General features: G+C 42.5%; 2 protein-coding genes across 2 annotated transcripts; both read right to left on the bottom strand.

Annotated features, from left to right (window-relative positions):
• Positions 1–17,471: 17,471 nt before the first annotated feature.
• On the bottom strand, positions 17,472–18,095 carry LOC148037839 (uncharacterized). Its single transcript, XM_087677168.1, has one exon. The coding sequence runs from the start codon at positions 18,093–18,095 to the stop codon at positions 17,472–17,474; it is 624 nt and encodes a 207-aa protein (XP_087533294.1).
• A 3,612-nt stretch (positions 18,096–21,707) lies between these two features.
• Positions 21,708–69,251, bottom strand: LOC148037838 (uncharacterized). Its single transcript, XM_087676791.1, has 11 exons — positions 68,818–69,251; positions 68,143–68,186; positions 25,098–25,227; positions 24,877–25,012; positions 24,666–24,783; positions 24,203–24,527; positions 23,751–24,129; positions 23,373–23,664; positions 23,127–23,285; positions 22,576–23,034; positions 21,708–22,478 (listed from the first exon to the last, which is right to left on the bottom strand). Exons 1-11 carry the CDS (start codon positions 69,041–69,043, stop codon positions 22,152–22,154), a joined length of 2,595 nt encoding a protein of 864 aa, XP_087532917.1. The 5' UTR covers positions 69,044–69,251; the 3' UTR covers positions 21,708–22,151.
• Between the last annotated feature and the right edge of the window lie 2,838 nt (positions 69,252–72,089).

The raw sequence follows: 72,089 nt of genomic DNA, 5'->3' as shown, positions 1-72,089 counted from the left end.
TAGGGCTTATCTCAAAGAACTTTCTAGCCATATGTGGCCAGACACCATTCAATGTTGAAATCAAGATCTACTAGGTATATGTGCTAATCATAGTTCCTTCTCCTCATATGGGGCACTCACAAAAATAGAGTTAGCAATTACCTATGTAGTTACATGAGGGGTTGCATCAATATCCAAGATTGAATTGTTATTTTGGCCCTAGAGTGAGCTCACGCCTTGTTTCCCATGCATTGAATAGACCAATACTTACCTTTGAGTTGTCAAGGGATATGGAAATACCATCACTCTATCCTTTAGGTGTTTTGACATGCTTGAGGGTCCATCATCTTAACTATTATACTCATTTGGAGGCATTAGAACCTTGAGCACAAAACCTCCAGTTTACATGCTTGTCTTGAGAAAGTACCACTTGTATTGGCTTCAAAAGTATCTTGAAGAGCTCAAAATATCCACCCTCATGGTATTTCAACATTAAATACCTCAACAGGAAGGTTTTAAAAGCATTAAGCATCTTTATTTCTACATTTGGACCTATCGATTGAAGATACATATGCGAGACATTGTAGCTCCATATTTATAGCCTCAAAGAGCCTGAATATGTACTCTATTTGGTATAAAAGGCCACTTAAACTTGCAAAGAATGACTCGAGGTATCCTAAAAAGGAAATATCTCAATTTTACATTTGGCATACCCTTGGCACCCTTTTAGAGACCTAGTGCTTATCCATCATCTTGCTTGTACTCCTTGTCTTATAGACATTGAATTTCCATTTTGTGTTTGACTTAAAAGCTTTCCTTGAGTGCCATCAAGTTATCCTAAGCATAAAAACCTTGATTTTGCATCATAGTATTTTGGGCATGCCTTTTGAAGTCCAAGCACATATCTCATTGTTGACACCCTTTACCTTGGTGCTATTCCTAGAAGAGCTCAAATTTCATCTTGTGATTAACGTTAAGCTTCTAGAGTTCTCTAGATGGAACTGTAAGAAACAGGGATTAATATTGCAAGAAAACATTCAATGTATAAAACCAAGGAAATGAATAATAACAGGAACTATCACAAGAACTAGATACTATCACGAGAACTATGCAACACAAAGTATCACAACTACCACATTTATGTCTTTAATATATAGAACAAAATAAATGAATAATACTACGGGAAAATCATAAGAACTATGCAGTATAAAGTATCACAACTTCATATATTCTCCCGTAAATTTATCGTCAATGCCACAATTTAGAGCCACTATAGCAACTCTTTGCTCCACATTGTTACTCGAGCCTTTAGAATAGTCTTCTTTAAGCCATTACATTAACTTAGCTAGATAGAAAAGATCCTTATCCACCATTTTCTTGGAGCAAAAATAATCATCAACTAATCCTCCCATAAGAAGCTTGCAAGGACATATAAAATCTTACAAAGGATCATAGAAGAAAAATGGGACTAAATAAAGCTCTAAGACTAATAGTTAAGTAGTGTGCCTTTATAAAACTATACATAACCAATCAAAAGCATACAAAAAAAGACAAAATACCACATGAGCACTTAAAATTGATTATGAAGTTAAAATTAGCTCAAAATACAAAATATAAACACATCCAACCATTCCATACCTACTCAATCATATGCATTCATATCCAAAAAGATTCAAAAATATGCCAAAGTCCAAAGTTATATTTTCATCATCAAAATAATAAACACTCACATAAAATACAATCATTTCAAGCACTCCACATATTTCCACACCACTTAGCTAGGAACTATCCTTGCACAACCTCTTGTTTTAATCAACTTACTAACCAATAAGATTTTAACCATAATCATTGAGAGATGGAAAAATGTATAAATAACATAAGAACTTTCAAGCTTCTTTTTTAGTCTTTGACATGGTTTCATAGAATATAGCTCTCAGCATTGTAGCTCTATAATTGAGTTAATAGTCTATAGCGGAGAGTAGAGACACTAGATTATCAATAGTTAGAAAAGTTGGGTCTAACCATCAACCATTTAAGGAAAACTTATTAACCATTGAAACTTTAACCATGATCATTGACAGATGGAAGAATGTATAAAGGACATAAGATCTTTCAAGCTTCTTTCTTAGCCTTTGACATGATTTCATAAAAAATAGCTCTTAACATTCCAACTCTATCCTCCCAAAAGTAGTTGAGTTAATAAACCATAGTGGAGAGCAAAGAGACTACATTGTCAATAGTTCAACTATGGGAGAGGAATTGTCATCAAAGGGTTTACGAAAGGAACATGGGAGGTGAGAACAAGGAGGAAGATATTTTGATGGATTAGATGTTTTACATACTATTGTGTCCACCAAAAATCTATTAACTGATCATCAACTTAAAATCAAAATAGTTTGGATAGGAAGTTCTTATGGTTCACCAACGACAAACATCAAATTGGATACCATACCAAAAAATTCCAAACCACGATCCTATGAGAAAAATTTGGGAATATGCACATATAACTAAAAGCTTTATGAAAAATACAATGCATGAAAATCCCAAACTTGCATAGCTAGGCATGCCAAAAAGAAAGAATTTGAAGCACACTATACTCACAAAATAACCAAGATTAGACCATTGACAGCCTAACATGACAACATGATAATACAAGTTTAGCCACATCCTCCTCACTCTAATAGATCCCTCTTACTACTACTTATATCTTTCACAAGAATGTCAATAAAAAGATTGAAATTGGATGAATCATTCGTTGAATGCATGATAAGGAGGAACGCTTTTGTCCTAACTAGCTATACTAGCTATCAAAAAGGGACATCCAAAAAAGTTTTGAAAATTGTGCAAATCAAGTAGTATTTTTCAAAGGTTGTACATCTAGAATCTTCTCTTTAAGATATACAATGATACATGGCAAGACATGTAGATTGCATTATTTTCAATACTGGTGTGCTAAAGTAGATTTGTTAGCTTCTTAGAGACAATAAAAGCTAATCCACTTTATGTCAAATGAATAGTATATATATATTGTAGCTTGGGAAGCCCTCATTAGTAGTTATAAGCTCCTACATCCCATATATATGGCAAGGTCATCCCCTTTCAATATCCCCTCAATAGAGCAAACCTAGCACAATTGTGTAAAGTTAGTTGATCTCTCCAAAAGTCCTTGTACAATTGCCAACTTTGATTGTCTAGTATTTCGAACCTCTAGAAGGTAGTGAGTCACCTAATAACTATCTTCGATAATGTGGAACTTCTTAAGTGATGATTTATTAGAAGCATGTTACATATTGAGATGTTTACCCAAGTGGTGGAGAATAAAGAAGAGGGCATATGATCTCATCAATAAACAAATGTAGTTGAAAGTAGTATTTATGTCTTATTTAATTAGGACACAAATTGCAAAACAACACAATTATGTGAGGTTAATACAAAGAGGCCAAGGTGAAACACCAAATTGGATTAGCCATGTGGTTGGATTATCAAAAAATGTACTTCATCTAAGGGATACTTTCTACTATTGATGGGTTAAGTTGTGAGGGATAGTCAAGCTTACAATGTTAGTGGAGAATGTACCATCTTAGCAAAGAAAATAAGAATCCATGCTTATACAAAATTGCCAAAATGTGTGCAAATTATACAATTGAGACTAAACCATCATCAAACATATGTACATGCTTGATACGGTACACATGCATCATGCGATAACTTGAAAACTAGTTTGCAAACACACAAAATTGCCAAAATGTGTGCAAATTATACAATTGAGACTAAACCATCATCAAACATATGTACATGCTTGATACAGTACACATGCATCATGCGATAACTTGAAAACTAGTTTGCAAACACACAAATACTAAACAAACATTGAAGAGGCAGTCCTCTTACCTATAAGCCAACCACAAATTAGTGAGAACTAAAAGGTATTAACAAGTTTCATGTTTCAAGGAAGCACCTCAATTATTATCCCCTCCCCACAATGTGAATGGTACTTTGTTAGAAGAAGCCATGATGTGATTCAAGTAGCAACAATGGTATGAGTTTCTCAAAAGTGCTTTCTGTATTTCAAAAATTTTGAATAGATGCAAATGAGTCTCTCAAGAGTATTTTCTGTATTCTGAAATTTTCTAGCAAATGCCAAATATGAGATGTAGCACTAGGGAGGCCAATATGTATATTCTAAAGATTTTGAACAACTTGTAAGTATGAGATAAGAACGAGTGCTAAGTGTGAGCTATAGCAACTAGGATGCCAAGATGGAGAGTGATTCGGATCTAAAGGTTTTAAGGTTGCTTGATATTGTGATTATTGTTGTTCTTGTTGTTGTTGTTGTTGTTGTTGTTGTTGTTGTTGTTATTATTAGATGATGATGTTAACAATTGTCCCCATTTTTCTATTCTACAAACTCTCATTGATTCTTAACCATAAGGATATTTCTCCAATTCGCGTTCATTAAAAAGAAACATTCAAAGAAAATTGTGATGTAGTTGATTATATACAATATGGTTACTAAGATTGTTGAAGATTTTGAGAACTTCATGATTTGCCCTAAGAAACTAAAAGGCTTAAATTTATTTTGTTAAGAAGGATGGTGAAAAGCCATTGTTATCTCTAAAATGCAATAGACCATCCACATCATGTAGTTTACTTGGCAATAGATTGGGAGAAAAAGTGATTGTGACCCTAAAAACCAGGAAACTTAAGTAGATATTGCATATACCACTTTCATATAAACCAACTAATAGGCATGTAAAAAGAACAAATATTGGACTCAAGGAAATGACTAGTGATGAGATATTATTTGGTGAGACAGGAAGAGATTTTCATGAAATGTCAAATTTAATGCATTTCAAAAAAGTTGAACATTTTGTGTGAGAGGAATTGTTACTTTTAGACCTCACGAAAAAGCAATGACCATAGTCTTTTATGTTTGGTTCTCAAGGTATTTGAAATACTATAAGAAGAAAGAGAGAGAATTTTAGAAATTGAATGTTTTTACACGATTGAGAATCATGTGACCTCATCTTGGGATAAAAGAGAACTTTCCTATTCCTAAACAAACACAATGGCCAAATATTCAATTAGACTAAGAAGAACCTCTCAAAACAACCACAATGGCGTAGCCTTTGACAAAGCAAAAAATCAAGAGTACATACAATGTAAAAGACATAAATGTGAAATAGTTCAAAGAGATCTTAATACCTTCAAATCTTAGCCATTAGAAGAATAGCTTTCTATACCTATATGGCAACATGAAACTCTTATAAACAGCAGCTACTTCATATTTAGTGGAATGAAATCTATGAAACATAATGATCAAAGTCAACAAGTAATTTACAAAACCCTTCATAGACTAACACAAAGCAAGTTTCATTACAGATTACTATGCAAATGTCCAACTCAAATAAAATAGTTTTTGGATGAAGTAAACTGCATCTATCTTTGAAAGCTCCTTACAAGAATGTCAAACTAATCGGAGATATTACCTTCATGAACATTTCAACCATTGGAGTATTTCTTTGCATACCTATTATCAAGACCAAACTCTTTTAAGTGATTGTCATACATAGCACCTCACTATCTCTACAATTTCACTTAAGATAGTGCCTACACATTCCACCTAAATTTTATTATACAAACTTGTATTCACATATGCAAATAGACGAGCATCACTTGTGGCCACATGCCAAATGAGGGCCCAAAGGGCAACATTATAAAAGAGGGATTAACTAGACATTGTCTCCCACAACACATGGGGAAGCCTATGATATAAAGCATCTATAAAGAGTGCAATGCATCAATAAAACATTAAGATGATCCAACAACAATTCAAAGTTAAGGCTCATATTTTCTTATTTTTTAATTATAGTTTCTCTAAAAGACATCAACTAACTGCCAAGTCCAATTTCTATGCCTTAGGAAGAAAAAAAAATTAAGTAGCAACATTAATGTGCAGTTTACTTTTTCGTTGTTTCACAAAAATAGATTGTAATTATAAAATTTCATTCATACCATAATTGTATTTTTTTATAGCAAACAAAAAATAGTATTAAATGGAAGATCATTAGTGTACAAACAAAATAGTGTTGGCTCTCTCTCTCTCTCTCTCTCTCTCTCTCTCTCTCTCTCTCTCTCTCTCTCTCTCTCTCTCTCTCTCTCTCTCTCTCTCTCTCTCTCTCTCTCTCTCTCTCTCTCTCTCTCTCTCTCTCTCTCTCTCTCTCTCTCTCTCTCTCTCTCTCTCTCTCTCTCTCTCTCTCTCTCTCTCTCTCTCTCTCTCTCTCTCTCATGAGTAGTTATGTTATATTATAAACCACATGAGGAATGTAAAGTCACAATAAAGAAACTACAGAAATGTTTGTATGCCAAGGAATCAAATCCTCCCTAGGAAGAAGGGCAGCATGCTAAACAAGATCTAGCTATCAATGTAGAAGACCCTTGAACCTAACAATGTCCCTGAACACCAAAGGCCAAGTCAAAAAAAATGCATCCCAAGGGACCCAGTTGTGCCAACAGCCTCAAGACAAGATAAAACAAGATCAAACACTTCCTTAACCTATCTTCAGATTAATGTTTGTCTCCCGCCCATACAAGAGAATTAAGTATTCCTTTCTGCCTCCGCAGAAAAATCCTTCTGTCTCCCGGCAACAAACCCCAAGGTTTATTCTACCAAGATTCTGCCTTGTAACTAGTATCAAGGCCTCGAGATCCCATCTCGAGTCACGTAGAACACTTGTGTAGGGTTCGAAGGCATTGAAATTTACGGCCAAAGCCCCCATTGGCACCCAAGCGTCCTCCTACATCAAGTAATTTCCACGGAGAGATCTCTCGCGGCGGGTTCGATCCACATTCCTGGCGCGGATTCACAACCCCCTTGGTTAGGGTTTGGCGATTCGCAAGGGATAGCTAACGCCATCCTTCCTTAATTATCCCTTTAGGAAATCAACCACGGCTGAAGCAACCAGCTTAAAAACAATTACTAGGAAAAATATCCCTTTTGTTTCCATGGTAATCAGTGATCTTAGATCCGATCATGCAATCATCAATCACACCCCACTTGGGTTAACATCCAAAACCACATTAACAAATAGTTGAATGCATAACCTCTTGCTTCAAGGCATCGCAATCCCATTGCATGCACAATCAGAATTTAACTTGGATATATCAAAACACTTGCTTAAGGGATTTACAACCTTTTCAAGCAACCAAGCATAACTTGGGTCAACAATCCATTTCAAGTTAGGTCACCAGCTTCAATTAAGCTAGGAGCGTATCCATTTGCAATAGTCCACAACAAGATCGATAAAACAATTCGCATGCAATTATATTTATTCCTAACGCACCGAATCTCATGAAGGTCTCGGTTTCTATCCATCAGTGCAATTGCATCCTATGAACGGAAACTATCATTTCATGTTTCTTTTAGTCGTGATCGCGAAAGCAAGAATTCTAAATAACTATTCATGCACTGACTGATTTAAAAGCTATTAGTTTATGTGAAATAATGCGAAAACCTTATCATTCTATGTGTGTAAAAGCTATCATTTCATGCATATAAACTTATGCGAACTCCATACTCTACCATTTCATGCATACAACCTAGCGCTTAGAGTAAACAAAAATCCTACGACTCGTCCTTGTTCCATGCACGTAGCTAACCCCTTCATTTCTTCCACGAGAAATAATACATAATTAATTATAAAGCTTAAAGAACCTGGGTTCGATTCGTGATCGTAGGGGCATTTGTTGCATCAGTCGCTCCGCTTGCCTCTCCCGCATTACTAGTACCAATGGTAGCTTTGGCACCTACGCTTCCCACGACTTTCTTTTTGCGAGCCATTTGCCACATGGAGATTGGACAATCCGGACCTTAACGGCCTTCATGACGATAGGCTTGGGTAGGAAAGGTCGTTAGATGGGGGTCCTTCGTCGAGGGAGTGGCTTGAAAAAGATGGCTTCACGAACGTTACTCCTCGACGCTACTCACCAACTCTCAATCCCTCTCTCTCTCTCTCTCTCTCTCTCTCTCTCTCTCTCTCTCTCTCTCTCTCTCTCTCTCTCTCTCTCTCTCTCTCTCTCTCTCTCTCTCTCCTTCTTATTTTTCTCTTCTTCTCTCCCTCTCCTCTTCCTCTTCTACTACTTCTCTCCCTCTCCTCTTCCTCTTCTACTTCTTTTTCTTCTTCTTCTTCCCCTTCTCTCTTCTCACCTTCTCCTTCTCTCTTCTCTTTCTTCTTCTCTCCCTCTCCTCTTCCTCTTCTACCTCTTTTTCTCCTCTTTTCCTTCTTCTCTTCTTCTTTTCCTCCTCCCTTCACTCTCTCCTTCTCTTCTTCTCTCCTTCTCCCTTCACTCTCTCCTTCTCTTTTTCTCTCCCTCTCCTCTTCCTCTTCTCTTCTCTCCTCTTCTTCTCTCCCTCTCCTCTCCCTCTTCTATCTCTTCTTCCTCTTCTTCTCCTTCTCCCTTCTCTCCTTCTCCTTCTCCTTCTCTCTTCCCTTCCTCTTCTCTCTTTCCTTCACTTCTTCTCTCCTTCTCTTCTTCTCTCCCTCTCCTCTTCTCTCCCTCTTCTATTTCTTCTTCCTCTTCTTCTCCTTCTCCCTTCTCTCCTTCTCCTTCTCTCTTCTCTCTCTCATTCTCCTCTTCCTCTTCTCTCTTTCCTTCACTTCTTCTCTCCTTCTCCTCTTTTCTGCTCACGGGGCCCGCAGTGGACTGACGATCAAGGAGGGGGGTGGCTTCAGTCGTAAGCCCCAAAGGGGTGCTGTTGCAGCCGATCGGAGGGGGGGGGAGTTTGGCCTAGGGCCGCTATTGCTGCTGTCGCAAGAAGGAGGTGACGAACTCGAGGGAAGGGGGAGAGTTTCTGGCGGACGTCCAGGGGGGGCAACGTCTCTGTAGATGAGGGAGGGGGGAGGAGCCTCCCCTTTTATAGGAGGGGGAGGTGGTGGGTGGCATCGCCACCCCTCCTACCTGGGGGCTGCATGCCCCCCATTACCACCACATCACTCCCTCTCTCTCTCTCTCCCCAACGTGCTGTCGACGGGGAGAGAGAGGGGGTGTTAAAAAATTTTGAACTAACAATCATTTTTTTTCCTTTTTTTGAAATTAAGGGGGAAGGGAGTACCTATGGGGGGGGAGGAACAAAGGCACGGGCATGTTACACCGCGAATGTTCCATTGCGAGGCGGACTCAAGAAACCCTAGGCGACAAACCTCGAAACATTCCATGGGAGTGCCAGGCGGCAACGCTTAGATTCGTTTCTCGATGGACCGCTAAAATGTGCTTAGATAGCCAATAGGCAGGCACGTTACAGAGAGGTTGATCGGTGCATCTCTCTCGTTTCCCATTCTCTTTGAACCAAGTGTGCGGTATGGATCTACTTTAGATTGGGTATCTCTACGTAAAGTAGGATGTCCAAAGCCCGATGCTAGAATGCTATTAGGAGATCTTGACCCCTAGAAACCAAGATTTCAGATCAATCCTAGCGGGTTCTCGGCCACGAACATTCTATTGCGAGGTAGACTCGAAAAACCCTAGGTAACAAACCTTGGAACATTCCATGGGAGTGCCGGGCGGCGAGGCCTAGATTTGTTTCTCAATGATCTGCTAAAACGTGCTTAGACAACTGATAGGTGGGCACGTTACATTGTGAAAAGGTACAAGTGGTAAAAGAGGACACCATGTCTACAGGGCGGACAAATGACACGTAGGCAAGGGTCTGTCTCTCGTATGTAGGCCTGTGTTGGCGATTGGTTGAACAAGAAGTTTTAGAGGAGCATTCATGCGGCAAAAGGAAATACTTTTTATCAAAGGGATAAATGACGACATAATGATAGGCATATCTATGTGCTTGTGGTGCACTTGTGCTTCTGAGTTTCAAAGAAAACAATGGACGTAAATGGTGCTCATCTCCATCTCTGGTGCATTGTCACAATAGCAAAAGGGTATCCAGTCTTGTCGCCATCTTCCTTGTGTAGTTTTTATGCAACTTACGGGAAGCTATTTGGAGGCCGATTTTTGCTCAAAAAATCATGGAAAGTTTTTTATAGCTTCAACTTGATATGTACTTCTAGCTTGGCACAAAAAACTGCATAAAATTTATTGTAACGTGCTTGCCTATCGGCTATCCAGGCATGCTTTTAGCGATCTATCGAGAAACGAATCTAAGCATCACTTCCTGGTACTCCCATGGAATGTTCCGGGGTTTGTCGCCTAGGGTTTCCCGAGTCCGTCTCGCAATGGAAGATTCGTGGCCAAACCCACTAAGATCGACCTAAAATCTAGGCTCCTAGTGGCCAAGGTCTCCTAAAAGCATTCTAGTGTCGAATCCTGGGCATCATACTTTACTCTGAGATACCCAATCCAAAGCTAACCCATACCGCACTTGGTTCAAAGAGAATGAGAAAGAAGAGGGATGCATTGCTCGACCTCTCTGCCTATAGGGTATAGTCCCATCTCGGTCCCCTAAAACGGCATGAATCAGGGTTTCATCCTAACAATTTCTAAGGGTCGATCGTTGGTAAAACGTTGTGAGAAGCCTCCCAGTTCTCTGGGACCACCCTGTTATAGGATGGACCTGTCGTGGGTTCCGCCCACCCGCTTCCCTCAATAGGCATTCTTTAGTTATCTAATTAGGTCCTATCACATTTACGTGTGACATTTAAAACCAAATTCTTTAATTAAGCCTTTTAGGGAACATGGTTCGTTTGCATAATTTACGGCATATAAACGAATACAAAGCAAGCAATCTATTGACAAACAAGTTCAAACAAATTCCTTAAGTTATCTTCACATTAATATTTGTCTCCCGCCCATACATGAGAAATTATGTACCACTTCTGTCCAACAGAAGTAACTGGTCCAAATCACATGGCACCACAAATTCTACCCTTTATTTAGAATAGGGTCTCCCAACATGCCCAGACATTGGGGGCCACGGAGGTCTTCAACTCCATTCTAGACCTAGCAAGGGGTGTCCAAAGGTCCAGAGCTCCACGTGACCTACAAGCTATCTAGGAGTGAAACATCATTCCCGTGGGGGTTGGCCTTTTCACCACTCGACCTTTAGCCCATGAATCAAGCGGTGCCCTCTTTGGGTTAATCCATGGTGCGATCATGGAGGTGATCCACCCGTGATAGTCACTTGGAATAAGCTTAAGGAAGCTGTGCGAGGGAGATATTTACCACCTGCCTACCGCACACAAAAGATGAATGAATTCTATGGCTTGAAGCAGCTAGGATTATCCCTTGAAGCATATTATTCGAAGTTCGTTTCACTCCTAAAGTATGCACCCCCAATGGATATGACACAACAGGTGTCAAAATTTTGTGTTGGGTTGAATCCACCCATAAACACTCAATTGGAATCGATGCGCCCGACAAACTTGCAAGACGCATTATTCTGAGTGAATCCAATCGTCCAAGAACTTAAATCAGGCAACTATGATGAAGATCACTCACGAGATCGACAAGAGGTGCCACAAGTGCGGAGAGTTAGGACACATCCGTAAGAGATGCCCCAATCGCCGATGTTCCCACTGCAATGAACTAGGACACATCCAAACATATTGTCCTAAGTTGGACCCTGAGAAGCAGGAACGTGCGGTCAAACGAAGCCGTCTAAACTCTACTTTTGGCTCATATTATGAATCATATGATGATGAAGGCCTGGAGGCTATCGTAACCTTTGAGGATGACTAGATATCCTAGGAAGATCTTCTTGAGGTAATAAGTCTTGTACTTGGAATAAATCCTATTGAATCCTATGAGTTGTAACAAGTTGTTATTTTAAGTTAAGAATTTGAGTAATCAAAGTAGCGAAGTGAAAGCATGATGGGCCCTAACCCACAGGCTCTAAGATCCAATAGTGCTTGTCATCCCCAATTTCTTCTCGAGATGAGGACATCTCGATTACTCTAAGGGGGAGAGGATATAACATGCCCGTGCCTTTCTTTCCTCCCCCCCCCCCCCCCCATAGAAACTCTCTCCCCCCTTAATTTCAGAAAAAAGAGAAAAAAATTATTGTTAGTTTAAATTTTTTTAACTCCCCCTCTCTCTCCCCATTGATAGCACATCGGGGAGAGAGAGAGAGAGAGGGAGTGATGTGGTGGTAATGGGGGGCATGCAGCCCCCAGGTGGGAGGGGTGGCCATGCCACCCATCTCCTCCCCCTCCTATAAAAGGGGAGGCTCCTCCCCCCCTCCCTCATCTACAGAGACGCTGCCTCCCCCCTGGACGTCCGCTAGAAGCTATCCCCCCCCCCTCCCTCAAGTTCGTCACCTCCTCCCTACAACAGTAGCAGTAACGGCCATGGGCCATCCGACTAAAACTCCCCCCCCCCCCCCTGATCGGCTGCAACAGCACCCCATGGGGCTTACGATTGAAGCCACCCCCCTCCTTGATCGTCAATCCGCTGCGGGCCCCGTGAGCAGAAAAGAGAAGAAGGAGAGAAGAAGTGAAGGAAAGAGAGAAGAGGAAGAGGAGAAGGAGAGAGAGAAGAGAGAAGGAGGAGGAGAAGAAGAGGAAGAAGAGATAGAAGAGGGAGAGAAGAGGAGAGGGAGAGAAGAAGAGAAGGAGATAAGAAGTGAAGGAAAGAGAGAAGAGAAAGGGAAGAGAGAAGGAGAGAAGGAGAGAGTGAAGGGAGGAGGAGAAGAAGAAGAGAAGAAGGAAAAGAGGAAGAGGAGAGGGAGAGAAGGAGAGAAGGAGAGAAGGAGAGAGAGAAGAGAGGAGAAGAAAAAGAAGAAGAAGTAGAAGAGGAAGAGGAGAGGGAGAGAAGAAGAGAAGTAGAAGAAGAAGAGGAGAGGGAGAGAAGAAGAGAAGGAGAGAGAGAAGAGAGAGGGAGAAGAGAAGAAGTGAGAGAGAACGAGAGAGAGAAGAGAGAGGGGGGAAGAGAGAGAGAGAAGAGGAGAAGAAGAGAAGAAGTGAAAGAGAAGGAGAAGAAGAAGAGAAAAAGAAGAAGAAGAGAAAGAGAAGAAGAAAGAGAGGAAGAAAGAGAGGGATTGAGAGTTGGTGAGTAGCCTCCAGGAGTCGCGTTCATGAAGCCATCTTTTTCAAGCCACCTCCTCGGCGAAAAACCCCCCCCATCTAACAACCTTTCCTACCCAAGCCTATCATCCTGAAGGCCGTTAAGGTCCCAATTGTCCAATGTCCACATGGCAAATGGCTCCCAAAAAGAAAGTCGCAGGAAGCGTAGGTGCCAAAGCTACCATTGGTACTAGTAATGTGGGAGATGTAAGCGGAGCGACCAATACAACAAATGCCCCTACAATCACGAATCAAACCCAGGTTCTTTAAGCTTTATAATTAATTATGTATTATTTCTCATGGAAGAAATGAAGGGGTTAGCTACATGCATGGAACAAGGACGAGTCATAGGATTTTTGTTTACTCTAAGCGCTAGGTTGCATGCGTGAAATGGTAGAGTATGGAGTTCGCATAAGTTTATATGCATGAAACGATAGCTTTTACACACATAGAATGATAAGGTTTTCGCATTATTTCATATAAAATAATAGCTTTTAAACCACTTCAGTGCATGAATAGTTATTTAGAATTCATGCTTCGCAATCATGACTAAAAGAAACACATGAAATGATAGTTTCCATTCATAGGATGCAATTGCACTGATGGATAGAAACCAAGACCTTCATGAGATCCAGTGCATTAGGAATAAGTATAATTGCCTACAAATTGTTTTATCGATCTTGCTGTGGACTATCACAAATGGATACGCTCCTATCTTAATTGAAGCTAGTGACCTAACCCTAAATGGATTGCTGACCCAAGTTATGCTTGGTTGCTTGAAAAGGTTGTAAATCCCTTAAGCAAGTGTTTTGATACATCCAAGTTAAATTCTTAGTGTGCATGCAATGGGATTGCGATTCCTTGAAGCAAGAGGTTGTACATTCAACTGTTTGTTAATGTGGTTTTGGATGTTAACCCAAGTGGGGTGTGATTGATGATTGCATGGCCGGGTCTGAGATGACTGATTGCCATGGAAACAAAAGGGTCTGAGATAACTGATTGCCATGGAAACAAAAGGGATGTTTTCCCTAGTAATTGTTTTTAAGCTAGTTGCTTCAGCTATGGTTGATTTCCTAAAGGGATAATTAAGGAAGGATGGCGCTAGCTACCCCCCGCGAACCGCCAAACCCTAACCAAGGGGATTGTGAATCCGCGCCGAGAATGTGGACCGAACCTGCCGCGAGAGGTCTCTTTGTGGAAATTACTTAACGTAGGAGAACGCTTGGGTGCCAGTGGGGGCTCTGGCCGTAAATCCCAATGCCTCCGAACCCTACACAAGTGTTCCACGTGACTTGAGATGGGATCTCGAGGCCTTGATACTAGTTACAAGGCAGAATCTTGGTAGGATAAACCTTCGGGTTTGTTGCTGGGAGACGGAATGATTTTTCTGTGGAGGCAGAAAGGAACACTTAATTCTCCTATATGGCTGGGAGACAAACATTAATCTGAAGATAAGTTAAGGAAGTGTTTGATCTTGTTTTATCTTTTCTTTGTGTCAGTGGCCTAAATTACGTAAAGGAACCTGTGATTAACGGGTTAATTAAGGAAGCTACTTTTATGTGGCAAACATAATGTGGTAGGTAATTAGATAACTAAAACAACCCTTGTGGGAAGCGTGGTGGATGTGACCGTCGGGTCCATCCTATGGTAGAGTGGTCTCAGTTAGCCGAGATCTTTGCTCAAATGAAATGTCAACGAAAAATGCTACAATCTCCTACAGTCAGCCTAACAGTTTGCCACAATCTCAACTTTGAGATCGCCTGGAACTCGCTCAACAGATTCCGCATCAGTTAGCTTCTCAGCATGCAGGTTGCCCAATGATTGTCCGCCTTGATTTGTGTAGCCGCCACAGTCCAGACATCGATCCGTTAGCAAACATCCACCCAATCCACGCTAGATAGAACAGGTAGCATAGCCACGTGCAGCTCTCTCTCTCTCTCTCTCTCTCTCTCTCTCTCTCTGTGGCATCGTGGTCGTGTCCAATTTGATCTCAATAACGATGAGGTTTACAGTTCCAAGACATGCACTTCCATATGCTTCCATAACAAATAAAACAAAGGCGATGCACTATTGCACTATTAACCATATGGTGCCTCTAAGCACATATACACTTTTACTGTTGAGTTGTTTAGATATGAAACCTGGAATGCTCTTGTGACTCGTGTGCCGAATGGGCAACAGTGTCTTAATGTAAGCACAAAATAGAACCAATTCTTAGCTGATCTATGTACCTTTTCTTCCCTTCCTATTGTATTCAATGTTGGCAATGAGCCACAACTCCAAAGTAATGCATTTGACGCGATCAAAACAACAAATAGAAACAGCTTTTTATGCTACAGAAATCCAAACAACAAATGGAGGAAGAAGAGATCATTCTCTACAAAGGAGGAAGCTCTGATACATTTTCCTACTGCCACGAGTGCTTACAGAAACAACCAATCATAGAAAGGTTTATATATTGACGATTGACTGCTCCCACTACTGAGAGGCATATTGATTCTCTCATATTTTATTGTAATGGAGTGTGCATTTATTCTCTCTTGTTCGGAGATATTCTATAGGTTGTTACTCCAAAGATAGTCAAATTTTGATGTCTTTAGGAATATTGCTTACACTATTACAAAATCACATAGTGACCAATTTTGTTTTTGTTTTTGTTTTTTGAGTCGGGTGCCTTATCAGACTCAAAGGCGAAACCCTGTGCCACTAGCTTATGATTTCCCTACTTCCTTCAGGACCAATGTCCTTGGAAGAATCCTCCTAATGGGAGGGGCATGGGTAGGCACCTAGCACCCCGGTTCAAGAGTCCAGGTAGTGATGGACTCTCACCAGCTAAAACCTTCGATCCCGGCTAGTTCCCTCAAAGGGATGCCATACCCCAAGGTCGGGCGTCGGCTCGAAGGTGGTGTTCCGTCGTACTCAAGCAAACGCTACCTCCCGACAGCATTCGCTTGCTTGAGCGAGGCGGTGCCATCATTGGTACGAGTACGAGCTTGTGCACAAGATTGCAAAGGGAGGATATCGTCATCTCCCTACCCGCAAAGGGCAGGAATCACGCATATAATGCTCCTAGGTACCTCGGCATCGCCTCACCGAGGAATGCTGCCACGAGGTGATGCCCCGGGACCACATTCCTCGAGTGCGGACGAGTGCTTACCCAGTTGGGTAAACACACCCCGCCAATCTCCCCACCAAGGAGTAGTGTAGCTTCATCCTCTAAGGTACACCCTCAGGACAAAAGGTCACGAGTTTCACTTATAATACCCGAGATGTGCCGGTCGCGTTCATCGATCAATGCAAGACAAGAAAGCAAGACGTGTGCATATGAGGTTCATGCTTCACGAGAGCTACACAGGGGACAAGTTTGTCGCCAAGAGTGACGATAGCTATCCGCCATCTTCACACCGCCAACTCGTGCTAGGCACAGAAACCTTTCCTTTGAAGCCTTAACGTTCTCTAATAGGTTAGTGCGAAAGAGGTAGTTCCTTGAGCATTCGAACTTGTTCTCATTATAAGAGGCGAGTCTCACACACTCGTGTTTCCGTTCCCATTTCTTCCAGACATGATATCTTACAGCAAGTAGAGGTACTTCAAGGACGTACTTTTCCAGCCAACACATGGTCCCAGAAGGCGAGGTCCACTTGTGGACTTTTCTAGTACACAATGGACGTTTCGAGAGCTCTCGAATCCACGTTCTGACCCCTGGGTACTTTTTAAAGGTACATGCACGTTGCCCGCTGCAAAATGCTGGAATGGGGGGGATATTGAATTCCTTATGTAGGGTGGCTGCGCCGACTACTGACTTAGCTCCCTTACCTAGGATCCACTTCATCCCCATGACTGCCATTGTCTCCAACGACTGAAGGAGTGTCTGACAATGTCCTCCCATAATTTCAGCTCCGTACGTAAGGACCGGAAGCACACACGTCTTGAAGACATTGAGTCGTGTCCACATGGGGGTCGAACAGGAAGAGAGGAATGCCTGATAAGCATGAAGGGTCTTACGACCCTTCTCGATCCTCTCCCAAATTACTGTTTCAATAGAGAACTCACTATCCAGTACAATGCCCAGATAAGTGTATCTCTCACATACTTCGATCCGTTAGGTCCCCAAGTAGAGTGGTCGATCCCTCAGAGCTTGCAAGTTGCCAAAGAAAACCATGGCATTACATTTTGATAGGCCAAAGCTCATTCCCCACTTGGTTGCCCACTCATTCAACCGGTCTAATGCTTTGTGCAGCTCCTCGACGAACTCTACAAGAAGAATCAAATCATCTCCAAAAAGTAGCCCCTGAATTCTCTCTCGAAGACTAGGAACGTTGACTCCAAATCCATCACCCTCATTTATGATATTGTTGATAAATATGTTAAAGAGGGTGGGGGATCGGGGGCATCCTTGGCGTACTCCTCGCTTCACTTATATGGCTTTGGATAGAAGGTCTCCTACCTTCACCCTTATCTTAGAAGCTTGGTATAGCCCCTCTATGAACCGTATGCAACGTCCTTCCACTTCGCAAGCTCGCAGCTTGCAAAACAAGGCTTGGTTCGGCACTGTGTCGTATGCCTTTTGAAATCAATGAAGGCGACGTAGGTGGGTTTGCCCTCCACTTGACGCCACTTCACAATCTCTTCGAGGCATGCAACTTGTCTGATACACTCCTCGTGCTCCTGAAATACGGCTTGTACTTTGAGGAAGAACTTGCAGCTCTCTAGGGCCTTATATTTCCTAGATACCACAATCGATGTTAGCACCTTGAGTAGCAGTGATATTAGAGGTATGCCATGATAATTGTTGGGGTCGGTAAGATCACCCTTCTTCGGGATGGACACCACAATGGATGACTCCAATGCCTCCAAAATCCTACCAGCCTCAAAGATCGTGTTCAATACCTTCAACATCGCTAGCCCATAGGGGGACTTTGGGATTTCCCTCTGTCCACGGCATCCATTATCTTTGTATGCAATCTTGAAAGCCTCTGGGGGGATGCCACCTATGCCTGCAGCTTTGTGTCTTTTAAGTTTCCTAAGCACATGTCGGACTTCGTACCACGCAATAGGAACATCTAGGGCCTTAATATGTGGGCTTAGGCACAAGCTTGTGTCCATTTGTTCCAGTGGTCAACATTGTTACTTGTTCCTAGGGGGTTGTCATACACCTTAAAGTAGTGGCTCTCCCATATCTTCATGAGTTCAGGGGTTTCCGTCTGCAAAGTTCGGGAAGCGTCCTTGAGGGGTTGAGCCTTTTGCCCGCCTCGATTCTTGAGTCATGCGATGCCTTTTTGAAGCTTCCACCATTTATAAGCCAACCTGGTTCGTTGCAGACCTTTCCCCTTGGCAATTATGCGAAAGAAGCTCTAGTTCTCGCTATCACAACAAGCTTCTTCGGCTCGTTTCTGAATCTCAGCGTACTCTTTGAAGGTCTCAGGGTGAGACCTGAATCGCTTCCAAGCCTTTCTTTTCAAGTTGATAGCACGATATGCCTTGGGGTTAAGCCTAAAATGGTTCCTAGGTGGTTGTGGGGGCCTAACCGTCATGACTCTATTTTCTTGCGCGATAGCCTTCACCGTTTCCGTGAAGGCTCTTGCTCGATAGCCTCTACCTCCTCATTGAGGTCGGACAGTGCTGCCCACCTATTGCTAGACATGAAAGCACTCGTCGATGCTCGCATCAATACAAGTCACACGTGGGGTAGGAGGGTTTGGGCTTGTTCCCATATCGTCCATTGCTTGCATCTTACAAGTGACATGCCAGTGGTCGGAGATGTCGGTCGCTCTAAAGACATGCGCTGTTGTGAGTCTGGAGATCGCGGTGTCATTCCCGACAAAGAAGTCGAGATCCGACTTTCCATGGCCCATCTTGAAATGGTATGTAAGCTCGGAACCAGCGGTGCGCAGCACACAGAATTCGGGGAAATGTGCCTCCAAATACCAACTTAATATTCTTTGCTTGCAATTCCAATCACCCCCGACTATGATTGGAATTCCTTTCCGATGTAGGGTCCTCGTTTTCTAGCACACGTTTTTCAGCACTTCTCTTCTCATTGCGCACAACTACTTTTGAGGAATATACACATTCCCATGGATCCACGGCCCTTGCTTCCCTACGCCGCAAGGAAAAAACTACACTAATATGCAATTGGGAGTCGACTGCCATAGCTCAAATGCTCTATACTCCCGAGAGATTATGGTGACCAATCCTCTCTCGCCGAGAATGTTCAAGCCCATGTGTTGGAATGAGTTGTAGTTGTATAACCGTTGGGGCCATCTGCCTTGAAAAATATGTCTCTCTTGTAGCCTATCACACGCCAATGTTAATATTAAGACTCCCAAAGATAGGTCTCTTATCAAGGCCTTGGTTTGGCTGTGACGGGGCTGCAATCTTGTGCTCACTGAAGGGAATCAATAGGCGAGCATGCCACCGACAAAACGTACGTTCCTCCTTAATACGAGTCAAAATATTTGCTCAAGGGCTTCACAAGACTCAACCGTGATGTCAAACCGCACAAACCAATTTCGTAAGCACCTAATCCGATTGCAATTCTTAACCTTCTGATATAAATCCGACCGAAGTATCCGTCTCAAGGTGCCCCACATAGACCGTTATGTGAGGCTTCCAACACCCCATATCACAATTCTCGGGTACGTACGCAAACTCATTGACCTTAACGCTATAGCCATGTCTCTATCCCTCCTCGTGAGGACAGTGTGGGTGTCACTACGAGGCATCGAGGGTCCCACTATGGCAGAGGCAATCGTGTCCCCATTACCGACACTGGTTGAACTGTGCGCAATCAAGGCGTTATCGATCGTCCTATTACAAGGTCCCTCCCTGATTCTCACTCCCACTGTGTCTAGTCACTTGGGAGTTTTGCCACACGACGATCGAGGCATACGTCTCTATTCTCTTTCTTCTCCCGCAATAGTACCCTTGATTGCGGGCTAATGCACACCTCTCACTTGTCTCATTTGGTAATGGTATAAACACGAAACCAAATGGGACCACATCTCCTCCATCACGTGAGGTCACTACGATGACGACACTGGTTGGGTACACGACTTCCATTCCGATCCTAGTACACCTGGGGATTAGGGTTTACACCCCCTCCGTTGCCCCAATTTAAAGTCCCAACTGGCACGACTCTCTTGTAAGGGTTAGGAACACCTCTCTTTCGGGGGGGGTGTACGGCATTGTGACCAATGTGTGTCATGCCTCACCCTCTATTTACATATGCACACTATCCACACACACATCAACCACCATAAATGCATCAATAATGGACTAAAACTACATGCAAAATGGAAATAGAGCACCATCGATTATCACCAAAGCCAACCACGAACGACTCGTTTCAAACCCTTAACAAGATGCCCCCATATGCACCATGGACCTGAAAATTACACATACCACTTTGGACATGCTAGGCTATCATTAGACTCTTCGAACCTGTAGTTAGACTTCTTCGAGCCTATAGTTTTAAGTATTCTGCAACAAAGATCCCACTTCCAAAAAGGAATTTGATAACCTCACCATGCCAGCTCTTAACCTTCGATTCAAATCTTTTTGGCCAACAGCTTCCCTTCTGTTAGCACTTCCAAAGATTAGTTTGGCATCTTTCGCTAAAACAGTTGGCCACTAGATCCAGCAAGTGCTATAAAAGCTATGAAGAGCTCACAACAATATAGAAGTGAGGGAACGAACATAATGCTATGTGAAATTCTTCAGCTTCTAATTTTTGCTTTTGAATTGGTTATTTTGTTGGGTAATAAAAAATCAAAAAATGGTCATTCTATAAGCACACGTTTAAGTCTCAAGGATTCATTGTAATGATCTATTTTTGTTTGTTAGCAAAAGCCCATGCTTCAGTAATGGTTTGCCTTGCTTGTTCAATCTTTAAAACTTTAGCCCAAGTTTAGCTGGAGCGGACTGAACATTTATCTGCATGGAACTATAACTGAAAACCTCTCTCTCTCTCTCTCTCTCTCTCTCTCTCTCTCTCTCTCTCTCTCTCTCTCTCTCTATATATATATATATATATATATATATATATATATATATATATATATATATATATATATATATATATATAAAATTTATTGAAGCAAATTCAAAAACCAACACTTTGTACAGTTTGTTCACATGGTACAGGGTATAGCTTAAGCACAAAGAACTTTAACACAATGTATGCTTCTAGATATAACATAACATCTTGCAATCTCTCTCTCTCTCTCTCTCTCTCTCTCTATTTGTTGAAGCAACTTCAGCAGCGAACACTTTGTACAGTTCTTTCACATAGTACAGGGTGCAGCTTAAGCACAAAGAACTTTAACACGATGTATGCTTCTAGATATAACATAACATCTTGCAATCAATATTCAGTGGACCATATTGTTTGCAGAAATTGTGACAGGAGCCAATTCGTTTTAGAAAGGGGGGGCAGGGCGGGGGGCGGGGCGGGGGGCGGGGGGGGGGGGGGGGGGGGGGCCGGGGGCTGGGGCCAGATGATATTGATGTATACATCTGTGTATGAGAATGCTAGTGCACATGTCACATTTCTGCAGCTGATCAATACATAGGAGTTTGTGAATCCTCGAGAATTAGATGTACAAATTGATTCCTTAAACTTTTAAGTAAAACTGCTCTCGAAGGCTTCCAAATCAAAAAACGTAACTGCTCTGGATGTAGCCTTCCAGATCAAAGACTTCTATGCAACAGATATGATTAGTGAAATATCTGTCATTTAAAATTGAGTAGCACGTTTCTATAGAAGTCCCCAGACAGGATACATTTTAAAATTTAATAGCACGTTTCTATAGAAATCCCCAGACAGGATACATGTTACACAGACGTGTAGCCTTTACAAGAAACTCATCCAACAGAGCTATCAATACACCAATGATGTAGATCAACAAAAACCTGAACACCCACTCCATCTCGTCATCTCCTTAGTATACAACAGCTATGAGCATCAGTAGCAGGAAATACCAGTCGCCACTAGTGTCTGTGATCCCCAGCCAATCTTTCAACTGGCATTCACCTCCGCACTGACATCTCCAAAAATCAGTGTGCACATTCAATGACCCATATGGCTGCATTGATGGACTTAGCTTACATGCAGTGTCTTTTCATTCACTGTCACAAGACAAACCCAATCATTGCTTGTTATCATTGGCTTCTGATTAAGTTTGTGTAATTGCTCGGCCAGGTCAGCTGTCCATGCTGAGACGGTTGATAAATAACAGCTTGTGATGCTGTCCCAGCAGATCCTAATGCTTGTGGCTGTTGAAGCAACTGATGGGTATTTGGACCAGAAGCAGACTGAGATAAATGATAGTAGCTAGCATAGCCTGTTGCAGGGTGTGCATGAGAAGGCTGTGTGTGCGCGTATCCTGCATGTTGACCCTGATTTTGCAGATTGTAATAAGAATTGGTTTGCATTCCAGGCACATCCCGGGACAAGGGAGTGTGTATCCATACTGCAGACCCCTCTCCCTGCAAACATAATCATATTAAACTCGAGCACAACCCAAACTAATTATATTCTCAGCTCAGAACACCAAATAATTACAAGTCATCTACCACAGCTTACTTGCTGGTTTGGAGTGTAATAGGTATTTTCCTTGTACTGTTGGCCAACCATATCATCATAGCCTGAAGCACTCCCTGTAGTTACAGCTGGGGTGATTGTTGCAAAGCCTGGACCACTGGCACCAAAACTACCATAGCCGGAAGGCACCACTGCATGAGGGGCATTACCAACAGCTGTGCCTGGTTTAAACTGAGGAGGGTACTTCACTGATCCAACAGGAGGATAGCCACGAGCACCAGAAGCATAAGTGCTACCAGGGGCCTGAGGATAGCCAATGTTTCCAGTATAGTTATGCTGGTATGGAGTATGCATGTATGCATAACGAGGCGGGACAAACTGGTATCCAAATATGTTGGTGGGGTATGGTGAAATTGTGAGTCCCGCAGGTTGTGCATACGCATAAGGTGGCTGTGCCATTGCTAATGATGTTGTGTGTGTGACGGTTGGAGTTTGTGACAACTGCAAAAAGAGCACCAACAAGACATGAAAACCACTAAGTCACAGAAGGTCAATGTACTGGTAATTTGAACACGAGTTCTTGTCATTTGCACCTCTTGAGATGAAGAAAGGGACTGCCCACTCATCAAGGTGGCATTATTACTACTGAACTTAGAAGTAAGGTTTGTAGGGACAAACTGATAACGGGTATCTGCATCAGAACCTGGCCGAAAAACTGGGCTAAAATAGCTTGTGCCTGGATCTGAAAAAGACTGCTATAACATAAACATTATTAGACTACACCAAACAAATTATGACTTACAATGAAATGCAGGCATTCACAAAATCGTCCACATTACCATGAAGCTACTAGGCAATCGAGAAGCCTCTTGTGACTGGGTTTCTGTGGCTTCATAGGAGTACTGAGGTTGTGGCACTAGCCCAAACCCATGGTAACTAGGCAATGCAGGCAAAAATAGCTGCCGGCTTGGTTGTGCCACTGGCTCAGGTTTAGAGATCTCAGGTTGTGTGACACTTACAAACTGCCTGTTCAGCACTGTGTCATTGCTTGTGACTAAAGTCTCAACGGCTGTAGCTTTTGTTCCTTGAGATTCATCTGGCTGTATTGATGCAGGCTCTGGCTCTGTTACACTGCAGATGGGGAGTTCAAGACTTTAAATCATCCAGAAATTTAAAGGAGGATTGCTATTGGCAACATCTATACATGTAATACATACCTAGAGACAATAGGTTGCTCAGGCACATTCTCCCCACTTGAGACTACCATTGCAACATCTTCACAGGTATCAAGCTTGTTCTCTTCAGGACTTACGACAGTAGTCACACTTATTTCAAGATCAAAACTACCAAAGCTCAGACCAGCACATTCAGCCTCAGGCACTTGAAGGTAATCTGGGATTATAACTGGCCGTTTATCCTGCAAGCTTAACCCTTCAATCTTCAAGCTTGAAGCAGGCATTTGTTCCTTGATCACTGTGGAAGAAACCTTTTGCAAAGAGCCAGCAGTTTCATCTGCTGATGTCATCTCATGAGATGCCTGATTCCCCACTACATGTGTTGAAGGGGATTTTGGCTTCCACTCAAGTCCAGACGAGGCTGCATGAATAAGAACAGAGTTACACGTCTAGCCAACAAAGAGGTAAGTATAACAGTTGTTGTGAAACCCTACCTCTACTTCCAATTGGTTGCTGTTGTGATTGATAAGCCCTGCTTTGATAACTATTGAGAGCTGCCCTTGTTCCTGCTATGCCTGTCGAGTACTTTTTCTGTTCCTCAGAGATGTTCCCAGTATATGCCACCTGTACTCCAACAGTATCACTTACCTTCAGAGATTTTCCTTCCATAATCATGACTGTGCTATCAAGCTTACTGACAGCTGAATGATCCGGCCTTGAAATAGTTGAGCCACCCCCACCTTGGAACTTATTTCCATGTTTTTCATGATTCTCGAGGGCCAAAACTTCGTGCTTTTTTGGATCAGATGATATGAGTGACTGGTGGACAAATGCAGAGCAAACAACCAATAAAACATCCGAGTAAGAAGCATTTATCAATACGCTTCATACCATTTAAAGATGAAGCATCTGACAACAATGGCAAGCATCTCCAATGCACCAGTTGGTAACATCCACCTGAACTGTAGTAGGCTTTGTCACTTTAGTCCAGTTTCCACGGGCTTGAACTCCCCGCGTGTATGGAAGCCTTCCATTCACAATTCCAGATGATAAACTTGACGAAGGCGCAGTATGACTGAAGGCCACAGCATCAACATTTCCATAAATCAAAAAATAAAGCAACAAACAAACCCTTCATAAGTGATTTGCATGAAAGAAGAGGCCCTACCTTCCCCTTACAAGATTGGACCTTGAATGAGCCTGTGATTGAGATTGCATGGATGATGGGGTGCTTGCAACTGCAGAAGATTGAGAAACTCCATTTTCCCTGGCGCTTGCGAACTGGTGTCCACCTCCACCATTATCTTTCATGTTCACGTATAAGTTGTTAAGGGAGGTAGGTTGAGATGACTGACACAAGGTGAATACAACTCAACTAAAGGTTCTTACCACTATAGTTACGACGAGGAACATAATTAAGCCTGGTTCCACCACGATCCAGCACCCTTCCACCACCTTGCAACACTGGACCAGAAAATGACCTCAATCTTGGTTCTCCAAAGTCTTTGTTGATTCCATTCTACAATCACCAAAACAAAAGACAAAGGCTGAGTCAGGCCTTTGTTTACTGTTTGTGATTTTTTATTCATGCTACTGAAATAAGCCAGCTTGCATTTCATTTGACTCAACATCAGAGATGTGGTACATTTTAATTAACTTATTCAGAGGGTAGGGAGAGTATCAAGAACTCAAAAACTCAGTTCATGGGCTGGGAAATTGTCGCTATTTTTCCAGGCCCCTGATGGCCTACTATCTTGCCCACATGAGGATTTTCCTCTCTTCTTTTTGGCTCCTACAATTGAGTTGCTGCAGCCTCCCACTCTTGGATCTGATCCTACCCTCGTCCTTATAACGGAGCAAAGTCAAGAGCATTTTAAAATGTGTGGTGCAACAAGCATCTATACAAACACAAGGGGCTTGGTTGAATATGGTAAATGCAATCCTAGATAGAAGCTAAATATGATTTTGAAAAGCTACCTACAAAACTGGTCCAGAGAGTTACAATACAACTAGTGAGTCCAGTAATAGATTGAAATCTAAAGATAGCATTAAGGTTCTGAAAAGCTGTCTAAAAAACTAGTCTAGAGATTTACAATACCACTTGTGATACAAGTCTATCAATGGCTAGTCATCTAGCATAGTGGTCCATGAGATCATTTCACACCCAATCATGAGGACTGATTTCTTACTGCAATGCTCTTTGGATACTTAAGTTGTGTACATGTGAGGTGCATATGTAAGATTAAGCTAAATGTGTATTACGATGACAAACAATCCTAGCTTAGGTAGTGGAGGACATTGGCAAAAGTTATTGTGAACAGGTACCAATGGGTGCCTTGAGTCAAAATTTGGTCAAGGACATTGAATTTCCCCTTGGAAATGACTTTTCGTGTCATGGAAGTTAGAGATTTAATTGATTAAATGTTCTCGACTAAGGTTTGTGGAAAGTTTCAACACTTTCACATTCAAAGAGGTTAGGAATTCAAAACTGACGTTCGTCACCATTTAAAGTTATTTTAATGAGGGCAAGGCCAAAGGGCTATGCAACTCAAATTTACATGTGTAGAACCCCTGTGAAATGGAAATTTGTCAAATGTCTGTGAAATGGAAATTTGTCAAATGTCAAGTTTGGGACAGTTTTGGACTGCATGCGTGTATCTTCCATGTGGAGCTATTTTTCTCCCATTCTGGATCAGTGGGGCAGATCGAAGGGTGGAGAATTGAGTAGTAGGCTGAGAGAGAGGGGCTATTTTTCTCCCATTCTGGACTGGTGGGGCAGATTGAAGGGTGGAGAATTGAGTAGTAGGCTGAGAGAGAGCAGGGCTGGAATAGCAGGCCAATGTTGTGCTATTTTGTGGCAAGAAAGCTAGAGAATTTTCTCTAATTTGCTGCTTTTCACTTCTCCCTCAGCAGATCTGATATTTTTCAGCTTTGATTTGCTGGTATAGCTCTGATTTTCTAAAAACTTAGGATTTCTCAACAGTACTCGAGAAGTGTGCCATCAAATCTCAGCATTCAATATAGGGCTTTGTCATATATTTAAAAATTTACAGAAGATTTGAGAAGGATTACTCATCTACAGCCAACATGACTCATATGCAAGTGTAAAAGACCCAATTTGTGCCTGCATGTGCTCAAATCAAGGCAAATTTAGGGATTTTTATACTGGTCACTATTTAGGACTGGACATGCAGAATTTTCTCTCTCCTCAGCTATTTCTCCCTTTCTTTGATAAACCCTCAGCCATTCCCAACAGATTGAGGTTGCACAGCAATGCATTTACCGTTAAAACCCTAACTTACAGTAAACATTAGGGTTTCTCAACCACCTCAAAGTGCATGCTCATTAAACAAAAGCCCAAAGATCAAAGCAGCTGCTGGAACTGAAGCATTTACAGCAGATCTGGGGAGGATTGGACATTCATGTTGAAGTTGACCCAGATGCAAGTGTTGAAAATCCAATTTACGCCCAACTTGCATCAAAATCAAGGGACAAATTGGATTTTGATGATGCTGGTCATAGGTGACAGCTCGAAGTATTGGAATTTGTAGAGAGATCAATCTGCATCTCAATGTAGTACAAGTTCAAAGCAATACAAGAATCAGGTTATCTACCACCCTATCCAAGAAAGATTGTTGGTTTCACATCCACCCAAAAATTCCATAGTAGGATTGCAGACTTGCAAGTTCCTATGTGTCATTCTATTGCATAACTAAAGGTGGTAAGACTATTGATGAAAGTGAAGGGCCTCATCAAAAACTCAAAAATGGCAAAAGAACAAGTGCTTCAAGGAAAAGGACTAGTGCTTCACAAAGAATACTAACATCAACTGTGCCTTTTCAAATTGGGTCCTGAGCTTGTCTCTAGAGCTCCATCAAATCAAATGCCATCATTTAAGGCTACACCATAGTAACATGGGACCGCCATTTTCTGTTTTCCATCCCAGTCCCACCCATATGTTACCCCCCTCTCATGGTGACAAGGGATGGCAATTCCCCAAAATCCATCCCATGTCACCATGCTAAACACACATGATTGAGGTAGGCTATTAAACATCAATAATAGGTGTTGAGTTTGGAGTAATCTCATAGTACATACATATGCTTATCATGTTTTTTCGTTACAACACATGCATAATTATATTGATTATAGCATTGATGACCATGGCATTACTATAGTACATTATTCCCATTCTAATAATGAGATTAGACAATGTGCAAAGTGGGTGAATAAGTAAAGCAATAAACAATTTTGCTACCCATTTGTATCCACTTATAAGAAACTATATTGCCAATCATTTTGAGTCATGCTTTGAAAATTGATTTATGGGAGAATATGATAAAGTAAGGCCAGATGCAACTGCAATGGTTGCATGATTGAAATGCATTTTCCTAAGAGTGGATGTCAATGTTAATCGTGCAGTTTAGGTGAATGTTATTCATAGAGAGGTTCACTAAGGGCCTCCTACACATACAAACCCCTCTTTTTGTGTGCATCTGGTGAAGTGATATGGAGGTTAAACATGCTCTTTAAGTAGGCATCTTCATAGAGATAACAAAGGACTTTGAAAACCCAAGAGCTAGAGGGGAGGTGGTTGACTGACAAGCATGAATACTTGTCCAAGAATACTGGTGAGAGAGGTAAAACCCTATCAAGAAATTCAAATCATCCAAATGTATATGTACAATGAGTTTCCAAACAAACAATGAGAAAATTATTAATGCCTAGAGAACTTGCAAAAGACTTGGAGCACATACATAGGAACCAGTTAAATGCTAAAACTAAGCTTCAAAGCGGCACTAACCCCAACAAGGAGATAATCGTTTAACCATGCATGTACTTTGATGAGGAAGTCTACATTCTGATCATATACAAGTAGGAGCAATAGTGAATAATTAAATAATTGGTAGAAATTTGCATAGATTGGACAGTATAGACCACGTGTGAAATCAATCTCCTTGCAGCACATGGCAACACAATTGGGAGTTCAAACCATAATCACATGGAATCGGAAAGTATAGATAGAAAGAGACTTTTTAGAACAAGAGCAAGGTCACTGAGCATATTTGGAAACACCACATCACTATGATATATTGACAAGCTATGCAATATAAGACCTTACAAGGACCCAAAAAAAACAACAGGCATCCATCAAGAGCATGCAGTTGGAGCGAATTCATCCAGTACTTGAAAACTGGGACAAGCTGAAGACAACAAATACACAAATCAGACAAATGCAATAATGGCACACTCACACCATGCATGGTTACTAATCCACACACTTGAGCAGCTGCTACCCTAGACTTGTGAACATTTTTTAAGGTGTAGTTCTCTTCTTTCTTCTCTCTTAACTTGTCATGACACAACAAGAAAAAAAGCTTGTATCCCTAATATCGAAGTTGCATATCCAATTAGTTATTGCATCTATTTTCCTTTGTAACTAAAAGATATCTAGAATAGTAGAATAGAGCTAGCCACTAATGAGTGGTCACAAGTTATGGTGAACCAACAAAATGGGTTAGAACACAGATAGTCGACATTTCCACTTGCGTGACGTCATTGGGTTCCTGTGACCAAAACTCAAGCATATAGGGGGTCTTGACTCACACATTGAAAGGATTAATGCCTTGGAATGCAGGCTAGATCTGCCAAAACATACAGCTACAAACAACAAGATGGCATGATCATAAAAAGTTTATGCAATGTGCCAGCCTTGAATTGTGGACTAAAAATGCTAATCCTACAAAATAGGGAGATGGTCTATTTAATCCAACTATCCATTCAACCTGCCAGCATGGCTCATTGTTTGTCTATTGTCAGCCTATTTAAAGTGCTCCTCCTACATTTGTCTCATCTACGATATGTTTGCATCCTAGTGGAGAGAGGGAGACATGAAAGCTTGGTTTGTGCAAAAATCCAACAAATGAAGTTCAAGTTGAAGGATATGATTCAATTTTTTCTACTTGGTGTTACATAGGTGCAAGATCAGCTTTGGCACATGCAGTTTGCCCTTCCAAAGTCCTATCTTGTAGGAATGCACTCTATAAGCTCCCTTTGGAGTTTGATAGAGTAGTCAATGCTCTATGGGTCCTAACATAATCAACACCGGTGAACTATAAACACATCTTGCATGTTGCCTGAGCATGAGCTATCTTTGAGGTTACAGGGGAGGCTTCCATCTCGATGTGGTGGCCATGAGAAGGCTTTTGCAACTTGAGAGAGGGGTGACAGAAAGAGGAAGATGAAGGCCCAATGTTATCACTATGGTAAAAAAAGAGACCTACACAAGGATTGCAAGGAGCTAGCCACATTGTCGAAGAAGAAGAAAAAGAAGAAGTAAGATAAGGACGACTCTGATTGATTGTCATCCAACTCCAATTCAGTCCCTCCAAGTAAGGCAAAGACCAAGGCATAGAAGGGCTCCTCTTCTACAATGAAGGGGAAGGCCATAATGGCCCCCTCGGTTGCCTTCTAGTCCTGGTGATGCAATCATCCCTCACGACTTTCCAATGCCAGAGAAGAAATGGGAGAGGGTGGTAGAGGTGGGGCAATTGAGCCTCATCTATATGGGCCATACATGTGCATAGGACCAAGAGAGGGACTGTTAGCCTGTACTATGCCAATTTGTCATCTCTTGGTTCTGAGCTCCATCATAGTCTGATGAAGAGATGGGAGCTCTGACTATTTCAGCTATTTTCTGTGTCTATACTTCTTTTTCCGTGAGTCTTTGAGTGAGTTCACACTAGTAGAGGAGAGTTTTCAGCCCTTTGCGTTTCTTTACCAATGGATGGAGAGTCTATTCACACAAGACCAAAGGCAATCTGCATCAGTATGCTGCAATCAGTATTTGATCACGCCACCTGCATTATTCTATTATTTTAATGCAGACTCCCATTTGGACATCCCAACATCAAAAAGCAGCACACACTTTGTGTTTGCAGGTCTCTTAAGCATTATGGAGTGCCATCGATTCAGTACTTTTGATGGCTCTGATGAGAACTCTATCTATTCTTCCAAAACACACATGTTCTGAACCATTAGATCATTTCAACGAGTGACATGAAGATAGAAACCATGTTACTCTGACAGGTCCAAAAGATCAGACCAACCTTCTCCCCCTCCCGCTTCCCTACATGCTTCACATAGGCCGATACATCCAGTCCCCACATAGTTTTGATGGCACCTTTTGTACTAAGTGTCAGTTCTTCCTTCTATGCCTAAAGAAGATCAACTTGATGGCACCAAATACTCCCTTTGGTCATGCAAAGTGGAGTGTATTCTAGATACATTTCACTTGTGGACATTTATTGCCACCCCTATTGTGTCAAGTGATCCTCACGAGTCTTGCAAGATTTTGTCCCTATGCATGTGCACGAACTCTAGACCATGGCAAAGATGTGGACAAAGCTCTCTTCCCTTTACCAACAAAAGACCTTTTCCCACCACATCAGGATAGAAAAGAAACTCTAGATACTTTCTACCGATGATTCTTCTGTTAAGTTAGGGTTCAGCAACACGGGCGCACGCCCACACTCCCAGCGAACAAGTGAACAACAAGAGAGAGCAGAGTGCTCGAAGGTCACATCTACTATGTGAGAATGAATGAAAGTACAATCCCTAAGGTACTAAGTACCACACCCACTAACGGGTATTCACACAAGGGGAAAAAGTCATTCTCTAGCTAGAAGGTAAAAGTTGCATGTGAGATAAGGGAGCGTTCACACCAAAACTTAGGAGGAACACAATTAGTGAATGATGTGAACAGTATACAAGGAATAGCCAGATCAATCCCAAAACGATATCAAGCCGAGCGCCTTGCAAAAGGTTTCGAACTTCTCTCAAGAGAGCTTTCATAAAGTTATCCTACGTAGGGATATCAACCAAGTCAATCTCCCTTACATGCAGCCTCTCTCTAACATAATGATAATTCACCTCAATGTGCTTAGTGCGAGCATGAAAAACTAGATTCCTCACAACTACCATGGCACTTTGACTAGTAGTGTAGATAGGAGTGGGTGACTACTATCCCACACAAAGACGACCCGAAGGCATCTAAGCCACACACATTCCAATGTAGTTGTAAACACTGCCATGTATTCAGCTTCACAACTAGATGTGGCCACTATAGATTGCTTCTTGCTCAACCATGAAATGCATGAATCACCAAGCATGAAACAATTGCCACTAATGAACACCCCTCATGTCAAAACAACCAGCCCAATCACTCCACATAAATGCATGCAAGCAAAGAATAGTGGCTTTAGGATAAAAAAGGCCCAATGTTTAAGTCCCTTTAAGATAACTAAAGACACATCTAACTGCTTGCCAATGTGTACTACTACGGCTATGGATAAAGCATGATGACTGAGAGACCCCAAACTCAATATCCAGCCGTATATTATACAAATACAATAAACAACCAACAGCCTCCTAATAAAGAGAAGTATCAAAAGCTTCGCCCACATCCTCAAGTGTAAACTTGTGGCTTGTCTCAGCAGGACTAGAGATAGACTTGTAGTCTTGCATCCAAAAACGATCAAGAAGCTTCCTAATATACTTAAGTGTCACGGGGACGTGAAATTTTGAGATGTTTTAATCTTCCTAATAACATTTGATTAAGTTATTAATCAAATGTGCAAGGTTGTTTAGCACATGTGATGCACATGGCACTTATTTCATGGGAACGGGCCAAGGACCCCGGGAATGCAGTGGGTGTTAAAGGAAAAAGTTGTGTTAAGTTATGCCAACTGGGTTTTGGTGGTCAGTTGGTGCCAGGTTGGACCCTAGGATGATTGTTTAGCCATAAGTGTCAATGGTGACACTAGGGACTAGCATTAATTAATTAATTAATACTAGTCTAGAGGTCAACAGAGGTTGGGAACCACTCCAAGTTGCAAATGGCCTAGCCAATTTCATTACAGATGGGCATGTTTAATTTTGAGCAAGGTCAAAAGGGCTGAAATTAATTTTCAGAATTAATTAATTCTGAAAATTTTACTTTAATGGCTGAAAATGCATTAGAAAGGCTGCCACTTGGCAAAACTTTCCCATGCAACTAGGGAGAAGGCTGTTGGAGGGTGTTGGAAGCTGAATGGCAACCAATCTGAGCTTGGTGGAGGAAGAGAAGATGATCAGATTTGGCTCTGAGAGGCGATGACAACTGATCGCGCGCCGCAACAAGACAGGGGGCAGCAAGTTCTCTTCTGCCTCAAGAGAGGCGGCGGTAGGAGAGGAGGGCTTACCAACCAAGCTGATATGTCACCCCCCCTTTTGAAGCTGTTGGTGCTATCAGATTTGTCATCAGAGCTACAAATCAAAAGATACATTTCAGCTGGTTCTCTCTCTCTCTACAGCATTCTCTCATCTCCTCTAGTCTATGCTCAAGCATTCTCAGTAATTCTCAACCATTGGTGCCAGAGTACAGCCAAATTTGGTAGACAGCAGAGAGTTTACTGCTGTAATTAGGGTTTAGCAGCCACCTTGGGACCCGTGCCATTAGTCAAAGGCATTGTAGACTGAAATCAGCACCGGAAATTCGTGGAATTGTGAGGATTTCAAACGCCAGCCCATCTATTGTGAATTTGGGGCAACATTTGACCAGTTGGGGTTCCATTAGAGCAAGTCCTAGGTGAAAATCAAGGGGCAATTTGCCCAAATGCTTTGCTGATTATTGGAACAGCAAGGGGCTTTTGAATCAGCCAAGAAGATTGTGAAATCTCGGCTTGTAATTTATCCATCAACAATTGAAATTAAAGAAATACCAAAAGGGGTGCCAATTTTGGGGCCAATAGGATGTCCACTATCCAAGTTTATGAAGGTAAAGTGAGCATTTCAGTTTATGTTCATTTGCTAATTGCTGTAATTAAGTGCTTAATCAGGTTTAACCACCCTATCCAAGAAGGAAGGTTGGTTTCATAAGACTACTGCAAAATAATACCCCCTTAACTGCAATAAACTATATGCCAAGATAGTAGTGCAAGTGGCCAAGATCTATCACATCAAAAGCATGCTGCAATTCAGCTTTTACGGCTGAAATATATATCTCATGAGGTCCAGTCAACAGCATGTCATCTATATAAAGAATGTGAATCAAGAGACTACTTTATGTTCTCAATGTGTGAATTACTAAAGCCAAGAGCGATCAAGGATGCATATATCTTCTCATACCATCCCCTAGGTGCTTGCTTTAAACCATAGAGGGCCTTATGCAAAACGGCACACTTTGCTTTCTGACCCTTTCTTAACAAAGCTAGGAGGTTGAGTGACATAAACCTCCTCATAGAGATCTAACCAATGCCTTGAATTGCATACAAAGCATTGTTTACACATACAATTGATCCCCCCTTTTGCACATTTGGATATGATACAAACAAGTCACAAAAGGACATTATGTGCTCAGAAGCACCATTGTCAAAGTACCATGTGCTGCAATTTTCAGCAACTAAAAAGCCATGCTCATGTGAGAAAGGATCATACGAACAATGCACAACAAAGGCATAAGACTAGCCAATATCCAAGCTTGCCAAATGTGCAATTGCATCCTTGGCATTTGCTGAATTTTCAACAACACTCATGCCCGATTGTTTCTTCTTTCACTTCCCATCCTCCTACACTCTTCAATAACATGCCTCTTGTTTCTACAATAGTTACACCTCTTTTTCTTAGCACCATCATCCTTGGTGCCTGAGGAGCCCATAGAAGAAGTTGCTTTGCCTTTTCTCTTTGAGTTTGAGAGCTGCCATGACTTCCTTTGTTTCAATGGCTGGTTGTAAATGCTTGATTATCCATACTTATATTAGAGCAATACAACCTTGATTAATCTTCTTGCAACAATAGTGATACCAACGTATCAAATGTGTAAGCATTAGCATCTCCTTTTGCAAGTAACCGAAGTGTAGTGGCAAAACTCTGATAAGTATCAAGTAGACCAGCCAATACCGTAGATACAAGAGATGCGTTGAGAATGATTTCATCAATATTAGCAAGCTGCTTTGTGATGTCCTTGACACGTGTAATGCATGCATCCACAAAATCACCCTCTGTCATGTGCTCCATCTCAAGCTACTTACGCAAATAGGCTATGCAAGCCTCATTGCGCACTTGATACAACGATGCAAGCTTATCCCAAGCATCCTTGGCCGTTGTGCACGACTGAATATACAGGATAACCTATCTCTTGCACGAAAGTGCAATCAAAGCATGAGCTTGGGTGTCATGCCCATCCCATTTCATTTGATCTGCTATGAGAGGTGCAAGAGAAGCTGGAGTTGAAGATCCATTGGTGATTGTGGATGAGCTAGAAGAACCTCTGACATTCTATGCAGGAAGGCCTACATGCCTAGCTTCTAAACCACATACATAACACCAAAGCTGCTTAGCAACATGCACATGCTCCATCATGTATGCCCGCACAGGATAATTAGTGCCATCTAAGTTATCTGAATCCCCAAACATATTGAGCAAATCATTTTTCCTGGCCATTGCTTGCTGAAATTTCTCCTTTTTTGTAACCAGTTAGTTGTTGTCCAAAGTACAAATGCAATTGCAATACAAAATAAAGCAAAGAAAATACTAAAAACTCACATTTTTTTAAGAATTTGATGGTGTTAGTGAAGAATTTTCAGTTGAAAGGGCTCCAATGTGCACAAATGTCAATGTAGAAGGTATAATTGGCCTCAATGTTAACAAATTTGGGAAAATTTGCAAAAGCCCTAAATTTAATCTATGAAATTTTGTGAAAATTGAGCTCAAATATGAAAAGCCCAAATTTTGGCACAAAATCAAGCAATTTCCAAGCACAAAGTGCAGAATCCCCAAAATTTTGCAAAGATTTGGGATTTTTAGGCAAAAGCCCTAAAATTCTGAAAGAAATTTGGGAGAAATTTGTGTTTGTTCTAAAAATAGCCCAAATTTTGTGCTTGATAGGCACACTGTGCACAAACAAAAGCAATTTGAGTGGTTTAATGTTAATTAAGGATTGGGAGCTAATTATTTTAATGTAAAATAATGTTGGATGGCAAGCAATAAATTAGTGAAGGTTGTCAGGACATTTAACGCTAATGCCGATTTAGCACAAGCTGTCAGCGACCAGATGCATATTGCATGATAGATGTGTCGGGGCAAGAGGAGGTAGATAGACGTGGCATAAGCTGCTAGCAATGTGGTGCAAGGATCAAACATCAAGCAGTCTGATCGATGCAAGTAAATGTGGCAAGCAGATGAACGAGGCAAGTTAACGCAGTTTCCGGCTTAACATGTGCAATCAATAGGATGTGAAGGCTGGGAGAGTTACGGGACAAGGCTGCAGGAGGGAAAATAGCTATCTAGCAAACTGCAATTGGTTATGAGGCAACAGTCACATGTGCAAAGGTATGCGTGTGAGTGGCTTGGTGTTGAATTCGGTCAGCGCAGTGGACTATCAAGCTTGAATGGGCTGCACATGGGAAAACTGGCTATCAACAAGTTAAATCATGCTGCCAGCTAACACATGCAAGTTCAGGATTAGAAGAGCAACCGAGCTGGAGACTCAATGGCAGCTATGGTGACACGTGAGTAAAGTAGCTGCTAAGAGTTATGGCTCAGATTCCACTCTTAGGTTAGGGTTCAGCAACATGCGCACACTCATATACACTAACAATGAACAAGTGAACAACAAGAGAGAAGAGAGTGCTAGAACGCCACATCCCCTATATGAGAATGAATGAAAGTACAATCCCTAAGGTACTAAGTACCACACCCACTGATGTGTGTTCACACAAGGAAACAAACCCTTCTCCAACTAGAAGGTAGAAAGTGTCCATGAGATAAGAGAGCGTTCACACTAGAACTTAGGAGAAACGCGGTAAGTGTGACATCTTCTTCCATGAAGGATCACATCAACAAGACGAAGGACTTATGGAATGAGCTTGCATCCCTTCCCAATACAATTTCATTTGAGAATATACCGACAATTCTTATCATTCAACTTCCATCTCCCAAGTATGATGTTTTCTATACTAGCTTGCTTACCTCCAAGACTTAAGGCACTATACTATGGGAGGAGCCTCCTCCACTTATTTTGGAGTATAAAGAGCAACTTGAGGAGATTGAAATGGGTGGATCTGGCTCTACTAAGACTTTTAATATAAGTTTGGGATAGGGGAACAAAAAGAGAAACAAGAAGGCTAACAATAAGAAGCAAGATGGCAAGAAGAAGGAAAAGAAAACAAAGCTTAAGTGTCCACACTATTAGAAAGGCACTCATCCAAAGGAGAAATATTGGAATACATATCTCCATTTGAAGCCAAGCGTGAAGGATTGTGCTAAGGATACGAAGTCTACTCCGGCTACTAAAAAATCCATCTTCATCCATTTATTTGAAATCGAGGACATGACATTGCTTATTCAACTAAGGAGAAGCCATGGCTCGTGGACACCGAAGCTTCTTCACATATGTATGACTTACCAACAAGATTGGTTTTATGACCTTTGTGCCAAAGGGGGTTCTCTCACCATTGGTAACGATTCCTCTATACTACACGTTCATGGAAAAGGGTCTATTCTCCTCCTACCAAATCATAAGAATTCTACTACCAAAGAACTTTATGTTTCATATTTGGATTTTAACCTCTTATATTTTCATGGTTCAATGCAATCGGAGCTTCTTAACATATATATAATACCATGAGGATATGTATTTTTGAAACCTCACTTAACATGTGGATTAATTTTTAATCACATAGTTAAGTAAATGTTGCACATGTGAGGTGTAATTGAAATTAGTTATGCAGCACAAGTACTTGGTGGAATCTAGTGTCAGTTGTTGACCTAGGTCATTCATTGGCCATAAGTGTCAGTTGGTGACACTAGAGGGGTGGCGTTTAATGGTACCTAATACCAATCTAATGGTCAAAGATGACGCAAAGACACTCAGGAATGAAAGTTGCCTAGCCAATTTAATTATTGGCGAGTCAAAGTATTTTTTGGACACCAACATAATTATTAGATTAATTTTCAATATTTAAAGACTGAAATTAATATCTAATTATGGATAATGTTAAAAAATGAGATTAGAAGGTTGCCATTTGGCAAAACTTGCCCATGCATGTTGGGTGTAAAGTCCCTTCGAGTATAAAGTCCCTTAATCTCTGTGTATTAACTTATACGGGTGTGAACACACCCTTATTTGTACCCTAACATATGAATACATTTTATTCTTTTGTGTATCGTGACGTTTGGGGTACACTTTGTCAGAGTGCAGCGGTGCGGAAGCGTAGGACTGAGAGAGAGAGAACGCAGAGAGAGAAGAGAGAGAAAGAGACAGTGGAAGATGAAGATCTGTTGTATAAGGTGTGCTGAATACAAAGATATACAGATATATACACGGGCGCAGTGTGCTGGACTGCATGTCTCCACCTCGACGATGCAACCTGCTGTTCACCTCGAAGTCCGCTGCAGTCTGCACTGTCTCCCGTCTAAAATCTGCGAACAGAGACGGAATCTGCACGTGCCACCGGTTTGTAATCTGCGAGCAGAGAAGTGTTGAAGACTGCTGGAGAAGTCGGCTATTTATAGCTAGAAAACCGGGCGAAAATAGGGCACCAAAAAACAGCCTGTCGGCTGCATTAAATGCAGCCGACTGCCTGCACAGGTCGGACTACCATGCAATCCAACTGCACACGGACAACAGCTGTCCGACAGTGCCTGCTGCTCCTATCCGACTGCACTGGCTGTGATCTCTAACACCCCCTCTCAGAGCCTGGGCAGGGCAGAAGCCTAAGGGATCTGGAATGTCGTCGAAGTAGAGCCTGGGGAAGTGCCTTCGTAAACAAATCTGCAAGATTGTCCTCTGTCTTGCAGTACTCCACAGTGATGGTATCATCCAGAAGCTTTTCTCTGATGAAGTGGTACTGGATCTCTATGTGCTTCGTCCGGGCATGAAAAACAGGGTTGCGTGCCAAGGCAATGCAACTCTCATTGTCACATTGCAGCAAAGTAGGACGAGTCTCGAGGCACCCAAGCTCCTTCAATAATCTCCGAAGCCACACAGCCTCACATGTGGTGGAAGACGCGGCCCGATACTCCGCCTCAGTAGACAAAAGGGCTACCGTGGGCTGCTTCTTGCTACTCCATGAGATAACACGGGCACCCAAGGTAAAACAGTAACCTGTAGTAGACCGCCTCTGGCCCACATCACCGGCCCAATCCGAGTCGCTCCAACCTGCAAGTACAAGATCTGAACCATCTGTCCCTGCGGGATAATGAATCCCTAAATCAAACGTCCCCCTCAAATACCGAAGTATCCTCTGAGCAGCCTGCCAATGCACCGTCTTAGGTTCACTCATGAACCCGGCCAAGAGCCCAACAGCAAAACAAAGATCAACCCGAGTGTTGAGAAGCCAAATCAAGGACCCAATCAGCTGACGATAGCGGGAAGCATCCGCCATAGGAGAAGCTAAATGGGAAGTGGCCTTCCAGTTCGGATCCATAGGAGTAGAAAGGGTCCGACAATCCTCCATCTCAAAAGACACCAAGAGCTCCTGTACATATCTCTGTTGAGAGATAAAGATCCCCCTCTGAGACTGATAAATCTCATGGCCCAAAAAGAAATGGAGGAGACCCAAGTCCGTCATCTCAAACGTCCGATGTAAAGCTGACTTCGTCTCTTGGACCTACTTTGCATCATCACCTGTGACAATCAAATCATCAACATATAACACAAAAAACACACAACCATCCTCGGAAGTGTGAACATAAAGCTGCGAATCGGCCTTGGAACGCCGATATCCCAACTGAGACTAAAGGAACAAATCAATCTTCTCGTTCCATGCATGCGGAGCCTGCTTGAGGCCATACAAGGCCTTCTTCAACCTGTAGACTTTCCCATCTAAAGATCCAAAGCCAGGAGGCTGCTCAACATAGATCTCCTCCTTCAAATCACCATTGAGGAAGGCCGACTTCATATCCAACTGGTAAACAGGCCATCTCCTATGGCCAGCCAAGGCAAGAACAGCTCTAATGGTCGCCATACGAGCTGTGGGGGCAAAAGTATCATGACAATCAATCCCTGGGCGCTGTGCAAAACCTTTAGCAACAAGGCGAGCCTTGTGCTTATCCAAAGAACCATCGCTAAGGTATTTGGTCTTGAAGACCCACTTGACGCAAATCACCTTCTTATTCGGAGGGCGGGGCACGAGTGACCAAGTGTCATTCTGCTCAATAGCCTCCAACTCGGCTTCCATAGCTTTCTTCCATGGTACGGACTGTAAAGCCTCCTTCACAGAGGTGGGCTCTCGATCCTGCACAACACGGGTTATCAAACAATAGTTAGAGCAAACAAGCTCCGTAGAATGTGCCTGGTGCCGCCGTGACCACCGCGGACCATCCTGCGGTCCCCACTCGTCAGGAACACCCTCGATCTTTGAATCACGAAGTGTGTCATGGGCCCAGCGAGGAGGAGGCCGAACCTCCCCTCATCTCTCTCCATCAGCGGAAGACTCTGGAATATCCACTGGTGATAACTCCAGAGGGGTGTCCGGTGGAACAGTCAACTCTGTGTCAGAAACAGAATCATAGCAGGAGCCCAACTCTCCCCTGGATCTCCAAGAACGGGATGCTCCTCACCCGTTGATATAGCCGGAACCTCCACAAACCGCACATCTCGACTAGTGTACACATCCCGCTTGACGGGATCATACAATCGATAGCCTTGGGACTGGGAGCTATAGCCAACAAATACCTGTCTTTAGAAAGCTGCTTCAAATTTATCACGGAGAGCCTTGGGAATGTGAACATAGGCATCACACCCAAAGACCCTAAAGTAAGAAACATCTAGCTTTGTCCCAAAGTAAGCCTCAAAAGGGGTCATCCCTTCAACGGCCGAAGTAGGGGATCGATTAAGGATGTGGACTGCAGTAGCCACAGCCTCGGCCCACAGAACCTAAGGGGTCTGTCTGTGCTCCATCATGGTGCGCGCCATCTCGATCACACTACGGTTTTTCTGTTCAAGAATGCCATTGTCTTGAGGAGTGTTGGTATTGGCAAACTCCTGGTGAATACCTTTATCTGCACAAAACCGAGCAAACTCATTAGAAACAAATTCACCGCCCTTGTCGGATCGCAAGGTCTTCAACTTCCGGCCCGATCGGTTCTTCTCAAAGAGAAGCCAATCCTTGAAGTGTGAGAAAGCTTCTAACTTTAATGCCAAAAAATAGACCCATGTCATCCTGCTGTAGTCTTCTACGATCAGCATGAAGTACGAGCTCCCATGCAAGGACTCATTCCTCATAGGGCCACATAGATCCGTAGATACAAGCTCCATCGGTGAAGTAGACCGCCGCGAAGCTGTGTGGGAAATGGCATCCCTATGCTGCTTCCCCCGAATGCAAGAGACACGTGGCTGCTCGCTCACCACTATATCCGGCAACCCTCGAACAAGCTGTCCACGTGATCCCCTCCGAAGATAATCATAGTTGAGGTGACCAAACCGAGCATGCCATAACTCTGACTGTGACTAAGAGGTAAAAAGAAGAGTAGAGAGGGCGGTGGAAGACTTCAATTTATAAATGCCGTTCTCCTCATATCCGGATGATAGAACCTTCCTCGACCCACGATCAAGGACTCGCACCGTAGTACTGTCAAACTCAACCAAAAGGCCAAGGGAGCAAATCTTATGAACTGACAGGAGATGGTACCCTAAGCCTGGTACATGCAAAACCTCTGAGGTATGGGTACCATCTCCTCCATCTGGAATAAGCTGCATCTTACCCCGGCCTGCAATAGATACTGAAGAGCTATCTCCAATGAGAATCTGCCCACGCGAGGGTCGCAACTGGGCAACACCATCTGACGAAGGAGTCATGTGCCGGGAGGCACCACTATGAACGATCCACTCTCGAGCCTGGGGAGCCATCATCGCAGCATCAGAAGCATTCAGTGAAGAGTCCTCAATGATAGCTAGATGAAGAAATGCAGCTGATGAGGGTGCAGCCACCGCTCCAGAATCCTTTGTGTCCTTCTTGTTGGTGTCCTTCTTGTCTTTGTCAGGGCAATCATTCTTCCAATGGCCAGTCTTTCCACAAATATGACATGTGGATTCTTTGTCCTTGTCCTTGTCCTTGTCCTTCTTGGACTTGTTATCCCCCTTCTTCTTCTTTTGGTCCTTTCCCTTCTTCTGAGAGGCTTGACCTGTCAGCGCCTCCGACTTGGAAGCATTCTGTCCCTTTAACTGTTCCTCTTGGTCCAAGACCATAGGAACCAACTCTTCCCACCGAAGAGTAGACTCTCGCCTCGAAGCAATAAGGACAGAGTAAAATATACCGAATTGTGGCGGCAACTGGGACAATAGTGTGATCGCCATGTCTTCGGAGAAAATCGGCTTCCCCGCATTCTGAACCTGCATCTGAAGCTGCCTTAGCTTGTTGATGTGCTCCCGCAACGAAGAAGACTTATTTACGGACAAGGTCCACATCTGTACCTCCAAAGAAATCCACTTCATAAGGGTCATCCGATTGTACATCTGATCGAGCTCCAGCCATATCTCTCGAGCCACCGTCAAGTGCTCGATGTGAGCGATCACGGCGGCTGTAGTACATGATAGAAAAAGAAAGGAACGAATCATGGCATTCAATTTGTCCCAATGAGACTGAGCCTTGGCCAACTCCGCACTCATCTCTTACCGAGGGCCGGTCGATCTCCTCCTATACAAGCTCCGCCAAATCATAGGACTCAAGGATGGCCAACATCATGACGCGCCAAATGCGGTAGTTGTCGCCGTCGAGCTTCTGATCTGCAGGAAGAGCCGGTAAGACAGGCACCTTCCGGTCCATAATTGACTGGAACTCCAAGTCAATCTCTGTAGACATCTTCACCTGTAATGCCTTCACAAACGCAAAAGCAGCCTCCTCTGACTGTGAAAACTCAGCCGGCTAAGGCTCTTCCGCGTCCTGAAACTTCTCCACCCGACGGAGGCGATGAAAAAGCAAAACCTGAACTTGTAGACTGAAAACTCAAACTTCCTCAGCGTCAAACAGCAGTAAACAGCAGCAAATCCACCACTTGGACTCCTTTCCTGCGAGCCCACACTCGCTTCAGCCTTGTTCCAAGGCTCAGCCCTCCTGTCTGCCCTCAAACGCTGAAAATGCAAATTTGTGTCGCAATAGAAACTCCTCTTCAGGTTGGTTCTACGCTCAGTCAGCCCTCTAACACTGCTCTGATACCATGTCAGAGTGCAGCGGTGCGGAAGCGTAGGACTAAGAGAGAGAACGCAGAGAGAGAAGAGAGAGAAAGAGACAATGGAAGATGAAGATCTGCTGTATAAGGTGTGCTGAATACAAAGATATACAGATATATACACGGGCGCAGTGCGCTGGACTGCGTGTCTCCACCTCGACGATGCAACCTGCTTTTCACCTCGAAGTCCGCTACAGTCTGCACTGTCTCCTGTCTGAAATCTGCGAACAGAGACGGAATTTGCGCGTGCCACCGGTCTGTAATCTGCGAGCAAAGAAGTGTTGAAGACTGCTGGAGAAGTCGGCTATTTATAGCCAGAAAACTGGGCGAAAATAGGGCGCCAGAAAACAGCATGTCGGCTGCATTAAATGCAGCTGACTGCCTGCACAGGTCGGACTGCCACGTGGCAGTCCGACTGTGCAGTCCGACTGCACACGGACAACAGCTGTCCGACTGTACCTGCTGCTCCTGTCCGACTGCACTGGCTGTGATCTCTAACACACTCATTTTGGGATTCTCTCACTCTCACTCTCAACATTGCTCCTGCTCCATTTTTGTCTTGCATTCCATTGCGCACTCACCCCCAACATGTCAGAGTGCAGTGATGTGGAAGCGTAGGACAAAGACTAAGAGAGAGTGAACACAAAGAGAGGAGAGAGAGAAAAGGAGACTGTAACGCAAAAAATCTGCAATGTAGTATGCTGTATAAGAATGCAGAAATATAGACGGGTGCAGAGAAAATATATGCGTGTGTCTCCGCCTTGAGGACCTCCATCTCCATCAGCCCAGGTGTTGTCCATCTCTGCAGTCTCTGTCAGAGCTCAAGATCAGAATGTGTGTCCAAGTTCTGGACTGGACTGTTATAAATAGCAGAGAAAATAATCACGAAAACTGGGCAGAATCAGGTCAGCTGCATTTAATGCAGCCGACTGCTGCTATGCCACATGGCACCTGTCCGACCTGTCCAACTGCTGCTGACGTGGCATCGACGCACTGTCCGTACTGCCTGCTGCAATACTGCTGTCCAAGGAATGACATCTCTAACACCCCCTCTCAAATCCTGGACAAGGCAAAAGGCTGAGAATCTGGAATGTTGCTGAAGAGGAGCCTGGGAAAGCGCCTTCATGAACAAATCTGCAAGATTATCCTCCGTCTTGCAATACTCCACATCAATGGTGCCATCCAAAAGCTTCTCCGGAATGAAGTGATACTGGATCTCAATGTGCTTCCTTCGGGCATGGAATACAAGATTCCGTACCAAGGCAATGCAACTCTCATTATCACACCTCAAAAGAGTAGGACGAATCTGGGTGCAGCCAAGCTCCTTCAACAATCTCCGAAGCCACACAACCTCACATGTGGTGGAAGACACGGCTCGATACTCCGCCTCAGTAAAAGAAAGGGCTACCGTGGGCTGCTTCTTGCTACTCCAAGAGATAATACATGTACCCAAGGTAAAACAGTAACCTGTAGTAGACCGTCGGTGGTCCACATCGCCAACCCAATCCGAGTCGCTCCAACCTACAAGAACAAGATCTGAAGCATCTGTACCTGCTGGATAAGAAATCCCAAAGTTAAAGGTCCCTCTCAAATACCGAAGAATCCTCAAGGCAGCCTGCCAATGCATCTACTTTGGTTCACTCATGAACCCCGCCAAAAGACTCTCAGCAAAACAAAGATTAACACGAGCGTTGAGTAGCCAAATCAAGGATCCAACCAACTCACAATAGCGGGAAGCATCCGTCAAGGGAGAATCTGAGTGTGAAGTGGCCTTCCACTTCGGTCCATAAGAGTAGAAATGGTCCGACAAGTCTCCATCTCAAAAGTCACCAAGAGCTCCTAAATGTTATCTCTGTTGAGAGATGAAGATCCCCCTCTAAGATTGATAAATCTCGTGACCCAAGAAGATATGAAGAAGCCCTAAATCCATCATCTCAAACATCTAATGTAAAGTTATCTTGGTCTCGTGGACCTTCTGTGCATGATCCCCATTCAGAATCAAATCATCAACATGTTGAGAATAAAGGCCTCGTGCCTTTAAATGTGCTCGGGTGTGAACACACCCTTAACACTTCTACTTACACATATATATATCTATCTAAAAACCTAAAGGTACACACTCGTCATTGTACCTAAACACGTGCACTCTCTCTGCTCTGCTCTGCTCTATCTCACTCTCTCTGTCTCTCACCGTGCGTAACGACTATCTGTCTCAATCCCTGTGCCTAACCCGTCACTACAAACTGGTATCAGAGCTGCGGTTAAGGAGTTTGTACTTCTCGGAGTTTAAGCAGGAGCTGACAAGCAGGCATACAGGTCGTGAGGTTGTTTTCCGACCTGGCAAGCAGGCGGGAGACAGTTGATTGCAGCAATTGACGAACGATAGGCAACCTCAGACAACACATTGCAGACGACAGCAGGACCAGACGACTGGTCCAGTGTGGACCAGCGAACAACAGTGTGCTGCAACAGACGTGACAGGCAGCAATCGCGACCAGGCGCCAAAAGGTGCACGCAACAAGGCGACACGGCTTCACGACTATGCTAACGACCAGCGGATGCAAACGAGCACGACTAGCACGGATGGAACCAGCAATGGGGCTCACGATGCTCGACTGACGAGTCAACGGACTTGTCATCTATTTCTTTTTCCCAAAAAAAAATTGAAAAGTCCTCTCCCTTCTAACCAAGGTTCACGCACACAAGCACAAAATCTCAAATCTGTGTAAAATTGAACCAAAATTTTGGGGCTTTTTCCAAATTTGGAGATCTCAACACTGAATTGGACAATCTGACTCAGAAATTGCAAAGTCGGTGCACATTTGCCTGGGAATTTTAGGGCTTTTCACATTTTAGTGAAATTCTTTCAATTTCATTGAAATTAGTGCACGCAGGACTTGGAAAATTTGGGGATTTGTCCAGATTTGGTGTGAGCAAGATGCAACAGTGATATTTGTCTCAAAAATTGCAAGAATTTGTAACATTTTGTCCCGACATTTGGGGCTTTTAATGTACATGCACAAATTGGGCTGAAATTTACCCAATTTCTTGACATTGATGCACATTGGACCCCATGCAATTTGGGGCTTTTGCAGTTTGGGTAAAATTTGTGCAACATTTGGTCAGTTTATGTACATGCAAGTTGAATTCCACGCAATTTGGACATCAACACTTGGTAAAATTTGGGGGTTATGCTGAAATTGCTCTATTTTGGCAAAATTGGCATGTTCTATGCATGACAGAGAAAATGCAGATGTGTGGTTGATGCTTTGAGCACAAAAATTTTGGGATTTCTGACCATTTGTGTCAAGTTTTATGCCCATGGATACATGTACAACAGAAATTGCAGCTAAAATTTGGGATTTCTCATGTAATTTGGTGCATATTCCCTTGGAACAGCTGTAATCAGTTGTGGAATGTTATAGCACATGGTTTGGAGCTTCTGACAATTTTATTACAGATCTGAAATCTGTGCTTCTGCATGGTCATTTATTACTGGTTGGTACTTGTTTGTACCTTGGTCACTTGGGTGATAGTTTTGGGCCTGCATTTACTTCTTCTTTTCATTTGGGCTGAAAATCATGGCTGGCAGCAATGACAGCAGTAATCTGATGCACATAAAGCTTGAAGATGCAAATAACTTTGCAGTTTGGCAAAAGCAGTGCTACAATATCCTGTTGCAAAAGAAGCAGGCAAAGCCGATCAAAACCAAAGGGACCAAGCCCGCGGACATGGAACAAGACGATTGGGATGAGTTAAATAAGCTTGCACACTCAACCATAAAGCTATCAATTTCTGATGCCTTGTTGTTCAACATTGAAGGTTTGGATTTTGCATATGCTATATGGACTAGACTGGAAGAACTGTATGCACAAAAGAGTACTGCAAGCAAAGTGTATTGGCTGAAAAAGCTTATGGATTTGCATATGAAAGAGGGTACAGCAATGTCCACTCACTTGAGTGAGTTTAACTCCATTTTCAGCCAGCTAGTTGCCTTGAAGTTCATGATTGATGAGGAATTTAAGGCTACTTTATTGCTTTGCACTCTACCAGAGAGTTGGGATACATTCAGGACTACTATGAGCAATTCTAATGTGATCCTTTTACAAATGGAAGAAAGAGAAAGGAAAAGGCAAGAAGACAAATAATAGCAAGAAAGAGAAGAACAGCAGTCAGCCTAAAAAGAGCAGTGTCAAAATTGAAGAGGTGAATATAGTCACTCATGACAGTGATAGTGGGAGTGACGTACTCTTTGTCTCTTCACACTTTGGTGCACATGCTTTACTTGCAGATACAGATGATGACATGCATACCTAGATTCTCGATTCAGGTGCTTCCTTTCATGTCACCTCTCATCGTGAGTGGTTCTCTGCCTATACAGGGGGTCGACATGGTGTTGTTCATCTTGGGGACAACTATGCATGTGACATTTCAGGTATTGACAGTGTGCAGTGATAATTTCAGCATGGCTGTGTCTTTACACTTTAGCATGTACGGCATGTACCTGCTCAAGAAGAGCTTGATCAGCACAGGGCAGCTAGATGATGATGGTTTTCATACCACCTTTGATGATGAAAAATAGAAGATCTATAAGGGATCAAGAGTGATTGCCAAAGGTTGCAAGAGTGATACTTTGTATCCACTTCATCTATCTAGTGTGCGTGACCATATTGTTGCCGTGACCGAGCAGCCAAGTGTTTCTTTGTGGCATGGCCGGTCGGGACACATGAGTCAAATAGGAATGAAAGTGCTTTCTCGTTTGGGTTACTTGCCTTGTCTTCATTATGCTGGTTTTGAGCACTGTGATCATTGTATTTATGACAAACATGCACAGACGTCTCATAAAAAGTCTCTTTCTTTGAAATCTTCTCCTCTAGAGTTAGTACATTCAGATGTATGTTAGATGCTAGGATTATCTTTAGGAGGAAATAAATATTTTGTCACCTTTGTTGACGATGCTACATGAAAGGTGTGGGTTTATCCTATTCGTAGCAAGGATGAAGTGCTTGACAAGTTCAAAATATTTTTGGCACTGGCTGAAAATCAGACAGATAAGACACTTAAGTGTCTTCGCTCTAACAATGGTGGGGAATATGTGTCCAAGGCCTTTCAGGCATTTTGTGACAGCAAAGGGATAAAGAGAAAGCTCACACAAAATGGAGTTGCAAAGCGTATGAATCGGACCATACAGGATAAGGTCCATACGATGCTGTCTTATGCTACATTACCCCATGGTTTTTGGGCAGAGGCTGTTATGACAGTCATTCATTCACTTAATTAATCGGTCACCAAACAGGTCTTTGGGTGGGGGGGAGGGGGGTCCCCAAGAAGCGTAGTCGGGCAAGCCACCTTCATATGCTCATCTAAAAGTGTTTGGTTGCAAGGCTTTTGTGCACATTCGTAAAGAAAAACGCAGCAAACTTGAGCCAAAGTCTTGTAAATGCATTTTCCTAGGATATGGTGATAAGGGTGAAATGGGGTATAAATTGTGGGATCCTGAGAAAAGGAAAGTAGTACGGAGCAATGATGTTATCTTCCGGGAAGATCACATGTATGCATAAACAGCCCGAAAAGACTGAGGAGGTCCATAGGGTTGTATTCCGGGAAGAGATACCTTTTGGGCAGCAAAATGTGCCCGCTATACAGCAGCAAATACATGCTGTAAATGAACCTGTAAATGCAGAAAATGATCAACCAGCTATTGCCCATGAAAATGAGCCACTACATATACAGGAACAGCCAAGACAGCAAGCTGTTGATGCTGATTTGCAGGCTGAAATGCCAAGACAGCATACTGAAAATTGAAATTTGCAGGAACAGCCAGCAAACAATGACCATTGGGTTAGGAGATCGTCTAGGGCTACTAGACAACCTGACATACTTTTTCCTTGTGCAAACAATGTGGTTGATTATGTCATGTTGACAAACTGTGGTGAACCGTCTTGCTTCAAGGAAGCAATGAACAGACCGGACAGTAAGAAATTATATAAAGCCATGTTGTCAGAGATGGAATCTCTTGAGAAAAATGGCACTTGGGACTTGGTGCAGTTGCCTAAGGGGCAAAAAACACTTCCATGCAAATGGGTTTACAAGATGGTCACTTCTGGTTCTCAAGATTGGTTGCAAAGGGGTACAAGCAGAAGTATGGAATTGACTTTGATGAGATTTTCTCTCCTATAGTCAAGATGACTACATTGAGAACCATTTTGGGCTTGGTTGCAGTTGAGGATATGGAACTCATACAGATGGATGTAAAGATTGTCTTTTTACATGGTGATATGCATGAGGACATATATATGCAACAACCTAAAGGGTTTGTTGAATAAGGGAAAGAAAAGATGGTATGTAAACTCAAAAGGAGTTTGTATGGGCTAAAACAAGCACCAATAGAATGGTATCATCAGTTTGATACATTCATGTAGTCCCAAGGCTTTCATAGAAGTCAAGTGGATCACTGCTTGTACACCAAGAAGGCAGCACATGGCAGCCTGATTATCTCGGTTTTGTATGTTGATGACATGCTGATTGCTGGCAGTGATTTTCATTGCTGGCAATGATTTTCATGCCTTGGATTCACTGAAGCAAAGTCTTCATGGCAGTTTTAACATGAAGGATCTTGGTGATGCAAATTACATTCTTGGCATGCGAATACTCAAAGATAGGTCGACAGGCTTACTCTATCTATCTCAGCAGGAGTATATCTCCAAGGTTTTGCAACGTTTCAATATGGAGGGGGGGAAAACAATCGGGGTTCCATTGCCTCCATATGTAAAACTCAGTGCAGAGGACAACCCTACATCTGATGATGAGAAGGCTGAAATGGCCAAGATACCATATACTTATGGTTGCTACATGTCTTGACATTGCCTTTACAGTGGGAGTGGTTGTTAGAAACATGGCAACCCCTGGCAAGAAGCATTAGGATGCAATGAAAGGTATTATGAGATACCTCAAAGACACAAAGGAGTTGTACATCTGCTTTGGAAAGCAGAAGGCATCTGCTGTTGGCTTTACGGATGCAGACTATGCTGGTCATGCGAATTGCAGAAAGTCCACTTCTGAGTATGTGTTTACTTTCATAGGAGGAGAAGTCTCTTGGATCTCCACGCTACAAAAGTGTGTTGCATTGTCTACTGCAGAGGCAGAGTATGTGGCTGCCACTAAGGCATGCAAGGAGGCTTTATGGCTTTCACGTTTGGTGGGAGAGCTTGGCATCACAGAGTTGCATGTTCTTCATTGTGATAGTCAAAGTGCTATCATGCTAGCACGGAATCCTGTCTTTCATGCAAAGACAAAGCACATAGAGGTGAAGTACCACTTCATTAGAGATGTACTTGACCGCAATGCATACAGATGATAATCCTGCAGACCTTCTCATGAAGGGTCTTCCAACAAAGCAGTTTGCTCATTGCTGACATATGATGGAAGTTTGATAGATATATGTATTTCAGCTTTGTACATACCTAGACTTAGCTGATTTTTTTTCTCCTTTTAAGAGACATTGCCTTTAGGTGGAAGGTTGTTGGGAATAAAGGCCTCGTGCCTTTAAATGTGCTTGGGTGTGAACACACCCTTAGCACTTGTACTTGCACATATGTATCTATCTAAAAACGTGCACTCTTTGCTTTGCTCTATCTCACTCTCTCTGTCTCTCACTGCGCATAACAACTGTCTGTCTCGATCTCCGTGCCTAACCCGTCACTACATAATACAAACAACACACAACCAACCTCTGAAGTGTGCACATAAAGTTGCGGATTGGCCTTGGAGCGTCGATATCCCAACTTTGACTGAAGAAATGAGTTAATCTTCTCATTCCATGCACGCGGAACCTGCTTGAGACCATACAAGGCCTTCTTCAATCTGTAAACTTTCCCATCCAAGGATCCAAAGCCTCCTACTCTACATAGATCTCCTCTTGCAAGTCACCATTGAGAAAGGCGGACTTCACATCCAACTAATAGACAGGCCATCTAGGCAAGAACAGCGTGAATAGTCACCATATGAGCAATGGGGGCAAAAGTATCATGGAAGTCGATGCCTGGGCGCTGAGCAAAACCTTTAGCAACAAGGCGAGCCTTGTGCTTGTCCAAAGAACCATCGCTAAGGCACTTGGTCTTAAAGACCCACTTGACGCCAATCACCTTCTTGTGAGAGAAACAAGGCAGAAGAGACCAAGTGTCATTTCTCTCAATAGCCTCCAACTTAGCTTCCATAGCCTTCCGCCAATGGTCAAACTGCAAAGCCTCCTTTACTGAAGTGGACTCTCAAACCTACATAACACGGATCATCAAACAATAGTTAGAGCAAACAAGCTCCGTAGAATGTGCATGGTGCCTCTGTGACCGCCACGGGTCATCCTATGGTTCCCACTCCTCAGAGACCCCTCGATCCCTGAATCTCGGAGTGTGTCACGGGCCCAATGAGGAGGCCAAACCTCTTCCCGTCGCTCTCTCTCTGTCGAAGACTCAAGTACATCCAAAGACGAAAGCTCCACTAGGGTGGTTGGTAAAAGGGAAGACTCTGAATCAGAAGAAGAATCTCCATCAGAAGGCTCTGGCTCCAAAGGAACTGTCTTAGGAGCCCAACTCTCCCCTGGATCTCCAAGGACAGGGTGCTCCTTACTCCCCTCTGTGGCCAGAACTTCCACGAACCATACATCTCGGCTCGTGTAGATCTCGGCTCATGTAGACGTCCCGTTTGACAGGATCAAACAGACAATAACCTTGGAGCTGAGAGCTGTAGCCAACGAAAACCTGTCGTCGAGAAGCCGCCTCAAACTTGTCATGCTGCATCTTTGAGATATGCATATAGGCATCACACCCAAAGATCCTGAAATACGAGACATCATGCTCAGTCCCAAAGTAAGCCTCAAAAGGTGTCATCTTGTCAACGGCCGAAGTGGAAGATCGATTGAGAATGTGAATTGCAGTAGCCACTGCCTCGGCCCACAAAAACTGAGGTGTTTGTCAGTGCTCCATCATGATGCACGCCATCTTGATCACACTTCGGTTCTTCCGATCCAAAATGCCATTTTCTTGAGGAGTATTGGTGTTAGCAAACTCTTGGTGAATACCCCTATCTGCACAAAAACGCGCAAACTCATTAGACATAAATTCACTGCCCTTGTCCGAACGCAAGGTCTTCAATCACCGGCCAGATCAATTCTCCTCAAAGAGAAGCCAATCCTTGAAGTGAGAGAAAGCCTCTGACTTCAATGTCAAGAAATAGACCCATGTCATCTTGCTATAGTCATCTACGATCAACATGAAGTACCAACTCCCCTTTAGGGACTCCGTCCTCATTGGGCAACAAAGATCCGTAGATACAAGCTCCATAGGTGAAGTAGACAACCGCGCGAAGCTTTGTTGGGAATCGCATCCCAGTGTAGTTTCCCACGAATGCAGGAGACACAAGGTTGAGGGTTCATCACTATGTCCGGCAAACCTCAAACAAACGAACCTCGAGACGTCTTCCGAAGGTACTCATAGTTCACGTGACCAAACCGAGCATGCCATAGCTCAGACTATGTCTGAGAGAAGTAAGAAGAAGAGAGGTATGAGCTGTAGAAGACTTCAATTTGTAGATGCCATTCTTCTCATAATCTGCAAAGAGAACTTGCCTCGATCCACAATCAAGGACTCGAACAGCATCACTGTCAAACTCCACCAAGAGGCCAAAAGAACAAATCTTATGGACCAAAAGCAAATGATACCCTAAGCCCGGCACATGCAACACTTCCGAAGTGTGGGTACCACCACATCTATCTGGAATCAGCTGCATCTTACCCCGCGCAACAATAGACACAGAAGAGTTGTCTCCAATCAAAATCTGCCCACGCGAAGGTCGCAAATGGGCAACACCAATGGAAGGAGTCATATGCCGTGAGGCACCACTGTCCACGATCCACTCTCAAGCCTGAAAAGCTGTCATTGCAGCATCAGAAGTCTTCGGTGTAGGAGTTCTCAATGACTGCTAAATGTAGAAAAGTAGCTGATAAGGGTGTAACCACCGCTCCAGAATCCTTCGTATCCTTCTTCTTGGTGTCCTTCTTGCCTTTGTCGAGGCAATCTTTCTTCCAATGTCCGATCTTACCACAAATATGGCAGGTCAATTCCTTCTCCTTGTACTTCTTGGATTTGTTGTCCTCCTTTTTCTTTTGGTCCTTCCCCTTCTTCTGAGAGACTTGATCAACCAAAGCCTCTGACTTGGAAGCATTCTGTCCCTTCACCTGTTCCTCTTGGTCCAAGACCATAGGAACCAACTTTTCCACCGAAGAGTTGACTCCCACCCTAATGCAATAAGAGCAAAATAAAAGATACCGAATCGTGGCAGCAATTGGGACAATAAAGTGATTGCCATATCTTCAAAGAAAATAGACTTCCCTGCATTTTGAAGCTGCCAAAGCTTGTTCATGTGTTCCCGAAGCGAAGAAGACTTATTCATGGACAAGGTCCACATCTGCACCTTCAAAGAAACCCTCTTCATCAGGGTCATCCGGTTCATCTAGTCGAGCTCCAGCCATATCTCTAGAGCCACCATCGAGTGCTCAATGTGAGCTATCACGGCTGTAGTGCAAGACAGAAAAAGAAAAGAAAGAATCCTGGCATTCAGTTTGTCCCAATGAGACTAGGCCTTGGTCAACTCCGCACAAGCATTGGAAGAGAGTTTGGACTCATCTCTTACCGAGGGCCTATTAACCTCCTCCATCACAAGCTCCGCCAAATCATAAGACTCCAGAATGGCCAACATCATCACCCTCTAAACACAGTAATTGTCACCATCAAGATTCTGATCAAATGAAAGAGCCAGTAGGACAGGCGCCTTCCTATCCATGATCGCTTGGAACTCCAAATCAATCTCTGCAGACATGTTCAACTGCAATGCCTGCACAAACGCAAAATCAGCCCCCTCTCACTATGTAAACATAGCCCGTTGGGGCTATTTCCTTCGCTTCCCGAACCTTCTTCAGCCACCGGAGGCAATGAAAAGGTAAAATCTGCAGTGGAAGGCCTAAAGCACAGCCTTCCTCCCCTTCGAACAACAATAACCTGCAGCAAATTCACCAGCTAGACTCCTTTCCCACACGCCCACACTAGCTTCAACCTTGTTCCGATGCGCAACCCTCCCACTCACCCTCGAATGCTGAAAACACACCCTTGTGTCGCGCTGAAATCTCCTCTTCAAGTAGATTCTTCAATCAAGTAGTCCGATTTCACCGCTGTGATACCATGTCAGAGTGCACGATGCGGAAGCATAGGACAAAGACTAAGAGAGAGTTAACATAGAGAGAAGAGAGAGAGAGAGAAAAGGAGACTGTGTAACGCAGAAAATCTGCAATGTAGTATGCTGTATAGGAATGCAGAAATATACACGGGTGGGTGCAAAGAAAATATGTGCGTGTGTCTCCACCTTGAGAACCTCCATCTCTGTCAGCCCGGGTGATGTCCATCTCTGTAATCAGTCTCTGTCAGATCTCAATATTAGAATGTGCGTCCAAGTGCTGGACTAGACTGCTATAAATAGCAAAGAAAATAATCGCGAAAAATGGGCAGACTGCATAGAAAACCTGGCCGACTGCTACTGTGCCACGTGGCACCTATCCGACTGTTGCTGACGTAGCATCGACTGCACTGCCTACTGCAATACTGTTGTCCAAGAAATGACATCTCTAATAGAATGACATCTCTAACACAACAATGCAAATGGGAAAAACGTTTTCAAGGTTGGTGGGAGTCTACTCCAGCCATTATGAGAGAGGAGGAGGTTGTTGGAGAGCAAGGAGAGGTTGCTGATGTGATTTACAACCACTAGGGATCAATCCTACAGCATGTGATAGCAATTTGGAGCCCTCCGCGAGCAGGTAATAGTAACCCAAGGTCCTTATGGAGCAAATGACAACACATAAAAGGGGGACAACAGTATGTCTCGTAGTCCTAAGCTGTAGGTGACAACTTCCGCGGCTTTTTAACAGGGCAGCAACAGTAAATGACTGATTTTCTTCAGTTCTTCGCAAAGAAAGTCTGAATTTTCTCTCCTCAGCATTCTCTCTCATCTCCCAACCTTTCTACAGCCTTGCTTCAAAAACTACAGCATTGAGATCACGAGAGGCTAAGAGATTTCAGATTTCTCTGCTGTAAACCTTAATCTGCAACAGAATTTAGGGTTTAGCAGCAACCTCGAGAAGCATGCCAAAAATTGGAAGCTTCAAGACTTGGATTCAATAGGCCTGAAGTTGTTTTCAATCAAATTCAAGTAGAGGGACCAGCAAATCAATGAATTTGGGGCATTTTCCATCTCCATCAAAGCAGGTGAAGGCGAATTAATTGCCCAAATCAAGGGGCAAATCAAATTGAAGAATTGCTGGTCATTTTGGACAGCAAGGGGGGTTGGAATACCGAAAGGGATTGGGAAAATCCCATTGTACATCAACTTCTTCCTCAATTAAGTTAAAGAAAGTTAATTTACATTTCTCAATTTCGTAATAAATGTTGTTGCTATAAGTTCTACTCAAGGAATTCCATCCACAGAAGGAAGGCTGGTTTCATATGACTTACTGACAAGATTGGCTTCACAACCTTTGTGCCAAAGGAGATCCTCTCACCATTGGTGACAATTCCTTTATACCTATGAGTACAATCGACACAAGTTGCTTCACAGAGGACTTCTACTCTGCTTGACTTGGTTCACACTAACTTGTGTGAACTTATGAGTACAATCTCCCTCAAGAAGGCCAAGTATCCAATGCTTATTGTTGATTATTTTAGCAAGTATGCATGACCTTATTTCTTGGATGTTGTAAATGTAAACCAATATAGGAATTAATGGAACACAATGGACTTAACAACTTCACAATCTCAACATGACTACCTGTTTTTTTGTTACATGGCATCACGTCTGCAAGCTGATTGCATTAATGTTAATGATGGCCGACATGATCATACTTAAGGCATTTATAGGCCGATTGCTCCCTCTAAGTCATCTTTGCATACATCATTACTTGCAAGCTGATTGCTCCCTCCTCCAAGTCATCTTTGGATACATCATTACTTGCAGGTCCTATTGAAGAAAGGGAGTCGGTGCCAAGGTCCACACAACGAGTGAATCATTGTTATCTTGTATTGTCTCTTGTATTGGTATATGGATTCCATTTCCTAAGCATTCTTCTTCTAAGTTCTTTTGCAATGTTTATTTTTCTTTGCAGTCTCTCTCTTCTTTCTTGTGTTGTGCAATCTAATACAACAAATTCTCACATTTCCATCATTGCACCCACTTCTAACAAGTTTGTGGTCATTCTTTTGCTTTGATATATGGATTCCATGGCTTGATTTCTCATTCTCCCGCTCCATGTATTCTTGCTCTCTTTGTTTAATACTTTGTGCATTCAGCAAATGCTTTCTTTTGCTTCCATTGCCCATCTTTTTCTCACAAGGTCAAGCAAAGAGAAAAACAACGATCCATTTCAACATGTGGCTACTAGCTACATTTGACAATGTCATAGTGGTGATCAAGCATTGGGATCATTATTGGGGCGGATTGTGATCAACATCATCTATCACATCTTCTCTTGTCTCTTCGACAAGGAGAGATCCAAATCTTCTCCTAGTGAGTCATCGGTGACATCATAAGTGTGCAACAACATGAGTGTAAGCAAGTGAAAGGGCATGGAGTAGAATGTTCATGGCTGCACAAAATTGAGTGAAGATTTGTCATGACTAATCATGATTATCAAGGACACGCTCTACGAATGCAAAGTGTGGAAGTGTGCTAAATATCCTATGGCTTAGGTTGCTTAAACCTACACCTTATATACATCTCACAACAATTGTTTTAGTATGAAATTTCAAGATTGTTTCTACCGTTGGATTTTCTTGTTTTTCTCTTGAATTGTATATTCAGAACATAGTGTCTTATAGTTGGTATCAAAGCCAACTCTCAAAGACCAAAAGATTGATTGGAGTCGAGGATCCACAATTTTTGCATTTAATCTACAATGATGCTACAAGAGGTCTACTACCATGGAGGCTTTGCATAATGCGCTCATGATGCAAATGGAGGCAATGATGCTTTGGCAAGGCTTGCACTCCTTCGAAGTAGATAAGTTCTTCACAATTAAAGGTCTTCCAACTTCGAGGGAAGGCTGCCAACTTGGGGAGGCACATAGAGGACAAGCTAGATGTCCCGTTTGATGGTCCCAACTTTGACGAGCAACGTCTTTCGTGCTGGGAACAACTCAATGGCATTTAGTACAAGAAGGTACCTAGCACAACCAATGAGTTCCTCTCCTAGCATGTATACAAGATCACTCACCTAGTCCTTACTATAAGACTCACAACCCTAATTCACAACTCAACAAAAGATTAGAGAACCCAAGAAAGGCTAAAGAGACCCTCAAATCTTAGTTACAACAATTAATAGAGATTTGTACAAGTATCGGCTCCAAGAGCCCAAGTATGAACCAACACAAAGTTGCCTAGCTATCATATGCAAGACAGCTCATCACTCCATCTCCATCTACCTCGAACACTCTTCACCTCATTCCCCCAACAAACACTCCGGTTTGCCTCAATCTTGCATACACTAAGTTCATAGTACCTGCTCTCTACTGCTCCTCACAACTCACCACAAACAAAAGAATATGCAATTGCTCATCTCTTGGTCTACCATGATGATCACCACCATGAAGTCCCAATAGTCACCATCAATCTTGCTTTATGCAACATTCATCAACGTGCAGCGAACTCGTCACGTCAGCTAGACACTTAATTTGTTTGCCACATTAATGAGTAATTCGTGCGACATTTTTTTGTATGCTCACCACTTTCGATCAAATAAAATTGGCCGACTTAGTGACATGCCAAGTCAGCAGATTTTGTAATTGTGTTCATTGAGCAAAAAAAGCATAGCCTCGACCAAGTGCATCATGTGATGACCCGCTGCAATGATCTTCAAGTCTCAATCCTATTGCCTATAATCTTGCACATCATGACTAGCCACCACCTTCTCTTTCCATGTGGTTGTCCCACCATATCATCTGCCTCTGCCTAGCCCATCACTTGCCTGGCAATTGAGCATGTGCATGTGGACATTGCCCAAGTGCATTACACTTAGATGGTTCATTGTAACCAGCCTGTTCACTGGGAAGGGCGGTAGTGTACAACCAAAATATATAAATGCTTTCACTCAATTAACAGTCACCCACTTTACCTGAACTTAAAGACACAGAATCAAGAAGACATACAAGAAGCTAGAATGCTCCTGTTGCAACACATACACCCTGTTGGCCCCTAAGTTAGACGCCCCTTGTGGTATTTCTTTATTTTTAAAAAGAGAAAGTACAATGGGCTGTCTTTCACCTATTCTGGGTGAAATTTGACAGCATAACAATACAATCACTGACCCAAAACAAGTTGACCAGGAGGGGAAACTCTGCCCAAGTCTGAAACTTCTGGTTGGAGTGCAGAATTGACCATTCCAGCCTGCTGTAATTACTGGTTCGGACCTGTTCTGAAACCTATTTACAACTCATATTGTTCCCTGTACTATTCAGCCCACGGTAATGACTGGTTCAAACCTGTTCCGACACCTGTTCTCAGCTCATATTGTTCCCTGCACTATCCTGCATCATCTGGGCCAAGTGCCCCTTGATTTTGACATCAATTGGGCTCTGAAATACCCTCTGAACAGTCCAGAATCAGTTCTGGTTTAGTGCTGTTTCAGGCACTTGCTTGGTGAGGTTACCACCCTCACCTGTCCCTGCTAGGAACTGCAAACAACTGCTCTTGTTCCTGGAGAAAGGAGGCTCTTGCCTCATGCAAAAACAGCATATTCCACACAGCTGTACCTGAATCAGAAGAAAAGCCCTTGATTCTGCAGCATAACCATACTGTCAGGGAGAGAGAGAGAGAGTAGGAAGCAAGCCCAGCCCTCTGTGCACCATAGACAAGGTAGACCAGCCCTCAAGAGCTCTCCATCTGCAGCTGCCTTCCACAAATGAGCCCCTTTCAGCCCAAAAACTGCACGCCAGCCCTCTTTAAAGAGGTAAGTGCACACATTTGTGCCAAGTGGCAGCACTAGAAGATATTTCCCATTCTAACATTCCGGTTTAAAATTCTCCATGCTCGGTGCAGAATTTGACCTTAGCACAAACCAGAGGATTAATCCTCGTGCAAAAACAAAGATAATGACGCGAACAGATTTTGAGGTCCAAAAATAGTAACTCCCTAAATTTTAGGAGTTGCTTCCATTGCATCCCACTAGTCTTCTGACCATCTTTGCGGACTATGGCTACATCCAAATTTGCAATGTAGCTCAACTGAAAGTGAATTTCCACTGATGACCCCACATGGACTAATCTCTTGGAGATTTGTCCATCTTCACTTTGAACTAGTCTCTTCCAAGCTAGTTCTTCAACACGCTTGTCCATATACACTTTCACAAGTCTCTTCCAGGCTTGTCAATCTACAGTGCCATCAGTCTCTTCCAGACTTGTACTGGACCTTAACTGTCCAGTCTTGACTCACTAGACATTCCTGTCTGTTTCACATACTAGCCATGCAACTCGGGCGTTTAGATTTCAAGAGGGATCCTTCTAAAATGAAAAACCAAATAAAATATGTAATAAAGAAATCAACAAAAAGGTACTAGTTGTCACAGTCTTGTGACATTCATGGTTTTTGCAAGGGGCATTTTGAGTTCAACGGTAAGTGAAATGTGTATTATGGTTATGTTGATTGCAACAAGTCCACAGATGCATGAATCTATTTGGAGGGGACCTCAACTAAAGGAACGGTTGGCCAATTGGGCACTTTTCAATTTGTGATTCATAGCCTTCTTTGGAGGATCTAGCTATTGATGTCACATGAATGCAATTGGTGAGTTTTATAGTTGCTTGAACAATTACAAGCACATAAGTTGCTTGCTCAGTATGACTAGGCACTATGGTTGGTAATCTAATTCGGATGGATACTTATGGTGGCATTGGCAAGTAATAAAGAACAAAAACGTTTTGAGAGTGAACACTACAAGTGAAGTTTAGGCACTGATTTCCATGGGCTAGAGCCTTGTAGCCATCTTCAAGATTCTACTTGCATGTTTGTGGATTTGGATGGACGCAACCCAACTAAGAACACTTGTAATTCTAGTGGAAAGAGCATAGCACTTGATAACATGGATTGTGTTGGACAAGAAATTGCTTGTTGCAAGATTGCATGACCTGTCAAATAAGTCGTGGGTAGCTGATCGTCACATTGAAAATGTTGCGTGCATTTTCACTATTATATTTGGCTAACCTAGGAAGACATACTATATGTCTAGTTAGAAGTTTTAAAACGCAACAAACTTTTAATGTCTTTGGCAAGGAAAACAATGATCCATTTCAATTGGCTGGTTGGCTGCCATGGTGCATGACCGTATGTGTGGTATGACCTATCTCTTGCACAACAATGCAATCAATGCATGTGCATGGGCATCTCTCCCATCCCATCTCAACTGCAATTGGAGGAGGAGCTAGAGATGGAGCTAGTGAACTACTAGAAACAATACATGAACCACTAGATGCGCACTTAACAGTTGACTCACACAATAGGGCTTGTAAGCCTAACCTTTGAGCTAGATAAATATCCCCAAAGCTATTTTGCAACCAGCACATAATGCATCATGTATAACATGCATTACACATACATAAAATCATGTTAATTAAGATAGAAAATTCAAATATCATAAACTAGAAATTTGTTATGAGACTAGAAGCAAAAGAGTTCAATCCCAAAGTCATACCATGAATTAAAAAAAAGTCACGAGGCTATGAGTATAAGAGTCCAATTCCAAAAGTCGTGCCCTATTGCAAAACATGTCATACGAAAGGCAACTTTCAACTTCCATGTCAAGGAAAACAATCTCATCTTGAGTCTTGGCCCTACTTGAAGATACATTGCTGCTTTCATTGGACATGGGATAATCTTGTCAAATAGCGCTCGAGGGATTTTGGGATAGGGGCTGGATTGTTCATCCATATTGGACGAGTGAATAAGAAGCCTAGTCACAAAGGGGCTGGATTGTTCATCCATATTGGACAAGTGAATAAGAAGCCTAGTCACAAATTCACAATAGTTGTCTAGGACTTTCCACAAAACTTACAAGTCCATTGGCCAAACAATTAGACTTGCTCAATGCCTTCTCAAGATTTGCAACATAGAATCCACAAGCTTCATGAAGAGGATTAGGTATTGTGGTAGAGAGACACTAAGTGACCAATGGTAGCGGTATAGATGAAGAGGAAGAGAAAGGAGGAGAGGAAGAGGAGGTAAAGATAGAGAGAAAGAGGTAGATATAGATGCATATGCAGATCTAGATGTAGATGTAGATGAAAGTGGAAGAGAGAGAGGAAGAGGGAGAGAATGACTCAAAGGGAAGGAGGAAGGGTAGTAGAGGTAGATTCAAGAATCAAGAGGTACATAAAGAAAAATGTAAGATCAAATGCTCAAAGACACCTCTCTTCTAAGGAAGGTGAGGGCTAAGCAAAAAGTTCAAGTATTTGAATGGGTTGCTTGGGTCATTGTTTTATGTTGAAAGGGAACATCATACATCAACCATATGAAACCTACTAGTGCCATCGTATTGTATGGATCATATGAATCCATTCTGTATGCAAATGGAATTCAACTAGGAGCAAGCAAGTGATTCGAGGGGCATGGACTGGAGTGATCATGGCTGCACAAAATCAACTAAAGACTCGTCAAGTGATTCGAGGGGCACAGATTGGAGTAATCATGGCTGCACAAACTCAACTAAAGACTCATCATGATTGATTGTGACTATCTTGGATTGGGCAAGGACATGCTCTACAAATACAAAGTGCACGAGTGTGCTCCAGAGCTAATGGCTTGGAGTATTGATCTAGTGTCTTATATCCACAATTGTATTTTATATCATTTCTTTATTAATAGTTTAGTGTGTGTGGGCCAATGCATATTTTTCCATTACCATATCTCTCTTCAACAAGATAGACTAGATAAATTGGACAATTGCTTACGAAAAGGAAGCTTAAGAGGTGAATACTCAGTTGCAAGCTATGAAAATTTATTGGAGGGCAAGAAGATGAATCCTATAATTCTTCAAGTCCTTGTAAATGCAAAGTTATTATTAACAGTGTGAGTGCATTTCACTTCTAAGTCAAGCCCGTTTTGGCTGGCCAATTGATATTTCTGGTGTTTCCTAAGTTGGCTGACTAGTAAATATTGTTGCATTATTCTTGGTTAATTATAGGCAGCCTCTCCTCCACTACTGAATATACACTCAAATATGAGCACATTGCTTCGGTTGGAGAAAGGGAGACAGCTGCACTCTATTTGTTGCCCTCAGCTTGTGCCATCATACTACTCTTCAGCCTTGGTATATGGATTCCATTTCCCAAGTCTATTCGCTCCTTTGTGTTCTTTTATGTTCTTTGTGTTCATAGTAGTTTCTATCAGCAGTGTCTCTTGGGGTTTCTGTTGCCCCACAATTTTCTAACATGGTATCACAGCCTATGTCGCTTAGTTCTATTGGTAGCTGCTGTATTTTGACGGTTGTCTTCAAGTTTGATCATATGTAGACTGCTCCAAAATTTCATATTTGCTGCTGTTCTGATACAAGCAGACTTGGGTAACAACTGTGCCCAATTTTCAGCCACCAAAGCAACCTGGCTTGTTCCCACTTACGTTTTTGCTGCCAAACCTTGCACTTTGACTAATTAAGCCTTCATTTTGCCTGAACAACAGCCATTTTGCAATCTGCTATGTATGTTTGCTGATTTTGTAGTTGATTTCCCCTTTCTTTCACAAGCTTGATGTTAGCAAATTAGTCAACTCATGAGTGAGTTTGTGCATGTGTTGTGGGCTGGGCACATTGTTGTATGCTTTCTTTTTGGCATTTGTTTTGTGAGATCTACAACTAGCAAACCTGATTATTTTATTCATTTATTGCTGGCCGTCAACTTTAAGCTGGTCATGGCCTACTTATAGGCTGATTGCTCTCCTCCAATCATTTGTCACTTGTAGGTCTTGTTGGAAAGAGGGAACCAATGCCATTGCATGTACACCCTATAACTCACTATTGTATGCTATTGTCGCACGTCTTGGTATATGGATTCCATTTCCTAAACATACTTCCGAGTTCTCAGTCTGCATTTTTGTGATCTGCTTCTGTGCTTTCTGGATTTAACGCTCCTACAGGTTAGGCAACAGTATTTTCAAGCTTCTAACAATATTTGTTGGCTACACTCTACCTGATTCCTCCTTTTCTGGATTTTCACAAGTCTAGCCTGATCTTCCCTATTTGCAGCAATCATTTTGTGATCAGCTACTATCTACAACGTGTGAACTTGTGATCCGTACAATCTATGCTGTGTTTGGCTGTATACTCTCTCTCTTTGTCTTCTTTCCTTTATCTTCTCATCCTATCCTCTTCAAATGACCCCTCCCTACTACTCTATTGGTGATAAACTTCATGGCCCTAACTATATTGCATGGAGTGCTGTTATGAAAGCATGGTTTGCGCAAAAGTGATTATGATATGTGGTTTCACGAGCTATTGTACAACCCAAGACTACAACTCCTCTTTCAAATGAGTGCGATCATGTCAACTATGAGGAAGTTGTGCTTACACGGGAACAAATAAAGCTTGTGTGTTTTCCGCTCTTCTCCGATGCTTCTAAAGAGGTGGTCATGAGGACATGTATCTTTGAAACCTCACTTAACATGTGGATTAATTTTTAATCACATGCTTAAAGTAAATGTTGCACATGTGAGGTGTAACTAGGGTTAGAGTAAATTTACGAGCCCAAGACCCAAGGAAATCACGAGATGTCAGAGGCAAAAGTTACTATAAGTTATACCGCACAGATACTTCGTGGTATCTGGTGCCAATTGTTGGCCTCGGTCATTGATTTGGCCATAAGTGTCAGTTGGTGACACTAGAGAAGTGGCATTTAATGGTACCTAACGCCAATCTAATGGTCAAAGATAGCCCATAGATACTCCGGAATGGAAGTTGCCTAGCTAATTTAATAGTCAAATTATTTTTCAAGGCACTAAAATAATTATTAGATTTATTTTCAATATTTAAAGACTGAAAATTAATATTTAATTATAGATAATGTTGGAAAAACCGTTTGGGAAGGCTGCCACATATCAAAAATGCCCATAAAAGACTGAAAAACGTCTTTAAAGGCTGGAGAGACATTTTAGTGCATTCAACCTGCAAGAGAGAGGGAGGAGATGTTGTTGGTCTAATTTACAGCCATTGGAGGACCTTCTAAGGCAACCAGGGGCAGGAGAACACCAATCAACAGCAAGTGACAGCATCTGCAGGCTGTTGAGTCAAGGCAGCAGCAGTAAGTGACTGAGTTTCTTCAATTATTTGTATCTACAAGCTGTTGAGACAAGGAAGTAGCAATAAATTACTAATTTTCTTCAATTCTTCGCAAAGAAAGTCTGAATTTTCTCTCTCGTCAGCATTCTCTCTCATCTCCCAAACCTTTCTACAACCTTGCTCCGAAGATTACAGCATTGAGATTACCAGAGATTGAGAAATTTTAGATTTCTCAAAAATTAGTGTTTAGCAACAGCCTTGGGAAGCACGCCAAAAATTAGAAGCTCCAAGACTTGGATTCAATAGGACTGAAGTTGTTTTCAATCAAATTCAAATGGAGAGACTAGCAAAAATTTGGGAAATTTTTCATCTCCATCAAAGTGGATGAAAGCCAATTGACTACCTAAATCAAGGGGCAAATCAGATTGAAGATTTGCTAGTCATTTTGGACAGTAAGAGAAGTTGGAATTCCAAAAGGAATTAGGAGATTCCCATTGTACATCAACTTTTTCTTCAATTAAGTTAAAGAAATACCAAAAGGGGCACTAGTTTTGGGACCAACAAGAAATCCATTGTCCAAGATTGTAAGTTAATTTGCATTTCTCAGTTTTGTAATAAATGTTATTTCTGTAACTAAGTTGTAATCAAGGAATTACCACCCATCCGTCACGAGGACATGAAAATTTGATGCTTGGCTTATGTTTAATTGACATTTGATTAAAGGATTAATCAAATGTGCAATTAAAAGATGCATGTGTTGCACATGTGAGGTGCAAGCTACTTTCTCACAGTTGTTGGAGCATTCGCTTGGGGCTGGTACAACAGGGCAGCAGCTGATTTTGATCAGTTCTTCGTGACAAATCTCAATTTTCTCTCTCTACAGCATTCTCTCATTTCCTTCAGCCTATGCTCAGCCATTCTCAGCAATTCTCAGTCATTCGGAGGAGATCTCAGTCATTTTTTATGGGCTGATCTGTAATTTTTGCAGTAAACCCTAATTCACAGCAGAAATTAGGGTTTAGCAACCACCTTGGGATCCATGCTAGAGATTGAAGGCTCAAGGGACTGAAATCAGCAGCTGATAATTGAAGATTATCAAGGGATTTCAGGAGCCAGCCCATCCCGAATTGATTTGGGGCAGCATTTGGCCAGCCAAGGGTCAACTTGGAGAAGTCCTGGGTGAAACAAGGGGCAAATGACCCAAAAGGCTTGCTGGACATTTATGACAGTAAGAGCAATTGGTTAACAGGAGGAGATTGAAGAATCTCAAGTTGTACTCCTTTCAATTGAATGAAAGCTAAAGAAATACCACAAGGGGCGCCAATTTTGGGGCCAACACGATGTCTACTGTCCAAGAATGTTATGGTAAAGTGTGTATTTCACTTTATGTGCATTTATTTATTGCTGTAATTAACCCTTAAATCAGGTTATCACCACCCATTCCAAGAAGGAAGGCTAGTTTCACATCCATGGAAGGAAGGCTGGTTTCAAAGGTTCTATTGGTGTAAGACTCCATCAACCATGTGTGCAATGACCTTCTATGGTCAAGTCCAACATATGAAGTTTGAGCTAAAAGACACTATCCAATCTTTCTTACTTTGTGTTGCACATGTTAGCATTTGAGTCATCCCCTGGACAGGCTGTGTTAAGGTTTCTACACAATTAGGGTTTGGTACAGCAGACAGATTACAGAGCCACGTCATCAACAGACAAAGTACAATGCCACGTCAGCAGCCATCACAGAGTACAATGCCACGTCAGCAACCAGCACAGAGTATAGTGCCACGTGGCAGCCTGCAATGCAATCGGACAGTTTTTTTGGCATTATTTTATTGCAGTCGGTTGCATTTAACGTAGTAGACCTGTTTATTTTATGACTTTTATTTTTGCTTTATATAGTAGTCCTCCAACACATTGTTGGCACATTATTCAGTGATTTCAAATTCTGATCTTGAGATCTGTTGGCTAAGACAGACTGTGCTCGGGCTGACGGAGATCGCGCTCATCAAGTCGGAGACATACGCAGATATTTCCTCTATCCCCTTGTGTATTTCTGCACTCTTATACATCATACTACACCGCCAATTTTCTGCGTTTACACTGTCTCCCTCTCTCTCTCTCTCTCTCTCTCTCTCTCTCTCTCTCTCTCTCTCTATCTATCTTTGTCCTACGCTTCCGCATCGCTGCACTTTGACAGCACAGGGAAAGGATTAGCTTTAACACGTGCAATTTGAGCTTCCAGAGGCTCATCTAGTAAGGACTATGCTCTATAAACACCCTCCAAAGTTTGATGGAGTAGCCAAAACTCTCAACACCCAAACATCCTTAAAGTTAGTGAGCTTCACTCATGTGCCCTCTATGTTGGTTGAGCATGGGGTGTTCTTGAGATTACAAGGAAGACTTCCATCCTACCATGGTATAGACTCCTCCAACAAGTTATCCTCCTCCTCTGACTCTGACTCGAATCCTCCTACCAAGGCACGTAAGGGCCCATCTTCTGCTTGCTTGAGAGAAGGGCTTAGTTGATAGTAATTGAACTTTTGTTGGTATTTTGGTTGCCCACATTTAACCCTCAAACTTGTCTCCATTACTCTACATTTCCATGGTTGTTAATTGTCACGTTCAACTTTAAGTATTTAATCTCTCCATTTCTTGGAATATTTACTTCTTGAGCATACTACATTGTTTGGGGTGTTTACCGTGGTATCAGAGCTTTGGCTCAATCCTCACCCCAACATTGAGGTGCACTGGATACAAAGACGAAATTCCCTACCTCATCAACTAATGTCTGGTAGGTTTTAGAAATCCTAGAGCTAGGATTGACATCTAGGTTCATGATGGGTTGTTTCTTAACAAAGAGCAGGATTGGCTCCTAGTCCGAGCTCACATGAGGGGGACACTTTAGCATCCAGCTGAAGGCAAGGAATCCATGGTCACATATCCCCATAGTCCAAGCAACTAATAGAGATCAAACAATCATTTTTCATCAATTGTGCTTTGAAAACTGTCTAAGATAGAAATTTCTGTTCGAAGCTGCCTATACAAAGCTTCTTGGAAAATCATCTAATTTAGAAATCTTAGTTCAAAGTTTCTTGTACACCATTTGATCTCAGTTAGTGCATTCCATGTTGTTGTCATTCTCTAGCGCAATTCTACAAGTCTCTCTCTTCTCTTTCAGTCATGGCTACAAACCATAAATAAATCAGCTACTAGAAGCAACGGCGGTCTTGACTCAGGTGATGGCTGCAGCTAATGTCTTGTTAAATCCTAACTCTACCTATTGGCTGCATGTTGGCATTCTCCCTGCATGATGATGGTACGATGTCATCCAAGACAACTCTCTTCAAAAATATACTGAAGTTAAGCATGCCAGCAACAGCTGCACCGCAGGTGTTAACAGAAAATACTGCTAATAGAAGCAAGTGCAGGTATTACCACAACTTTACTCAGTTGATTGCCGCGGCTATTGCAAGGGTCTCAACTTCTTACTCCCTATTGCCCTCATAATTCTCCCTGCAGGATGCAGGTGGTTGGGTCAGCTAGTCGGATCAGTCAAGATACTTCTATTTGAAAATGTATTTAAGTTGGAGCATGCCAGAAACCACCATACAATAGGCGCAACCTAACATGCAAGTACAGAACCACTGTAAATTAGACAGCCACGGGCAGACGACAGGACATTTGCTGAAATCAGACAGCAATCATTTTGCAGAATTTTCAACTACTGAGGACAATGCATTAACATATATAGGTCCCAGGCATGCTCCTCGCCCCGAAACTGTGGATTACAAAACAGATTGGAAAGCTAAAACCATAATGAAACACCAAATGATGCTATAACCTTCAGTTCATTTTATGTTAGCTCTTCACTGACCTCTTTCTTCTTCTCTCTCCTCCGCTTAACCTCATGAAATGTATCTGCAGTCACAGATATAGTTGGAAAGTCTTAGATACGACACATCTCTCGACAAACTTGCTGCTTTCAAAAGACAGGGTAGGGTTTTTCTCCCCCACCAAAAGAAAAGGAAACTAAACACTGGACATTGCCGCTCAAAGTTTTGATATAGGCATGCAAAGGTACAAACAGAACTGTGTATTTATGTGAGAAGAAATTGTGTACTGGCTTGAAGCTGCATCAAGCTCCGCATCCAGGGCTTTTCTTGTTCACCTTAAAGCTTGATCAGGTAGCCATCTCAATATGCACAACATACACACTGCCGATGATGTGCACATTTCGATAGCCAACGAGACTCCATAATGGCAATGCATGTGCCAAGTGTCGCCTAGCCAGGGAATCCACTAATGGATGCAAGAAGTGAGACTATGATCTGTTTTTCGTGGCTTGCATGTGCAACCCTAAGAGAAGTTAATGCAGATTCCTTGGAGCGAAAGTGTCTAAAAACTATGCGCAAATATATTCAACAGCTCGAAAAACAAAAAGGGCACGGACTACGCCATTACCTATGATTGAGAAACCAGACAAAGATCCTACAACAGACAGGAAAAGAGACTCGTGCAGTACTACAGGAGGAGATAAAATGCGGATTACCTTGATTCATGAGCTTGTGCACGGCATCGTTAGGGTCCATGTTGCATTCCTTCAGCGTGTCGTAAATCTCGTCCTCGGTGTGGTTCTTCACAATTTCCTTAAGGCTTTGTACCACCTTCTTGGCAGCCGCAGGAATGGAAGCGTGGCCATGGCCATAGCTGTTATGCTGGTGGTTGCCGCCTGCAGTGGTGCTGGCGCCGGAGCTCCCAATCCTCGCGCTGATCATGGCTATAGCAAGGAAGGTGTGCGTCTGATGAGGTAAGGATGAGGTGAAGAAGCTGGGAGAGAAAAAGAGAAGAGGTGGAGGAGAAAGAAGAGAAGAAGAGGAAGCGAGTGCAGGTGAAGGAAATGCACAGGGGGGTGTTTTCCCCTTTGCTTGGTTGGATCAAACTTAAACTAAAGTTGGTAATGACGGAATGGGTGTCCCGTGCCAACTTAGACCCAATGGAGGACACTCTTATCGTTGGCATATCACTGCGTTTTTCTTCATGCTGCGTTGGATTAACCTTATAACTACGAGCTAAAAAAGGGCAAATGTAAACATTGCTCATCAAATCAATGTACAATGTAATAATGATGACAATGAAAACCTTACCTCCTTTTGCTTTTGACAAAATAAGCATGGTTACATTGTGAGTTTTTTCACTCTTGACACACAATTAAGAGATTGTGTGACATTAGCATATACCAATTGGTGAAAATTAATCTACTCCTCAATTGGGAACTTCAACGTAACATGCAACCAACCCCTCCATGTAACTTGTAGAGCCACCACCAAAGCATTAGGTTTACAAGCCTAATAAGTGGCATTAGAGTAGAAGTAACTATAAATTGACCGTTAATATTCATGTAATTCAATGCTCTCTCTAGAAGCACATAACATACATCTAAAGGAGTTGTGTTTTGCTCATTCTAGATGAACATATTGTTTTCTATCCCCTTTATAAGAATAAAAAACTTGTGATCTAGCCTTCACCTTCATCAAACTCTCTAGCACCCCACACACCCTTATTCATTTGTGGTTTGACTTCGTTTAACCTTTCTACCCTCCAAGGAAGATGCCAAAATGGCAATTGAATTGTGATGTACCCACCCCTATCCTAGCCAAGGGAGATGATGTTTAGTAGTTGCTTGGATGCTTATTCGGAATAACGTTATTTGGACCCCTAAGGATTTTCAAATTTAGCTAGTCATGTAACTTTTGAGTCTACCTCTCAATGAGGCAATTTGCCTCCAATCCACGAGGAGATCAATGTGAGGGACCTATGACCTAACAGTATATTGATCAACAATCTAGCACCCAACTAGAAGATGTCATAATGCAACCAATCCTAGCCGAGAACAGACTAATCACCACACTTGGTTCAAAGAGGGTAAGAGACAAAGGGGAGATGGGCTTAACCCCTGCCCATAAGGCAAAATCTCAACCCTAACTCCCTAAAATCAAATCCACCCATTTGTCAGACAACATCACTCTGATGATCATCCACCTGCTTTCCGCACGTGCACATGGACATGCTTAGTTATCTAATTAGGTTCTACCACATCATGAGACATATAAAATAGCTTCCTTAGTTAGCCATTATACAAGGTTTGTTGAACATCTTTAATCATTATACAAAAACAATGAAAACAGTCCTTTCCAAACAACTTTCTCTTATTAGAATAATTTAACCAATCTCTAATAAAGGTTGTTGGAATAGTTCAAACTCGTCTTGAATTCTTCCATCCTCTGATATCTTGCCATTGGATATCCACCTAAACTAGACTGAACACGCCCTTTGACTCCTCTCTTCTAATCGAAGTGCCAATCACTGTGCATGACACCTACCACTAAGGGTTTATTCTCTAACATACGATCACCAATATTACTTAAACGACCATAGCCCCATTGGTTATCATATTGCCATAACAGGAAACCTTCCTTACACGTTTAACATCTCATCTATGTGGTAGTCTACACTCTAGATGGCAATAACTAGCTAGGTGGAAGGTGTGACAATAAGACTCAACGGAGAGTACATGCCAGCATCAATGGCATCAGAATTCCCATCACATGATAAACCTCTTTCAACCACATCCACAAATAGCTAGATCTAGGCACGAGTATCAAACAACAACAATTCCACTTAAGCAACCATCTTTCAAACACAAAATTATAATAATACTTCCATGCCTGCTCAATAAAATATTCAATACCATTGCAAGATTCCTACCTTTCATGGCAACATTGTACTATAATTGCAAGGTTCAATTCAAATTTTGCTACATCCTCATATCATAACTAATCCAATGATACCATTGCATGAATCAATGTTCAACATCATTGCATCTATATAATTATAAGGAATGGTCTAGGAAATATATACATTCTCTATGCATTATTTGATTCCAATACACCTTGGTGATACCCTTACATCATCCCTATCTTAGTACGACACAACATTCCTAGTTCTACATACTATTCAATAAAACATCCATTTCATACATACTTTTTATTTCTCTAAGCATAACCCTCTAACCCTACATGAACATCACTCATCTCTAACAATTCATTAATCCATCAACATAAATTAATCATGGTTCCCTAGAGTACCAAGCTTTAAGTCTCTCATCTTGTATTGTTACTGCTCTAGGAAATTGTGAGGAAATTCTAGGCTTTGCCTTTGGATGGTCAACTATCTCCTAAGGTTGTCATAGGTACATCTAGGGTGCCTTTCAATTTATCTTAAGCCCTATTGTTGCCCCATGGGGAGCAACTATACCTTTGCACGATCTTACAATTGATCCATTTGGAGGGACTTAATCCCTAGGCTAGTGATTTATCTTCCCTTTTATCTTAGAGATAACTTTGGAATTAATAGGTCTTTATGCTGAGTCCTACCCTTTTAATTGCATTAACTCTCCTTGTTCCATGCTAACTCTCTATGCATCCTACCCTATGATGCAGTTTTGTGTCTAATTAAAGAGTTATGGTTTGTAACTACCTAAAGGGCATGGTCCAACGTGATTGGAGTAGTTGTTGTGGTTGCTAGTATGGTTTTCAAAGTCCCTATGTGTCTATTTGTTATAAATATCTTAAGTCACATATTGCTTACCACAAGGGTTACTCTTCATAACGATTTGCAATACTCAAAGAGCTACCATATTCTCATTGATGTTAGGAACGGTGGTGATAATGTATGCAAAGCCAAAAGAGGATAGTGATTGCAATAAAGACCTACTCCCACCATTCCTTCTTACTTTCTTCACGTAATTTTCCTCACCTAATA

This window comes from Lygodium microphyllum, chromosome 4, assembly GCF_053477565.2.
Source record: "Lygodium microphyllum isolate KBCC chromosome 4, Lygodium_microphyllum_v1.1.10, whole genome shotgun sequence".
Classification (NCBI taxonomy): Eukaryota; Viridiplantae; Streptophyta; class Polypodiopsida; order Schizaeales; family Lygodiaceae; genus Lygodium; species Lygodium microphyllum.
The sequence above is the reverse complement of the archived record's forward strand: the minus strand, read 5'-3'. Positions and strand labels throughout refer to the sequence as shown.

What these genes read in the sequence shown, in the direction of transcription:
- LOC148037838 (XM_087676791.1), bottom strand. Translation starts at nt 69,043, where the DNA reads ATGATCAGCGCGAGGATTGGGAGCTCCGGCGCCAGCACCACTGCAGGC. An exon ending in TCCTCGTCGTAACTATAGTG is followed by an intron (nt 25,013 to 25,097) that starts GTAAGAACCTTT and finishes TGAACATGAAAG; the next exon opens with ATAATGGTGGAGGTGGACAC. An exon ending in ATTACACTCCAAACCAGCAA is followed by an intron (nt 22,479 to 22,575) that starts GTAAGCTGTGGT and finishes TTATGTTTGCAG; the next exon opens with GGAGAGGGGTCTGCAGTATG.
- LOC148037839 (XM_087677168.1), bottom strand. Translation starts at nt 18,095, where the DNA reads ATGGACACAAGCTTGTGCCTAAGCCCACATATTAAGGCCCTAGATGTT.